This window comes from Thalassophryne amazonica, chromosome 4 (genome assembly GCF_902500255.1).
Source record: "Thalassophryne amazonica chromosome 4, fThaAma1.1, whole genome shotgun sequence".
Lineage (NCBI taxonomy): Eukaryota > Metazoa > Chordata > Actinopteri > Batrachoidiformes > Batrachoididae > Thalassophryne > Thalassophryne amazonica.
Window position 1 is genome coordinate 16844181 of NC_047106.1, and position 66833 is coordinate 16911013.

Here is a 66833-nt window from a genome sequence, read left to right on the forward strand (position 1 = left end):
AACAGACAGAAATCAACATTTCAAAGATTTCTGTCTTTGACCAAGTTAAGAGCCAACCTGTTCTCAAACAGGCCCGCCCCCCAAAAAAACACCACTCCATTCCTTGCATTAGTTTGCCCTATTTGTATATATGCCATATTATGCTGTATAATCCTGCTATTTATGACTTTTTGTGTCTTCTGATTTCTTTGATGTTTCTTATTTTGTTCAATTTTTCCCTATTTTGATTGATTTCAGTATGGCACTCTATGGTAAATCTGTGTGGCGGAGACAGTTCTCCAAAACTGAGTGACTATGCAAGAAGGAGCAGAGTGAGCAAAGACACCAAAAAACACAGAAGATGATATAGCCTTCTGTGGCTGTGATTGGAGAAATTGTGCACAGTGCAAGTTTTGGATTTTATATCCCCAGTTATACAGCTTCATGATGAAGTGGTACAGAGGAGGGTTTTCTTAAAAAGAAGACCTGAAAGTTCACCTATAATTTGCTAGAAGGTACATCTGAGATGCAAGCCTAGATTTGATGTTTTAGTGAAAGAAGACCCTCCTCTATACCACTTCATCATGAAGCTTCATAACTGGAGATACAAAATGCAGAAATTGCACTGTGCACAATTTCTCCAATCACAGCCACAGAAGCCTAAACTTTTCTGGGTTGTCTGGGTGTCTTGGTGGCTTTCCTCACTCTTCTCCGTCTTGCACAGTCACTCAGTTTTTGAGAACTGTCTTCTCCACACAGATTAACATAGAGTGCCATATTATTTGTATTTCTTCATAACTGATGTAAATAAAGTTCAAGACATATTCAGTGACTTGGAAATGTTCATGTATCCATCCCCTGACTTGTCTGAAGAAAACTGGCAATAAAACTGATTATTTACAGGTATTATACCAAAGGGGCCCATTACTTATGCAACCCATCATCTTGGCTTTTTTATTTTTAATTCATTTATATCAAGTTGTAGAGATTTGTTTTCAGTTTGAGTCTAAGGAAGATAATTTTAGAAATTTTTATATTGAGAAGCCTGATTTACTTTTTGCATTTGAAACCCCATAAACAAATTAAAATGCGTGAAATACCAAGGGGCTGAATACTTCTGATTCTGATCATTTAACTTAATTTCAAAATCTTTGTGAAAGGGGAAAAAAAAATTCTTGTACCCTCCACAATACTAAGTATACAGATAGACAAGATCTGCACCCATTGACTAGTAAATTAATCTGCAGATATGTTGATAACATTGTTTTTGGGTTGTTTTAGTATCAGAATTCTCTGATTTCTTCTTCATTGTGAACATTTTTGGTTTTATTTTGCTTGTTTCTTTTCTCCTTTCTGGCAGTAAACTGGATTTCTCTGAGTTATGGACATAAGACATTTAAAATGGCCATCCTGAGCTCTGCAAAACATTCATTGACAGTCATGTGACCCAACAACTAATCAGTTAATTAATAAATTACTGAAAGTAATCATTAGCTGCAGCTCTCTGGGACACCACCACAATACAGTTATAATGTTTGTCAATAATTTTGGGATCAATCTCTGAACATGGAAGATTGTAGGTTCCATGTAGGTTCTTGTATAGATAAACAGAAATGATAAAAAATAATAAAAATTTTGAGTTCGTAATCTGATGTGTTTTTTTTTTCTTTTTGTAATTGCATCTCAAGTTTAGATCAGACATTTTTGCAGCCATAATTCATGATGTTGTTCCAGCTCTGCACATGTCCAATCAGATTTTTAAATAAGTATCATTATTTCCAGCTCTTAGTGTTGATTGGTTGAAATTACATGAAGTAGCCACTTGAAACTTACTCTGAAAGTAAACATTCAGCACAAGTTCTGGTACACCACCAATAATCATTGCTCCCACCAAATAAATAAATACATAAATAAGTAAACAAACCAAACAACCACTTCGAGCTTTTCACCTGTGTGTCTGTCTGTTTGACCTCTGTAATTGCAAACAAAGGCTACTGTACCAAATATTAACATTGATTTTCACAGGTGTTCAAATACTTAGTTGCAGCAGTAACATACAAATAAATTATTAAAAAATCATACATTGTGATTTACGGATATTTTTTTTTTTAGATTATGTCTCTCACAGTGGACATGCACCTAAAATGAAAATGTCAGACCTCTCCATGATTTCTAAGTGGAAGAACTTGCAAAATTGCAGGGTGTTCAAAAACTTATTTTCCTCACTGTATATATAGATATATAAAATATTACAATATGCACAACAAATTTATGCAAAACGACTGGAAATCATTTACACAAGATGTTCGACAATACTGCACATAACTCTGAGTAACCAATAACTGTGTTCATTATGTAGTCATCCTGCTGATTGCCACAGGTAGGGAGGACCTCCAGTGGTATTCTGTGGTGCAATTTGGTGGTCTCAGTCTTTGGCTGAAAGTGCTCTGACAGGATGTCAGTGTGGCATGCAGGGAATGGGAGGTGTTGCCCAAGATGCAGAGCAGTTTCCTCGGCATCCTCCTCTCTGACACCTCCATCAGACTCCAGCTCAGCCCCCAGGACAGAGCCAGCTCTCCTGTGGGGGTAGGGATGGGTTTAACTCCTGGCATAATTGCCCATATTTCAATTTCTGTCTTTAGGGTCCTGGTCTTACTGTACAGTTGTTAGACTTGGATCCTAACCAGTGAGCTCAGGTAAAGACTGTGAGTTTATGGTACTAGGTGTCTTCAGTGGATCTTTGGGTACCACTGAATTGACGTTGTATCAAACAGTCACTCACGTCAGCTTAGATCACCTCCCTGTATCTCAGTCAGCTCTGAGGTCAGGAGAAGAGAATCTGCACTTACATTCAGTAACCCAGAGCTTCCATTTTTAGCCAAATGGCCATTTTTGCTGAAAATGAGTGGATCTTCCTGCTTTGACCTTTGTCCCTGATGAAACAAGCTCATGCTGTTTGACAGATTAATAAATGGTTCTACTGAAAAGATGAGCTGAAGGGGACAAGATCTTTTTGGACATTTGGGGTGTGACCTGTGACAAAAGTCAACATCAAAGCTGTGAAAGAACATCATTAGTGAATGAGCGTTGCTCCATGACATTCGTATCCTGAACATCAAAGCAGCAGCACTGATGAGAAAACGATTCGACGTCGCAATAATTACCATCAAAACATTACGATGTCAGCAGGACAACTGGAGACGCTTGTTATAATTTTAATTTGGGGTATATTGGGCCTAAAGAACATCCTGCGTAGCAGATTGTAGTCTGCACTGTGCCTGGTTCGAGTCCCGAGGCTGCTGTCACCACTAACAGTCACTTTGGTGGGAACTGGCGTCAACACACAAACTCCTACACTGGTGGAATAATTCTGACAGTAATAGTGGTTCTAATATTGGATTTTGTATCTTTGAGAAATGAGTTTTGCACTGTTCTACTCTGGTTTGTCATGTTCTGAAAGACGGCTGCTGGAGCTCAGCTCCGAGGAAATGTGATGAAACTGGTCCGTCCACGTGTCTCTTCTAAAACAGTGAGTGGACGTGCTCCTCCTCATCTTGAACATGCTGAGTCTTTTGTGCCGCGCTCTCAGGATGCCGTCCCGCTGACTCGCCCTGGAGCGATGAAGTGGGCTGGATGAGTTTTTATCCATCAGGCTCCAGATCATCAATCGAAATTCTGCTCAAGCATGTAAATCAATTTTATCCAAGTACATATTTTGCGGAGTGCAAGTCGTTTTTATTTTTTTAACCCATTTGGGAGGTTCGGAGACTTAATAGTCCAGTGTAACGTGTATACCAACAAAAATCATGTGTTTATTATTAACTATATGTGGCTTCCTCTGGAATTAAAGCATGTAACAATGTTAACTGCAGTAATTAAATAATAAAACGACAATACTTAAATAGTAGAGCAATGCACAAAACCCCCAAATTAAAGAGCTGATAATACAGAAAAAAGTGCTTATCCTCCAGAAAATATGGTACTTACAATTAGTTAACTTTATTTTCATGTTTGTCCTTTTATTTGCAGGTTTTATTCTGAAGCCACTCTTTCAGAATTTTGCAATACTAATGTATCTTTTTTATTCTGATTTGTCGTTCTTCACAAATATTATTGCAACAGTGAATTATTACAGTAATCCTATAGCAATTATTACAATACAGGTCAGGTTTCCTGTGCAATTTCTCCTCAGACAGTAATATTTAAACGAGTGTGATTGCGATATGAAGATTCTTATCCTAGTGAAAGAGATATTGATAGAAATGTTTAACATTTATAGTCAACAATTTATCTGTGCCCATGTATTACCATAAGCAATAGTATGGTCTTCATGTCCCAAGGTTCTAGAAATGGAGTATCTCCACCTGGTGGGCATTTGCCATTAATGCTGTACTTCAGTGTAGTATCAAAAGGTGAAAATTCAATTTATTTTTAATCTCAAAACAAAGTAATCTGTAGTCTAATGAGTGAGTGTCCTTCTGGGTAGTTATCTTTTTTGTGTATATGTTAGCATGACAGATAGTACAGTCTTTGTGTGTTCATGACACACATGGGCATTCAGTCAAAATATTTTTGCTTTCATTCCACATCAACACCTATGGCTCAGTACTCCAAAACCTATATAAAGCAAAACATAAATAGTCAATCTTTGAGCAAGTATGGTGTAAAAACTGAAGGCTTTAAAAAAAATTGCTTTGATTTTAAATATTATTCCGCATTAGTACATTAATTGAAATAATCATCAAGACAGCAAGAAGTTGATTTTCCTGTTTTAATTGGAATCAAGGACATATTTGGTATGACTGTTTTTCCCAACACAACTGAGACAGACAAATTTAAAAAAAAAAAAAAAGCTCGGTTATAGAATGCCTAGAAAAATAGTTGTCACACCTTTCCGCTTTTACACTTTTTTTTCTTCTTTTTTTTTGGTATGCCAATGTTTTGTTTTTTGTTTTTTTTGTTTTTTTTTTGGGGGGGGGGGGTTGTCCAGGCTTTGCTATATTAAAAATTCTAAAATGATCTTCAAGTTTAACCTGAAAACAAATCTCTAGAAGTTGAAATAAATTAAAAACAAAAGATCAAAACCAAAATACGTACATAAACATTTCCAAGTCACTGAATATGTCTTGGACTTTAAAAACAGATTATTAAGAAATGCAAACACTATGGTACTCTGTATGGAGTAGGCAGTTCTCAAAAACTGGGTGACCATGCAAGCACATAAAGAGCGAGGGAAGCCACCAAGACACACTTGTCTCTCCTAGTCTTTGAGACCAGACAGATTTACCACACTGGTCATATTTCTTCATGACTGATGTAAAATAAGTTCAAAACATTTCAATGACTCGGAAATGTTCATGTATTTATCCTCTGAAGAAAACTGTCTAAGTCCCTTCGGCTGCTCCCTTGTTTGCACTCGGGGTTGCCACAGCAAATCCAAGGTGGATCTGCATGTTGAATTGGCACAGGTTTTACGCCGGATGCCCTTCCTGACGCAACTCCACATTACATGGAGAAATGTGGCAGGGGTGGGATTTGAACCCGGAACCTTCTGCACTGAAACCAAGTGCGTTAACCACTTGGCCACCACCCCTGCTTGAAGAAAACTGTCTGTAAAAGTGATTATTTGTAATCCATCATTTTTGTGTTTGTATTTTTATTTACTTTATATCCATTTGTTTTCAGATTGAGTTTTTAGGATTTTTTTTTTTAAAACAAAAAACACCTGAATTTGTTCCAAAAAAAATGGCATGAAGAAATTAAAATGTGTAAAAACCTTTGCGTGTGAATACCATTTACAGGCCCTGTAGACAGCAATATATATATATTATATATATATATATATATATATATATATATATATATATATATATATATATATATATATACACTCAACAAAAATATAAACGCAACACTTTTGGTTTTGCTCCCATTTTGTATGAGATGAACTCAAAGATCTAAAACTTTTTCCACATACACAATATCACCATTTCTCTCAAATATTGTTCACAAACCAGTCTAAATCTGTGATAGTGAGCACTTCTCCTTTGCTGAGATAATCATCCCACCTCACAGGTGTGCCATACCAAGATGCTGATTAGACACCATGATTAGTGCACAGGTGTGCCTTAGACTGCCCACAATAAAAGGCCACTCTGAAAGGTGCAGTTTTATCACACAGCACAATGCCACAGATGTCGCAAGATTTGAGGGAGCGTGCAGTTGGCATGCTGACAGCAGGAATGTCAACCAGAGCTATTGCTCGTGTATTGAATGTTCATGTCTCTACCATAAGCCGTCTCCAAAGTCGTTTCAGAGAATTTGGCAGTACATCGAACCAGCCTCACAACCGCAGACCACGTGTAACCACACCAGACCAGGACCTCCACATCCAGCATGTTCACCTCCAAGATCGTCTGAGACCAGCCACTCGGACAGCTGCTGAAACAATCGGTTTGCATAACCAAAGAATTTCTGCACAAACTGTCAGAAACCGTCTCTGGGAAGCTCATCTGCATGCTTGTCGTTCTCATCGGGGTCTTGACCTGACTCCAGTTTGTCGTTGTAACCAACTTGAGTGGGCAAATGCTCACATTCGCTGGCGTTTGGCACGTTGGAGAGGTGTTCTCTTCACGGATGATGCAAAGGAGATGTGTTGCACTGCATGAGGCAAATGGTGGTCACACCAGATACTGACTGGTATCCCCCCCCAATAAAACAAAACTCCACCTTTCAGAGTGGCCTTTTATTGTGGGCAGTCTAAGGCACACCTGTGCACTAATCATGGTGTCTAATCAGCATCTTGGTATGGCACACCTGTGAGGTGGGATGGATTATCTTAGCAAAGGAGAAGTGCTCACTATCACAGATTTAGACTGGTTTGTGAACAATATTTGAGGGAAATGGTAATATTGTGTATGTGGAAAAAGTTTTAGATCTTTGAGTTCATCTCATACAAAATGGGAGCAAAACCAAAAGTGTTGCGTTTTATATATATATATATATATATATATATATATATATATATATATTTTACTAATCTCAAATACCACCAATATCTTGGGAAGTGATGAAAAGTGCACTGTGGTAATGATGCAACACTTTTCCTTGTGACACATCAAAAGCGTTAGGACTCGTGTTCAGACACGGAGCGGATCACAGACTGACGCTTCTGTGCGCGACTCTGCAGAGCTCGAGATCTTTGGATGGTGTGATTGACTCGACATCAGGCCCCTGAGAAAAGCTCAAAATACATTCCTGCTCCCAGAGTCTAAATCACCGCTGTAATTTTGTCACAGAACTGCTGGAATGGAGGAACAGCGTGCAGACAACGTGCACAGCTGAACGCACGGAAACAGAATCATCAACAATAATCCACACTGTGCAACAAGCAGACTTGGAAGAATAATAATAATAATGATGATGATGACGATGATGATGTAGATATCAGTACAGGTTTGTGGTTTCAAAATGAAGCTGCGTGTGTCTGAACCTCCTCAGACTTGGAATAATAATGATGATGATGATGTAGATATCAGTGCAGGTTTGTGGTTTCAAAATGAAGCTGCGTGTGTCTGAACCTCCTCAGACTTGGAATAATAATGATGATGATGATGATGTAGATATCAGTGCAGGTTTGTGGTTTCAAAATGAAGCTGCGTGTGTCTGAACCTCCTCAGACTTGGAATAATAATAATGATGTAGATATCAGTGCAGGTGTGTGGTTTCAAAATGAAGCTGCGTGTGTCTGAACCTCCTGAGACAACAAGGATGCCGACAGCACAGCGCCAGCGAGCAGAACACACTGTTCCAAAATAACAATGTCTTAAACCTAATGCCTGCCTCTAATCAAGCTCCAGGAGAAAAAACATCTATTGTGCAGCTTTTCAGAAGGAACAGAGAGCTCCTACCTGTCAGCCACTATAATGAGCCGCGGGCTCAGTGTGGGGAAACATGATTAATCCACAGGCCGTGGCTGTCTGCACTTCCACGCCTCAGTCAGGGTGAGCGCGCCGCGTCCCAGCACGGTGACTGATGAAAACTATTACACTCATCTCCATTCACACCAGGAAGCTTTGCCCCGTAGCAGATAATTGGGATGAATGAGCCACACTTCCAAATACACCAGCTTTGATGGTAATTGTCATCACCGCTCATCTCAAATAATTTCTTTTTTTTAACGGAGTGGAACATCAGTGTGATTACATGTCATATTATCTGTGTGTCAGTAACATGTACAGCAGGCATTAAATACGTACAGCGCAGTGTTGATTAGTAAAACCAAAGAGTGAAGTTGACAAACAGGGGCCTCAAAGCACCAGTTGGGGGCCACACATGGTCTGCAACATGCATTCATAATTCAGCAGCTTCTACCTACTTTCAATTCTTTTATTTTTGAGTCATCCTTTTCTTTGTAGATCTGCACAGACGCTTTTATTCCAAAGAGCCTGAAGGCCTCTTTTCACAAGCAATTTGGAGGGTCCAGTGTCGACACACAAACTGGAGTAAACACAGATCAACCCCCCTCGTGTTCGGGTCAAAGGGAGCCAGGCCGCTTCCTGAGCAAACGTCACTGTGCCGCTGAAGCAAGGCTTCAAAATCACAACGTAGATGTTAATTTTACATTAGCGCTGTACCCGGGGGGTGACATCACACACACTTGTGACAGTCCAGGTTTGTACATGATGGGTCCCAGGATCTGACAGTGTAACTACTTGAGAATCATTTTAATAAAAACTATGAAGTGATATACAGTACTGTGCAAATGTTTTAGGCACATTTAATGATTCATAAAAGCATTAAAAAATTATGAAAACCTAATAAATATTCATACATAAATGTGTGATGAATTTCAATTTTAAGGATAATAGATATGAAAATTGGGTTCTATTTCCGTGTGATTTTTTTAGCATATAGGTCACACCGGAGTCGCACAACGTCAAAAGAATTGTTTTAGAAAAATGCCACTTAAGAAGCAATATTTTTAAGTTCAGGCAGGTTTACATTAGGGTGCGATTCAAGCTGACTCAGATTTCTACAAAGCTTGGCTCAGGAGTATTTGCAGGAGTGGATAAACCAACATCTCTACGTAACAGTTGGCAGAATGTTGGAGACTCTTCTTATATTGATTTGATACCCCTTTAAAATCATGTCACTGGTCAGACATTTGTCTCTCAATCTGCGTCATCTGCAGTACACGGGTTTATGCATGACTTACTTGGATATGCCTCAAATTGCCTTTTCCCTTGGCAGACTTGAGGACTCAGGAAAATTCTTATGTTCTATTGAACAGGACATGTTCACAAACTTGTTGCCATTGCAAATGATACCAATACACATGTATTGGATTGACTGTACATATGGGACGGAGAATAAAAAAAAATATCAGATTATACATGCATTCATGTGGTAATTCATGCAGTTGGGTTAGTGAGCATGTGTTCAATGACCTGATTAAAAAGGGGTATCAAACCAGTATAAGAGGAGTCCCCAAAATTCTGCAAACTGTTATATAAAGTAGAGATGTTAGTTTATCCACTCCTGCAAATTTCGTTAAAAAAGGCTGATAGCGCAGGCCACCAGGTGGGGCTAAACTTCCTCAAAATTGGGCAAGTCCAATACTTTGGCACCCCCTGGTGGCCAGCACAATCAAGACCCCAATGTTTTTTCAGCTGCATTTGATAGAGTAGTGCCAATATTTGTTGATAACATTGAAAGCTGTTTGGGGTGTTGATGGCGCAGAGGGTTATGGGCCTTTAAATACAGCCAATTTCACAAAATGACCAAACTTTGAGCGCCCCCTATATTCAGCACCATCGGTCCCCCAACCTAATATGTATGTAAGATGAAGAGTTTGCCTCAGTAAGTCATGTGATAGTTAAACTGGCTTGGGGACTTGGTGGCGCTGAATTTCACACCATTTGAAAGATGGGAATTTAATGAAATATCAGTTTTTGCAGATTTTTGCCTTGAACTTTGATGACCCCTGGCAAGGTCACCGTTTAGTTTTCGGTCAAAAATTTTTTAGGAAAGCTCATTTCTTGGTAGGTTTCCATCTCTGAGCCATGTTTCGTTGAAATACGAGTCGGCTTGGATCACAGCCCGCCTGATCCTTCAAAAAAATTGACTCTTAAAGTATGAGTAATTATGTTTTACATTCATTTTAATATTGCATGATCATTTGCAGCTGTGTGTTTTATTCCAATACACTTACAAAGAAATTATTATGGAATAAAAAAAAAAAATCTGTATAGCTCACACAGTCACTTTTGCTGTAACTGATTTTGTGCCGACATGCCAATTTAAAAAGGGGTGTGTGTGTGTGTGGGGGGGGGGGGGGTAATCAAATGCAACTTTTATTATAACTCTGGAATGCCTAAAACTTTTGCACAGTACTGTATTTGTGAAATGATTCTTTGTACTTATGCATGACAAGAGTGCCCCCTGGTGATAACTGTGTAAATTAATGTACATAATGGCATTTTAACATTAATAATGCAGCCAAAAACTATTTCTTGGAGACAACCAGGGGGCCTGAACCACCTGAGCTGGCTCCTTTTGACGCAAGTCCCTCCTACATATTTTATCTTCTCACCTGGTCCCCGGGCGTCAGCCCAGATCCCCTACAGAGGAATCTCATTTGGACAGGCTGCCAGGTCTTTATAAGCCAGCCAGTTGCCATGTCTGAACTTTACAAGCCACCCTGTTAGGAGTCAAGATAGATGAAGCCATTTCATGTTTTTGCACTTTTTTTGGGGGGGGGGGGGGGGGGGATTGTGGGCGATCGTACTAGAATGGCGCCAGCAGCTACTGTAACTACTAGCCTACATACACAAGAGTACACAGGGTAGAGCATTTTAGTGCAAATTAAAAGGATTACTCAAATGTTTTGTGCATCTTAAACTCTTCTATTAGAACAGCCATCCTGCCTCCCACATTCCCTCATGACTGCCACCTGCTGCTTTAGAGAAAAATGAATGTTTCATGAAAATTATTTTTTTTTTTTCTTCAAGCAATAAAAAGAGATTTAAAAAAAAAAAAAAAAAAAAAAAAAAGATGCTGGACTCTTCAAGTGGCACCAGAAAAGACAACCAGCTTGACAGTGGCCCCCAGGAACTTTGAGTCTGAGACCCCTGGTTTATGGAGTCATGGAAAATGATCAGTCGTTTCTAGTTTTTCATTCCCACCAGGTATCCATTCGGCGTACACGTACTCTCTGCTTATAGTGGTATTCCTTCAGGTGCTTTTTCAGGGCAGTTGGAATGGGAAGCAAGTTTATGCCATCGTACTTGGTGCAGCTGCTGATGACCGCTCGGCAGATGTGCTGCAGGCTGAAGGGATGCGTGCGGTGGATGGGGTTGGACAGCAGCGGTTCGAAGAACATGCAGGAGTTCGGGTCCTTGTAGTGTTCCAGCAAGCCGGTAACTGTGGGAGCATGGAACACGCTGGGGTCGTGCACATCAAAGCTGAAGTTGTGGTTCCACTGCTCAATGCGTGCGTGCAGTGAACGACCATAGCGACGGAAGCTAACAGAGAAGAGGTAGTCTTCTTGGGCAGAGTCACGGAGGAGAAAGGTTCCTTCTGGCTTTCCCTCCAACAGGGTCTCTGCTTCATAGCGGTCCATAACTCCCCAGTAGCACGGGAGGTTGGTGATCGGCAGCAGGTCTGGAACTAGACAGTGAATGTAATCGATCTGAGTGTGAATGCGATAGCCTTCATGAGATTTGTGGTGCTCAGTCTGAGGGAGTGTGGCTGTGGAAGGTACGCCGGCTGCTAGAACCTCTGAGTCCACCACAGGATCGGAGAGAGCATCACCGACCTGGACGGAGGCTGACGCTGAGGCCACCACTTCATCCAAAGTGTCCAAGCAGGTCTGCAGCAGTAGCTGGTGCTGCTGCTGCCTCTGCAGAAGAAGCTGCTGCTGCTGCTGTTGGATGGTGACTCGATCCGCCGCCGCTAACTCGTTCATTCCATGAGCCACTTTAGGGCCGTGCTTGTACAAAGGATTAATCTGGGCCGTCACCTCAAATGTGTGGATTTCAGCATTGGGTGGTGGCTCAACGCCTTGCTCGATGCTTATGCGCCTGCGCTCTCGCAACCGGTCATCTACATCCTCCACCACAGTAGAAACAGCTGAAGATGGGGCACTGCACACCACCACAGAATCAAGCACAGGTGGCTGGGTGATGGGCGCCGTGTGCTGCTTGATGAGGTACCACTTCTGAGCCAGCTCAGACCCAACAGGGAAAGGGCAGTCGTCCAACATCAACTCACTGAGATGGATCTTGCGTCTCGAAGAGGCACCGGCAGCTGATGAAAGACACTGTGGAGATGGTGGCGTTGCCATTGTATGCGTTTTGATCGGGAAACACTGCCCCACTGCATCTTGTATTTTTTGTCGGAGTGTGCGAGTGCTGCTTGAGCCTCTGGCCTCAGCTTCACTGGATGCTGGTACCTCGGCGGGGGAGGCGACTATTCCCAGTACTGGTCTGGCTGTTCCTCGGCCCAGTCCGAGTAATGATGCCGCCACGTCTGAACCCTGCCATCTCCAGCTCTCGTTCTGAGGGGAGGATCCACCCTGATCCCTGTCTTCCAAGTCATTCAACAGCTCCCCATACTCAAAGCCATCGCTGACGGGACGCTCAGCTACTGGTTCGTGGGAGGCAAAGCCTTTTTTGTTACCCTTCCCATTTTTCCACCCACCACCTGCATCTTGCCTCTCCTCCGACCGGCTCTGTCTCACCTTGGGGCGGGCTCCCCTTTCACGATCTTTCCCGCGGTTCCCCGACTCATTTGGTAATGACATGGCGGATTACGAGGTGAAACTGCACCACTTGAGGGAACTGCCAACGGACGATTTGTCACAGAAGATAGTCAGCTGTCAACAGGCTGACGACACCCATACACGACCCCGGACTCAGTCGTCATCATTACCGCTGATTGATGGCGACCACAGAGACTTTCACCAACCTGCAAAAGAAAATTACTTTTGCTTAAGGGCTCCAAATGACATGGTGAGATAATTGCACTCAGTCACATTTGAGATGGTTTGTTTTAACATTCATATTTTTGTCATAGTCACACAAGCTGTTTCAACACTTAAAACATTTCACCTGAGAGCTGCACAATATTGAAAAAATGACTGCAATTTTTCCTAAGATGTGAAAACAGTCATTTTCACATATACAATTTGAATAATTCTATTGGAAAAGAAAGTCATTCCAGGACAGAGGTCTCCAACCCTGTTCCTGAAGAGCTCCTGGCCTGAATGTTTTCCACATCTCTAGCCACACCTGATTTTTTTAAAGTTGGTGTTTCCCAGGTTTTTACTGACTGAAGACACCTGACTGAATTAACTGTGAACAGACGCACCACAATAATTACTTTATCAATTTATCATTCAATATATACAGATGAACACGTTAACTTTGCTGGTGCCTAGGCTAACTGATGTCTGAGAAGGGCCCACCATATGGAGAAAATGACCCACTACTTGAGGCACCGAGGGGCTGTAAGCCCACACCCCCCATGTGAAATATGAATTATTGGTTTAAGGTATTAATTCTCCCCCCCCCCAGTTTAATTCCAATGCTGAATATTCTTGAGAACTGAAAGTTCATTATTCTTTGAAAGGATCCACTTACATTTTTATGCCACATTATTAATTATATCAATGGCATAAAGTGGTGTTAAACCATCAACAACGATAATATTTATCATGATGTTTTCTATTCTAATCCAATTACATTTTTACCGCAAATCTGATTGGTTAATCATGTGAGATTTCAGACCGTATATTGGGGTAACGGTGGCAAAATGTTCGACTGTTTCACATTTGGATGTATTACTCCGCGCCGTGACAGGTGTTCTGATGAGATGTCATTCCTGTCGAATATCATTCCTGTCCTCCGCACAACTGTGCATGTGCAGTATTGCCGGGACACAGAACTGTCGATTTACGTGACGAGACACACAATTCAACAGAACACCAGCCATGTGCGCTGCTAGGTGTTAGCACTGTTAGTTGAGAGAGAGAGAGAAAGTTGCGTACCAACGACGCCACTGCTGCCGAAATGGGTCAATTTAAGCCACCATACGAAAGTACTGATGTGGATTCTGATACAGAATTACCATTCCACATTTGATGGATTTGATCATTTGATGGATTACTCCACACCCTGACTGCCATTGGAGCAACGCTGCCACGGCTCAAAGGTAAGCCTCGCCGACCGAATTACCTACAGAAAAATAAACCATGCAAACGATGGAATTGGATTAGAATGGGAATAACATCCTTGTGTCTGATGATTTGCGGACATTCATGCTGTTATACAGTCACAAATATCCATTTTACCGCTAACGCATCGCCAGTAAAGCTCAATTTGCGACCATATAACCAGCATGAATGTCGCCAAATCGGACACAACAGGGTTATTTCCTAAATGTAATATATCATCCAGCAAAATTTGTTAGCGTGACAGACCTACCTATAAGAGGCACAGGGAGAGTTAGAAAATATTCAGGACAGGTACGCTGCAGAAACAGGGATGGGGACACTTGTTCTAGAATGATTGACTGTAATTTTGTAGGCAAATGCACAGAAGAATAAAAAGCTGGAAAAACTCCACAAGGAACTCTCAACAAATTAAATATTATTGGTCCAAATGCTCCTTTATGCACCCAAACTAATTTCAAACAACTAATGACGATTGTGTTTTTGCAGCCATTTTGTGTTTTTCTACTGCTTTCGCTCAATTTTAGCACAGTTCTACAAAAAGAGTGAAAATCATCTCAGACAAGCACTGCAAGTTTGTGACAAGCTGTGGTCAAATTACTAGCAGAACAAATAAATAAATAACCTCCATGAATACAAGCATCCTTAAAGTGGAGTAAATTACATTATTTCAGACAGGCCTCTCTTGTAGATTAATCATGTAAGATGAGAACTCTGCCTCCCCCCCACCACCACCCACCGCCCACCCAATCAAGCAACAACAACAAAAAAAAGCTGTTGTGTGTGTGATTTAATTCGCCTTGCTTGATTTTGCACATCGCAAGATGAAACTGTTGTGCAGGTGCACATCACCATGCAGATGCTGAAATGATCTACGAAGCAGCTTGATTTTGCATATCGCTTACATTTTAGCTAGCTGCAAAATCAATTTTGACAGAAAAGATCATTTAAGAGATTTGCATTGAATCTCAAAATCTGGCAAGTAACAACTATTCAATATATCTCAAAATACATTTTCATTAATTGCAATTCCTTTTAATGACACGTTATCATTTGACTTATATATACCAACTAATCACTCAAAGATGCGGTCTGGAAGCGCAAGTATTATTCAAAATTCCATCTTTTTTGTTCATTTCAGCAGCAATAAACCCTAACCCATAAAAGAAGATGTAATTTGCAAGTGTTTAGACAGCTGACACATCAGGTGTAAAGCCACATTCTGAAAGCGAAAGTGTGTAGCACCCTTCCAAAAATAGCGGCGAGTTTCCACAGTGCAAAAAATTTTGAGTTTGTCCTGAATCACATACTGTGGTGAAGACATATCCACTGAAGTACGAACAGAACTTAGCACATAAATATGAAAGAAATCTATCGTGTGGGTGCTGAGATCTAGCTCCAGACAGATGCACACAACCCCCCATTACTCTTAGCAAATCATCACTCCTAGAAAAAGGATTTAAATCACTAACAGTTACCATAATACTTTAATTAACTGGGGTTGGGACAACTAATTACGAGGCATCTAGTCAGGTACCATGAGCCACTGAGTCGTCAATGAGTACACTCAGTGACTTAATAAGGTCAAATCTAAGCAGTAAATCTGTAAAACTGAGTTTAAATAAAATAAATAAATAAATAAAAACACCATACAACTTACCATGTGTTCAGAAAATAAAATCAAATCAATTTTATTTATATAGCGCCAAATCACAACAAACAGTTGCCCCAAGGTGCTTTATATTGTAAGGCAAAGCCATACAATAATTACGGAAAAACCCCAACGGTCAAAACGACCCCCTGTGAGCAAGCACTTGGCAACAGTGGGAAGGAAAAACTCCCTTTTAACAGGAAGAAACCTCCAGCAGAACCAGGCTCAGGGAGGGGCAGTCTTCTGCTGGGACTGGTTGGGGCTGAGGGAGAGAACCAGGAAAAAGACATGCTGTGGAGGGGAGCAGAGATCAATCACTAATGATTAAATGCAGAGTGATGCATACAGAGCAAAAAGAGAAAGAAACACTCAGTGCATCATGGGAACCCCCCAGCAGTCTAAGTCTATAGCAGCATAACTAAGGGATGGTTCAGGGTCACCTGATCCAGCCCTAACTATAAGCTTTAGCAAAAAGGAAAGTTTTAAGCCTAATCTTAAAAGCAGAGAGGGTGTCTATCTCCCTGATCCAAATTGGGAGCTGGTTCCAGAGGAGAGGAGCCTGAAAGCTGAAAATGTGCAGGAAAGGATATTTCTTTCACCACATCTGATCTTGGAGAATAAGAATAAGAATAATGCCTATATTGTCATTATATTCATACAACAAAAACTGTCCTCTGCATTTAACCCATAATTACAGTTAGACACAATCCAACAACGAGAAGCAGTGGGCAGCCACAGTCCGGCGCCCGGGGACCAACTCCAGATGTAGAGATGCTGCGTTGGTCAGGGGCAGAGAAATGAGAAGACCCTAAATAAGCATGTTTTTGATTGTGGGAGGAAACCAGTGCCCGGAATAAACCCACACAAAAGTTAGATTACTAGTTACTTTTTAGTTACTTTCACCAGCTGCCGACAACACCCCCCTGCCACCTCAACATGAAAATGATAACCTGTTTTGCCAATAGTCACTTTATAGTCACCTTTTCTTGACTTCAATGAACATATGTTTTATAAAAAGTAAAACAAAGACTTTCCTGACCTCATATTTACCTGTTGACAGCACTGTAACAGTAAAACTTGCAATTTCTAACCTACATTGTTTAGAAATGTAACTATTAAATTCTTTCTAACATTTAAATTCTCTCTAAACATTTTAGTTGTTGAAATTATTATTATTATTATTATTATTATTATAAGTAGTATCAGTAGTTGCAGTAAAAAAAAAAGGGGTTCAAAACTGGACCTTTAATCTAGGGGTCAGGAAAACACCCCTGCTTTGACGTTTGAGCACAAAGAATGGATAATGTTTATTTATGCAGAGAACACGACCAGATTTACAGGTAAAGTTTTATCGCGTTTTTACATCATGTCGTCCTCAAAAAGAGAGTTTAGGCGCATTTGAGTGGAAAAAAAAAGTGTTAGTTGCTGACACGTCATGGATCAGCTATTTTAGAGAGCAGACATGGAGCGGCTCAGCTCAGAGTTATAACTAAACGGGGGAAAAGCATAAAAATATCTGTAAACCTCAGTGCAGGTGTACTGTTGTCACTGCGCTTTGACAGATGAGGACGAGTTGTAGCTACTGCAGAAAACCACAGAGGAAAAGCTTGCAGCTCGCTTCAAGTGTGCAGTTCAGTAGAACCCTGTCGCCTGGCCCACGGACCAAGTTTAATGCTGCAATTGACCCGCAATGCAAAAATGATAACGCGCAGTGATTTGGAGAAGTAACTTTAATATGATTACTGATTTGGAAAGATTAACACATTAGCTTACTCATTACTGAAAAAGGCGGTCAGATTAGAGTAACGTGTTACTAAGTAACGCATCACTGGCATCACTGGCAGTAACACAGTGAATGACGGTCTTTTCCTCCTACTTGTGCTACAGCTTCTCTGCCTCTTTCCTGGAAACTGAAAATGATCCTAACTCTCTGCCAGAAACAAACTGAAACTGACATTAAAATAATCAGAGTTTTCCAGATTGTCAGAAATAAAAGTAGTCACATTGTTCAAGTCAGGCACTTCCCACTAGTCCTAGGGTGCATTAGTCCCAGTCTTAAGGAGAGCACGTTGAAGTTGTTTTTACATTTATGACAGGCTATATGTTACACTAAAGAAATTTAAGTAATGTTACAAAAGTGTGACAACTAAAAAAAAATAATAATTATGGTGAATTACGATTATTTGAATTCAGCAGATTTATACACAATAGTACAATTAAAGGTGATTAATGTTGTATGTCAACATAATCATGTTTTATTTTTGTAAATTGAACAAAAATGGATCTGGATTGTTAGCTAATTGAAAGTATTACATTTATTTGTGAACTTTGAAATCAGTTTGGGGTTGTAATATACACCATCAAATAATATAAAGAGGTTAGGACCAGTGGATCCTAGGACTAGTGCACCCTTCCCATTCAAGTCAGGGGGCATTATACATCCACAACAGTACAAACAGACAGTAAATTGTTTCTGTAAATTTAACACTGAAGCCATAAAAATATATTAATTAAGAAGATGTTTGAGGCAGACTAGTTTCGTTAATGAGCCATCTGATTTACCAAACTTGTCGACTAATTTTATTCTCATTAACTACTCCGTTCTGAGCTCGTCACGATCAGCAATTACAACTAGTTCTCAATCTTACTATTTATTTCATGTGACGGTTGACTAAAAACAGATTTCTTTTAAATGAGAAATAATTGGGCATTGCTGAGACGTACTATCAATATATTCACTTCAAGCTTTCAACATCAGCTAATCAAGCTTGATCATAAACATTATTTGAGGCTTCAACCGCATTGTTACGGAACCTTAAATTTCATGTCTGCAAACAACCTAATAAACCAAACTTACAGAAGCGAAAGTAAACAGGAAAAAAACGACACATTAATATACAAGCCACCTCTAAAAGTGACATGTTGCTGTCAAGATGGGAAATGTATCTCCTTACAAACTGAGTAAATATCTACAAGATTCCGCGACGTAGTTTTTTTTTTTAAGGTTTAAAAAAAAAAAATCAATGATTTAATCACCACAAGGTTACAATTAACCAAGGCTAGCAGCGTTAGCCTGAATTTTAACTGGGCAGCTAAAGCGACTAACAGTTCTTTGGCACTTTACAGAATAAGAAGAGTACATCTCTCTATCTAAACTCCTCAAACATCATACACACTATCAACATACCTGAGCATCTGGTTTACAATTTTCAGACGAAACTGTTTGTATTTAAGCCTGGATAGCGACGTGAACAAAAAAGAAGCCAGCAGCGTATGAGCTAGCCTGTAACACGGAAGTAAAATGCTAAACTACAAAACAAAAGACGTAAAACAGGAAATGCAAACAAGAGCCTCTCCAAGACCAATAATAATAATAAAAAACTTTAAAAAAAATCATAAAGTATTTGTTTTAAAATCTGCATTTGAATTAACTTGCCATTTCTTTGCTTGATTTTGTCTATTAATTTTGATATTTAAAACAAAAGTTTCATTTATTATTCTTAACCAATTCAACAATTCACGATTAGAAAATATTCCAAATATTAGCCTACTTACGATCTAAATGAACTGATTTTTTTTATTGTTATTACTATTCTTACAAAGTGTACACAAAAATGATGGTAAAATAGGGATGTATAAGTAAATATGAGCAGTAAGTTTTTATATACTAAATTGGTATAGAATTTAAACAAGTTAAAAAAGTACAAATGTATTTACATAGTACCTTTCAACATAAAAAAAAATCATACAGTGCTTTAGAACAACAACAAAAAATGAAAAATAAAAAATGCAAGTACCACAGTAACGTAAAACTAGCTATTTTTATACCATAGGAATATTTTCACAGATTTTCACGGGGGGGATTACACAAACAACTGAGAGCTGTTTTGTTGACTTGTTTCCTTTCACAACATGGGTACAATAAATAGAATATAACGCTGTAATTAGGACCATTTTACATCATTTTATTAATTTTATCAACATTATTCTTTCATTCTCTTGTTTCCTGCGTAATATAATGATTTGTGATTTTAACTGAAAATAGAAAATGCAGCATATTCATTGAAGCTGCACTTAATGCAGAACATTTACATGCGGTGCATCCAGAAAGTATTCACAGCACTTCACATTTCCCACATTTTGCTATGTTACAACCTTATTCCAAAGTGGAGTAAATTATTTTTCCCCCTCAAAATTGTATTCACAACACTCCATAATGACAACACGAAAACGTGCTTTTGAAATTTTTGCAAGTTTATTAAAAATAAAAAACTAAGAAACCACATGTACACAAGAATTCACACCCTTTGCCCAATACACTGTTGATTAACCTTTGGCAGCAATTACAGCCTCAAGTCTTCTTGAATATGATACCACAAACTTGGTGCACCTATCTTTGGTCAGTTTTGTCCATTCCTCTTTGCAGCACCTCTCAAGCTCCATCAGGTTGGATGGCGAGCATCCATACACAGTCATTTTCAGATCTCTCCAGAGATGTTCTATCCAGGTCAAGAGCACTCTGGAGCATGTTTTCATCCAGGATGTCTCTGTACATTGCTGCATTCATCTTTCCCTCAATCCTGACTAGTCTCTCAGTTCCTGCTGCTGAAAAACATCCACACATCATGATGCTGCCACCACCATGCTTCACTGTAGCGATGGCACTTGGTTTCCTCCAAACATGACAACTGGCATTCGCGCCAAACCTTTCTGGGGTGTTGTGAGTAGAATTGTGGAGAAAAAAAAAATCGACTCCATTTTGAATAAGGCTGTAACATAAAATGTGGAAAAAGTGAAGCGCTGTGAATACTTTCTGAAAGCGCTGTAGCTAACTGGAGCTGCTTGCTCTACTGACTCTGGACCCGGATAAGCTACAGTAAATGAATAAATGAGTGAACTTATCTGGTCTATTAGAAAACATGTTGCGGGTGCAAGCACTTTAAAGCAGATATTTTAAGATAAAATATTTATTATTTCTTTCACCAGCAAATGTGAGGAAAATGCTTTTTAATCTACAATTAAAAGAACAAAAATAAATTCTATGATTTGCCATTGTTCAAATGATCTCTGCTTATGACAAAATATCTAGAAATCAACTTCACATTGCTTTGAAATCAAATGTGCTCAGTTTAAAAAAGAATCATTTATGAAATGTGTAAAATTGATTAAATCTAATGTGATTATCATATCATGAAATCACTCATGCCTCAAATGGAAAATGACCAGCTGACTGATCCAAGCTTTAAACACCCGGACATATCCTGAAAAAAATGTGGTTTTCCAGACAATTATGAGGCACTTTCATGACACCTTTGTGGCATTACTATTATATCACACATAAAATTTGATAGTGCTTACTGATTGATTTAGGCTTTACATTCGCTCCGTTGCAGATACCTAGTAAAAAAATTTATGGACTATATTTTTGTTGACCTTAACCTTTGACCAATCTGCTCCAAAAGTTAATCATCCCAAAACATATTTTTACTACATTTGGTGAAAATGTGCTCACCTGCTTCAGTTATTTTGTGCACACTAAGTGTGTTATGTAAAGCTACATAATTCTGTCCTTAATTGACACACAAGAAATTGTTACTCTAAGACAAAACAAGAACTATTTTTAAATGTAATTCAAATTTTAAACTGATTTTTTTAAATAGCTTTCCCTGTCAGCTGGATGAATTTTGTTAAAAAAAATATATAATTTTTGTTCATTAACAATAATATATACATTTGTATGCAGTATGTATTATTGCATAATACTTTATAATTTCTTGTATAATTTATAATACATACTTTTGTATTATTGTTATTGTATTATTGCATAATACTTTATAAGCACGTTAGATCACTGTTACACGACAGTGAGCGGCGCCTACCGCGAGGTGGCCCGTGCAGCTTTGGGACTCTCAGATCACGTGATGGTCCACTTGATCACCACGTACAGAGAGACTAAAACTCTCTAAACCTGTTGTGAGGACGTCTAAAGTGTGGAGCAATGAAGCTGTAGAGGAGCTACGCGCGTGCTTGGCCACCACGGATTGGGATATGTTTGAGGCTTCAACAAACAGTCTAGATGACTACACGGACACTGTGACGTCATATATTCATTTCTGTGAAGACAGCATCATCCCACAGCATACCAGGGTGAGATATAACAATGACAAGCCCTGGTTCACACCTAAACTCCAGCAGCTCCGTCAGCAGAAAGAGGTGGCTTTCAGAGAAGGAGACAGAGACAGCTATAGAGGTGCAAAGTACAGATTTAGCAAGGAGGTGGCAAAGGCTAAATCCATGTACAGTTCACGTCTGTAGCAAAGGTTCTCTGCCAACGACTCGGCCTCTGTGTGGAGGGGGTTGAAAGAGATCACCAACTACAAGCCCAAAGCACCTCGTTCTATTGACGACCTGAAGCTGGCCAACGACCTGAACATCTTCTATTCACGCTTTGAAGACAAGGACTCACACCTCCCCACCCCCCACACAACTGGATATTCAAACACTCTGGACCTCCCCCCTCTCACTGCTGCCCTCTCCCCTCCCCCCCGCTGCCCTCTCGGTCCAAGAGGAGGACATGAGGAGACATGTCAAAAGGCTGAATCCACGTAAGGCCCCGGGCCCAGACTGTGTCTCTCCTGCCACCCTGAGACACTGCGCTGATGAGCTGGCCCCAGTCTTCACAGGGATCTTCAACACCTCCCTGGAGTCATGTCATGTTCCAGTCTGTTTCAAGTCCTCAATCATACTTCCAGTCCCCAAGAAACCACGCGTCACTGGACTTAATGACTACCGTCCTGTGGCTCTCAAGTCTGTAGTCATAAAGACCTTCGAACGCCTGGTTTTATCCCACCTGAAGTCCATCACCGACCCCCTCCTGGACCCCCTGCAGTTTGCCTACAGAGCCAACAGGTCTGTAGATGACGCCATAAACCTGGCCCTGCACTCCATCCTGCAGCACCTGGACTCCCCAGGAACCTACGCTAGGATCCTGTTTGTGGACTTCAGCTCTGCATTCAACACCATCCTTCCAGCTTTGCTCCAGGACAAGCTTTCTCTGCTCCACGTGCCCAACTCCACCTGCAGGTAGATCACAGACTTCCTGACGGACCGGAGTCAGTGTGTGAGGCTGGGAAAGAACATCTCGAACACTCTGGCTCTCAGCACAGGATCTCAACAGGGCTGTGTCCTTTCCCCTCTGCTCTTCTCCCTCTACACTAACTGCTGCACCTCCAGCCACGACTCTGTAAAGCTCATCAAGTTTGTGGACGACACCACTCTCATCGGACTCGTTTCGGATGGGGATGAGTCTGCCTACAGGAGGGAGGTGGACCGGCTGGTGACCTGGTGCAGCAGCAACAACTTGGAGCTCAACGCCCAGAAAACAGTGGAGATGATCGTGGACTTCAGGAAAGCCACAGCCCCCCCGCCCTCACCAACAGCCCCATCACCACTGTGGTCTGTCACTGCTTCCTCGGCACCACCATCACCCAGGACCTCAAGTGGGAGTCAACCATCAGCTCCCTCATCAAGAAGGCCCAGCAGAGGATGTACTTCCTGTGGCAGCTGAAGAAGGCCAAGCTGCCTGTCCAGCTGATGGTGCAGTTCTACACGGCCATCATCGAGTCCATCCTCTGCTCCTCCATCACGGTGTGGTACGCCGGGGCCACAGCCAGGGACAGACACAGACTGCAGCACATTGTGGCCTCTGCTGAGAAGGTGATCGGCTGTAGCCTTCCATCTCTCCACGACCTGCACGTCTCCAGGACTCTGGGCCGAGCAGGTCGGATCACAGCTGACCCTTCTCACCCTGCACACGGTCTATTCAAACCACTCCCCTCGGGCAGGAGGCTACGGTCCATCCGGACCAGAACCTCCCGCCATAAGAACAGTTTCTTCCCCTCTGCTGTTAGACTCATGAACACCTCATAACTCAGTCACCTTAAGCTTAACTCTGTCACTTTATCATTTTATCACAGGTCACTTTAGACAATGTACTTTGGTTTTTAATTGCACTCCTCCCACTGCACTGTTTTTTGTTTCTCTGTTTTTCTGTTGCACACAGCCTTTCATATTTCTTTTTTTTTATCTTATATTTTATCTTATTTTGACACATGTTATATTTTATCCTAGCATTTTATCTCTTCTTAATGTTGCACCATTGTACCGAAGCAAATTCCTAGTCTGTGAATCCTGTTCACTGGCACTTTTTTACATGTTTTGGCTGGGGGTGCGACCTATACTCCGGTGCGACTTATAAATGAAAAATATACCGGTAGGATCTCAATTAATTTACTGTAACAAAACAATTTTACGTGACAGAGTCGATCTATGTTTTAAAATGGCCACCGGAAAAGGAAATGCAATGCATCATGGGCACTGTAGTATGACGGCCATCCTATAGTTCACGCTGGTTGCGATAACCAATCAGAGAACAGAACTTTGGATGTGTATTCCTCACCTCACCCACAGCGTGTGAAGCTGACGAACACGGTGCTTGCTGTTATTCCGGCATGGCGAACAGAACAGCTTCAACCCTTGGATATCAATGTGAGCAGAGTGTTTAAGTTGACGCTGAGAGCTGCGTGGGAGCATTGGGTGAGCGACGGCGGAGGATTAGCGTGTGCACTTGGAAGGAGCTGGCGTCGATGATTGTGAAAAGCGTTTGAAGCAGACGAACATGGTGTTTATTCCGGGACGGCTAACAAGACAGCTTCAACCCTTGGATATCAGTGTGAGCAGAGTTGACGCTGAGAGCTGCATGGGAGCACTGAGCGACGGCGGAGGATTAGCGTCTGCACTTGGAAGGAGCTGGATCGACACCGCTGGGTGGTCATGAGCTGCGCAGGTAGGTGCTGCATGGTTCGGCTCGCAATGTGGTCCGCAAAATACAAACATATCTGTAGGTAAAATGCAGCTCACGAGAGGGCACTCGAGGCTTGTGTGACTGTTCCTGCGACTTCTGACTACCATAGAAAAATAAAAATTTTAACGTTACTGATAACATAAGACAACGGAGAAGGCCCGAAAAAATGCCACCAAAAAGAAAATCATACTCTGCAGATTACAAGTTGCGACTGGTGAAATATGCATCCGAAAACGGTAGCCGTCACAATATTATCATCTGAACTTTTCATGTTAACATACCTGTATGTCCATGGGACTTATAGTCCAGTGGACCTTATTTATGGTTTATTTTTCTTTATAATGGATAAAGTGGCTGGTGCGACTTATACTCCGGTGCAACTTATTTATGGTTTGTTTTTCTTTATAATGCATAAAGTGGCTGGTGCGACTTATACTCCGGTGCGACTTATAGTCCGGAAAATACGGTACATACTTTTGTATTATTATATGTATTATTGCAGAATACTTTATAATTTCTTATATAATTTATATGTACTTTTGTATGTATTCTTGATTGTATGTATTATTGCATAATACTTTATAATTACTTGTATATTATAATTTATAATACATACTTTTCTATGTATTATTGTTATTGTATTATTGCAGAATACTTTTTGTTCATTATTCACAATACGTACTTTTGTATGCATTATTACATTAAGCACATGTAACATGCAACTAAAGTAACAAGAGACAAAGATGACAAAACTCAGACTGCAAAAGAACTGAACTCCTTTATTGGGACTGTCAATGAGCCGACAAATGTTTCACTTCAGACTGTTCATACACAAAGTGACAGTAAAAAACAGAGTGAGTAAGCATGAGATGCCAAATGCACAGAAAACATTAGAAAATGGCTGGGAAGTGAGAATTAAATATAAATCATACAAGACAAAGTTGCAGTAAAGCCTACAACCGACTGGTTAATTCATTCATCAAGCCCAGCGTGAACAGAAATCTTGGGCCACTTTCCAGGAGTCTCCATATGACACGCAAAACCACACGTGAGCATTTTCCAACTCATTTCATGCATTGCTGGAATGTAAACATGGAGTAAACGTGTTCCTTGGCCTGTTATTAGTGTTCAGTTTACTCACAATCACATCATCTGTGGCTGAGACGGTTCTCATCTCTCGCTGCGTCCGTTTCAGCGGCCTGCACAAACCTGCCGCGCTTGTAACTCGGAGCTACTTTCAAGTGGTAATATGCACACAGTCACTAACTTTACACGAGCCGCGGGAAAAGGATCGTCTGAGCCGTACGTAACAAAAGAGTCGATACACTGTTTAGGGATTAGTTTAAAAACAAAACAGCCGTTGATAAGAAGAAGTCAGCATCCACTTACTGAAAACGCCGTGTGGCACAAGAACACGGCGCATTAACAAGTCTAAGATCTATCCGAGAGCCCGCTCTGAAGAAATCCGTGACTAGAAAACAAAGAGCAAATCAACAATCAGATGTTTAGGAGCTGTGTGTGTATTTGAGGCACCACATGAACAGTTTTAATCAGGACGTGGAATTATTTACTCAAGGACTTTTGAGTTGGGGGGGTGGGGGGGTGGGACTGTTTTCACCACCTTAAACACACCTCATAAGAAAAGTGTGACAGAGCATTCACGCCACCGCTTTGGGGGTGAAAGTGACCTTTAAACTAAAGCCAAAATATTTGGAGGAGAAAAATCATACTGCACAAAACTGTACTGTTAGGAGAAAAAGTAAGAGCATTATCAGTTTTGGGTTTGTTTGTTTTTTGTTTTTGTAAAATAAAGCATTTTCTGAAAATGTGGAAGAGCAATTGTTTGCACCTACTGGCAGCCTGCTGATTTATATATTTATTCATTACAACCCCAGCCATATTACACCTCTGCTACATTCTGAGTGCTTTGAGAAATGCTTTATTTTGGTGGGAGGAGAAAAGTTAGTTTAGGAAGTTAATCCCAGAGACTCAAAGGGGCAGCTGACCTGGAGTTAAAGCACCAATTTTACACTCAACATGATAACACAATAACATGAACCTACTTTTTAAATCGCCATTAGCAGCATAGAATGTCTGAAGACCTATGGCCAGCTTAGTGTTGGGTTTTGTTTGTTTCTTTTTCCTATTTTTCTAATACACAGGATTAAACAAACCCTGCACCAGGCTGAGAAGACATCTCTGGTGATTTTCTTCACCGTTGATGTAGCAGTGTTTCTATAGAATATTAAAGCTACAGTGTGTAGGATTTAGGTGTGTTCATTAGCAGAAATAGAATACAGCATTCATAACATCTGTTCATTTGTGTATAAATTACCTGTAACATGTTTTCATTAGCTTAGAATGGACCCTTCATATTTACATGGGAGTGGGCCCCCCCTCATGGAGGCCACCATGTTGATACAGTAGCCCCAAAGTAACAAACTTAGCCTTTAGCATTTTGGAGCATAGTTGCAAGACTGAAGAGGAAAAAAAAAACAAAACAAAAATGAGGAATCAGTGGTTGCTCCCCTATAAACTGTATATTGGTTGCTAGTGGAAGCAAACATGTTTGAAAACCCCCATTTCTTCTGAAATAGAGGCTCATACATATTACTTCTCACAATACCCGTCACAAAAAGAAAAGTGAAAATGTGAAGGGAAACAGAGTTGTGACTGGTGACAACATAATGCAGTCTGCAACCTCACAAGTAGAGGATGCTAAATCCTACACACTGGAGCTTTAATATCACCAGCAACATATACTATAAATAATCATGAAATGCAAAAACACATTAATAACTGGAGTAAGCGATTTTAAGGTTTGGGAAAATCAGACATTCTTTAGAGCTCAAATACCAGTGTCTCACATATTTCCTTTAAAGCGATGATCAACTGTGAACTATTTAATATGGTGAAGGTTATATTAAAATAAATAAGCATTATAACAATATTTTGCTCACAAATGCTCCAATTTTAAATCAGCAATTTTTCAGACACAGCTATATTCTTTATACATTTTTCTCATAACAATACAACTTTTCCTCTAACAGCCTTTCCTCCTATAATATTTAAACTTTTTTGTAACAGTATGACTACTTAAAAAAAAAAAAATCTTAAATCCGAGTTCACCCCCCACCCCAAAACGGTGGTCTGTCGTTCGTATATTAAAAACTGTGCTGTGACTGACTGGGAGTCTGTGGATTAAGGGGTGACTAAAGGATAGGGAATGTTTGTTTTCAAGGTCTCGCCAGCTCTTTTGTGAGAAGGCTTCAGTTCTTTAATGTTACATACTGTATGACATCATATAACATGAATCGGGTGTTATCCCAGAGAGATGTAAACAGTGACATTTAGGCGATATAAACGTATACCATTAGTTGCTAAATTTTCCGCTCTGCAGCTTTTGGTGACACCGGATACCATCATCCGCCAGATCCTCTATCTACAACAGTGCTATATTAGTGTGGCAAAAACATGCGATTACACAAAATAAGCATAAGTTATCAATGTCAAGGAAGTAAAAAATACAATTTGGAAAGATATCTGTAAATAATTAACTTTACTCAGCTGAGCCTCCTATGTTCTGCTGACATAAAAATGTGATGGTTTTCCCTGCCTTATGATGCAACCGAAAGGTAAGACCATACTACACGCACATGCACCTCCGCTCTGCCACATTCAAAGACAGAGGCCGTAGTAATAAGACTGTTTTCAACACTGATACCATAATGATAAGGTGGGGCTTCTGGGACTGACGCACACTGAGACACGAACCCAAAAAACCCAAAACGTTGGACGACGTCGAGCACTTTGAAGGGTTATGATTCATCAAATCGTCATATTGGCCGTCTTGAGAGGGTGAGGGGCCACGTAATGAAGCAGTCTTTATGAATCTTGAGCTTCATTCTTCAAATCCGATCAAAAGGTCGCCAGAGGGGTGGAGGAGGGAGAAAAAAAACTCTATTCTTTTATATCAGTTCAATATCAAAACAGCTTCACACGGTACAAACCTCACCAGCCCTTACTGACCCCGCGCAGGTTTAGGAGGAGGGGGGTCGGCACAAAATGAGATTCATCATCATTTACGGGGAAGGGAATACAACAAACACACAGAAAACTGCAACTTGCATAAACTCTTCAAACTGATGAAAAAAAAAGAACAAAGAAAATTACACCATCCTGTTGCATTTCACGACAAATATCCTCAATTTAAGAACAGCTAAACCGTTTTCTTTGGTTTTGTAGAAGCTGAGAGGACAGTCGCTTCTACTTGGAGGACACATTTGGAAGCTTTTTCCGAACCCTTTTTATTTTTGTTCTCTGTTCCTGTAGATGTTCTTTTATGTTGAATTCTGGGGTTTTGAACTTTTTTTTTTTTTTTAGGCTTCAACCATCGCAACCACTGCCAAGCACCGCTTATACCAGCGAGGGAGCGTGTCTGTAAATCCACACCTGTCTACAAGTGGGAACCTTCCAATGAGGAGATTTTTGACCTTTTTTTTATTATTGTGACTATTCAATAAAAGTGCCTTACATCTGTCTGACTCAAAAAAAATGTTGACACGGGGCAAGGGCTGTGACTGTCAGCATGTTCTGAAGAGCTGCCTTGCTTCAAGGCAGGAGGGGAAAAAAAAAAAGAAGAAAAACTCAGGGCAGAACCCCTTTAAGACAGCACCAACCCCCAATTTTTTTTGTCTGAGCGTCTGCACATCGTGTCACAGTCCTGCAGGTGACACGGAGCAGTTAGCCTTTTCTCTGTCCTGCAATATAATAATTATTTGTTTATTATCTGTATTTGATTTTTCTTTTTAATAAACTTAGTTGTATATAATAAAGTACAAAAATATTAGAGAACATATACACAGTTTTTTTGTCATTTTGTAGTGACTGCTGCTCTGCCTGGTTTTTGTAAGCATTCGTGTATCTTTGTGCTGGGTGATGAGGAGCTGAGCAGGCCTCAGATGAAGTGTATTTCTCATGTAATTTCTTCTTTTCATATTGTTGATGTCCGGTCTGTTCCGTCTGAGGAGGAAAAGCAATATTAGTTATGTTTCGAGTTTTGTTTTAAACAACCTTAAAGTCCCTCACCCACACTTTAAAAATGCTCATTTTCAGTTTATTTCACAGGTGCAAAATGCACGGGCCCATGTGAACATGTCTGGACCAGAGGAGCTGTCTCCAAAGCCGCAAATGTCAATCACTTTAGTCCAGACATTAGCCGGACTCTGACCTGCCACCTCTTAAGTACAAAGTCTGTGTTTCTAATGTGACCTATTGAGGTCACCTGTAGAAAAATATGAATGGGGGTTGAGGGGGTTTTCAAGCTCCAGATACAACTACAACCTGGATGACTGAGAACCTACATAAACATACTGTCCAGAAGATTCACCGCCAGTCAGTGAACATGTTGATGGAGTTTTATGGTTTTTCATGCAACTGACATGAAACCAAATGGCGGCTGTAACGCCTAGTTACATCTGCCACCTACCACTGAAGATGTGTTAAAGTGTGTTTACTTGTATTCTAGAAGCTATAAATAAACCCTCGCCTGCTTTGTGTAGTCATATCTCTCAGCAGCATCAATGTACCCCAGAGCCAATACAGGACTTGTACGACTACTACTCTGTTACTGTTAAAGATTAATTTTTCAGTTGCACTATAAAAACTGAAAATTATCTGAAAAGGAGCCTTAAGCCCTGTCTCACCATATAATAAAGCCATGAATAATGAGCCACGTATGGATTTGTCAGAAATTTCAGCGATTATTCGAATAATGAGCCACATATATGAACATTATGCAAACAATTAAAAACACTGCATGCGATTGACAGCGTCAGCGCACCGCATCACAGCACAGCTCATATGATCGATTAGAACGAGATGTTAAATCTATTATAAACATACTTTTACAGCTGCTCATAAGAAGGAATGAACATGCAACTGTTTTATCAAGTCATAACAATATAAACATTACAAATAATTACCTTTTAGACAGTTCCACATACATTCTCCACTTCAGAGAGCGAGAGGGAGAGAGGGAGAGAGAGAGAGAGAGAGAAACTGGCTCCAGCTGAAACGGTTCTCTGTGATTCCGTAAGCAATTAGAGGTGTTTTCTGAGAGAAAATGATTAATCTGCTACAAAATAATTATTTTATATACTCAGCATCCAGTGCACAAAGCACGGCGTCCCGTTGAACAAAGCGCGTGGGACTGTCACAATGAAGTGCGCGAGAGTGCGGAGCCAAAATAGCCTGTCCTCTCCTCGTAGCTGCCAGGTACTGGGAGCTACTGGGAGCAATGGGCTTCTAACACCCCCGTACTCATCACTAACATGTCTCTAAAATCCTTGTTTGTGCTCGTAGTACCTTGTACACAAATTGCCCCACAGTTTTTGCTCAATTTTGAACTTCTCCAAATTAGCACCACGCTCAGAGATGAGCCTCATTAGCCGAATATTCTGCCTCTCAGAGCCACTATTCTCCCACATCTGTTGAATAACTCGACTTGTACAAAAAAAAAAAAAAAAACATGCTACGTGGCTCATTATTCATTGTTCATTATTCGGCGGGAAAAGGGCTTAACCGAACAACTCTGCATTTGATTTACTGTTCCTACACACCTGAGGTAACTAACCCTGTACCTGGAGAGCACCTGCCCTGCATGTTTTCCACATCTACCTACTCAAGTTACACCTGATTTTTTTAAAAGCAGTGTTTCCCAGCTCTTGATTGGCTGAGCACATCTGATAGAGTTAACTGCCTGGGAGTAGAACAGGGAGAGTTAGAAAACATGCAGGGCAGGAACAGTTTTGGTGAGCCCTGCTTTACACAGATAATAGGGGTGTCGGAAAAAAATCGAATCACGTCCGAATCGCGATTCTTATTTATTACAATTCTGAATCGATCCAAAATGTCCAAGAATCGATTTTTTTAAAGCATTTTTTTAACTTTTTCTTGCTTACTCGCTGCGTGTACTGTTTGTCAGGCAACGGCTTCCGTACTACAGCGTCCCCGCGAGGGGGGGGGGGGGGGGGTCCGGCGTGCTTCAAACACACGTGCGCTGCAGAGGTCAGTGGCTGTAGCTTAGCATGGCGGACGAAGAGCTAATTCAGCCAGCACCGTCTTTGCTGAAGGCAAATGTTTAGGCGCATTTTGGATTTTATTATCTGCTGTGTAAGAAGGAGCTTGACATGACTTATGCAGTGTGCAGAATCTGCAAAATGAAAGTCAAGTACTTAGGAAACATTTCAAATCCGCAAGCCCACATGCTACGTTATCACCCGGAGCTAAAAGAGAGGAGCAGCGGTCTCTGCCGACTACTGACCAGCGCTTCGCTAAACTGCCAGCCAACTCCGAACGAGCAAAGCAGATAAGTAAATTTACATCTAGAATCACTTGATTAACCTTGTAAAGCTGCATTTTCTTAAACAAACATTTTTAAGTAAAATAACTATTTCTCAGAGCTCTTTGAATCAAAAATCGATTCTGAATCGAATTGTCACCCCAAGAATCGGAATCGAATTGAATCGTGAGTTGTTGCACGATTCACATCCCTAACAGATAAGCCATTTGAAAGTGTATTATACTGTTGATGTCTAAATGCTAAGCAAAACAGGACTTTCCATGTTTATTTTATTGATTAAGTCAAGGTGTTTTGAGGGTAAATTCATCATGTGCAGTTGTCCAATCTGTAGATTTGCTGTGTTCTTAAGGACACTTACCCCCTAAGGCGTGCTCCGTCATACTGAGGCACAGTGACTCCAGCGTGGGGTTGATCTCCAGGTCAGCACCCGGAATTTGGCAATCTAAGGGAAAGAGGAAAACTGGTCTTCAGATCAAAGGAAGCTATGTGACCCTGACCAAATTTACTTAACTGCTTTTATCTCTATCTCTAATTTTGCAGAATAAAGATCAAAATCAAGTTTTTAAGTGGGTTTTTTTTCAGAGTATGATATATCTGCTCATGGTGTAGTTGCTCTAGACAACATCTACAAGATCATCTGTTTGATAAGTTTTTCTTTCCTCTCACAAGCTGAATGATGGAAAATCTTGGTAAGTCCGATCAAAACCTTTGAATGGGAACGTAGGTCACACCAAAGTATAAGTTACACCTATTTTCAGTGTTATCAGCACTTTAACCTGGAATTTTTGTGCATTGCTGTAGAGTTCATTGCTTCGATTACTGCAAAACCACTGTACAAATAGTTATTATTTGTAACGAGCACATGACTTTTCACTATATACTCATTCACACTGGAGTATAAGTCACATGTCCTCGCAACTTGTACTCTGGAGAATACAGTAATTTGATCATGCTGCCATTTTGAAGAGTATAATGACTGAAACCTGAAAAAGTATGCGAAATAAGTATCTGCCTGAACAAAGCAATACAAGTTAGCCTGCCTTATAGTAAAGTAAGTCCCTTCGGCTGCTCCCTTGTTTTCACTCGGGGTCGCCACAGCAAATCCAAGGTGGATCTGCATGTTGATTTGGCACAAGTTTTACGCCGGATGCCCTTCCTGACGCAACACAAGTTAGCCTGCCTTATAACTTATTAAAAGTTCATTTAAAGCTGTGACTACAATCAGAAATTATTTGACTGTCAACAATAAATACCTAAGAACAAGCTTATTGTCTTTACAGTGATAAAAGTAGTCACCCTCAGCAGGAACATATCGACTGTACAATTTACGATGACAGATAAGGTTTGTTTCTATTGTTAAAGATTGTGTGACAAAACAGCTGACCATACATAGAGACAGCAAAAACAAGTATGTACTTCTGTAAGGGTGGCAAGTTTTGCTCTGTCTAATTGGCTGCCTGAAAAGGCATTGCCATGACAACACAATGCCTTTCTGAAAAAAATCAGACTTTTTTAATAGCAGACTGAAAGTTATTGGAACTAAATTTATCAGAAGATAATTGGTCTGCTGATGGTTTTAAAAGTTATCTCAAAAGCTAATCCCTTAACAAAAACATTAGGTTTGATAATTATCGGTTAGCAGATTAGTTGAACTGTGCCCACCACTGCATCCTTCGAACTGTCTGAAGAACACTTGCTGCAACAGTGACGATTTGCACAAACAATAATCCTCATATTTACTTGGTCTCTGAAAATGAAGGTACTGTTGATAAAAACGGCTGTAATTCCTAAATAGTAAATGATTTCTTAATAACCCCCTTGTATTTGAACAGAAAGTCTGAACTACAGTACACGCACATCTTCATTTCACCTGGTATCCGTCCTGACTTGTGTAAAGACTGAAAGTACTACTTTAAATTCTGTGTTATTAGATACATATTGTCTTTTTTCTCTATATGAAAGCGTTTTTGTTGTTGTTCAATAAGTTTAGACATTTTCTGCTTAAGTGATTCGCATTTATTTCTGAACATATTTTAAAATCTGTCTTTAAAAATAAGGGGAGCCAATGAAGTTGATCAGGACTGTGTTGGACAAAGTTTTGTTTTTGGCTTTAAACTCAAACAGGACGATGTGTTGAACAGATGGTTCAGTAGAGTTTTGCTTTTCGTCTGACACGAAAAGCGATCTTGGCATCAAAAACGTTAGAGACTACGGATGTTTACTAAATAAACAAACACACCCTTGTTTCAGTGCTCTGTGGGGGATATTTTCCCTGTAAATCCACATCAGTGTTGGAAATTAAAAAGACTTCAGACAATACCTTGCTGCTGGAACATGAGCATGGTTTGCGGTGAAGTGTGAACAGGGAGCGAGTGCGTCCGCTGCACTGAGCTGCGACTCTGACTTGGCATGCTGTTACTGCCCCCAGGGTTGGCAAACCACAAGTTCTAAATGAGGAAAACAAGTTCTCATTATCACACGTGCCACTCATTCCAGAAGGACAGACGTTTTGCGTGTTTTTCAGACTCTTCGAGCTATGATAAACAGCTAACCCCAAGAACTACCAGCTGTATTCTGATTAAACTGTCACAGCCTCCTGCTTTTCACTCATTTTCCTGTCAGAACAAATGTTTCCTACGATGTATTTTCACTCTGTGGGCATGTCATCCTGTGGATCAACACCAACTTCTTTTCTTCTCAGAATAAAAGAAAATCTCACACTTGAATTATGCTGGAAATATACTGTGAGGAAAATAAGTATTTGAACCCCCTGCGATTTGCAAGTTCTCCCACTTAGAAATCATGGAGGGGTCTGAAATTTTCATCTTAGGTGCATGTCCACTGTGAGAGATATAATCTAAAAAAAAAAAAAAAAAAAAAATCCCGAAATCACAATGTATGATTTTTTAATCATTTATTTGTACGTTACTGCTGCAAATAAGTATTTGAACACCTGTGAAAATCAATGTTAATGTTTGGTACAGTAGCTTTTGTTTGCAATTACAGAGGTCAAACGTTTCCTGTAGGTTTTCACCAGGTTTGCACACACTGCAGCAGGGATTTTGGTCCACTCCTCCATACAGATCTTCTCTAGATCTTTCAGGTTTGGAGTTTCAGCTCCCTCCAAAGATTTTCTATTGAGTTCAGGTCTGGAGACTGGACAGGCCACTCCAGGACCTTGAAATGCTTCTTACGGAGCCCTCCTTAGTTGCCCTGGTTGTGTGCCATGACCCATCTTCAATGCTCTTACTGAGGGAAGGAGGTTGTTTGCCAAAATCTCACAATACACGACCCCATCCATCCTCCCTTCAATACGGTGCAGTCGTCCTGTCCCCTTTGCAGAAGAGCACCCCCAGAGTGTTATGTTCCCACCCCCATGCTTCACGGTTGGGATGGTTTTCTTGGGGTTGTTCTCATCCTCTAAACATGGTAAGTGGAGTTGATTCCAAAAAGCTCTATTCTGGTCTCATCTGACCACATGACTTTCTCCCCATACCTAATGAACAGGTGTCTTTTATACAGGTAACACATTCAAACAGGTGCAATTAATACAGGTAAAGAGTGTAGAATAAGAGGGCTTCTTAAAGAAAAATTAACAGGTCTGTGTGAGCCAGAATTCTTGCTGGTTGGTAGGTGTTAAAATACTTATTTGCAGCAGTAACATACAAATAAATTATTAAAAATCATACATTCTGATTTCCAGATTTTTTTTTTTTAGATTATGTCTCTCACAGTGGACATGCACCTAAGATGAAAATTTCAGACCCCTCCATGATTTCTAAGTGGGAGAACTTGCAAAACCGCAGGTTGTTCAAATACTTATTTTCCTCACTGTATAATCCAAGTCAGTTCTCCTAAAAATCTATTTTAGACTGTAAATGCACAAACTATAATAAAAGAAAAACATTATGTATGAGTGGAATACTAACTTGTCTACCCTGACCAGCCAGCACAGGATTAGTGAGTGTATGGCGTGGAGACACTCCCCCAATCCCACCAGGACTTAGCAGACCCATGCGTCCAGCTGGAAGCCCACGAGGGTTCATCTGGAATAGCCTTTGGCCCCGACGCCCAACACTTCCACTCACAGAGCCTGCTGTGGGGAGGGAGTTGGAGCCATAGGCCCAGCTATGAAACAAAAAAGGAAAAGCAAGCAGCAAATGAAATTAGAGTGAAGAGATATTCAAATGATAAGTGTGACGAGCATCCTAAAGAAGGACGTCAAAGGTAAAAGACTCTCACCCTTTCTGTCGGTACACGGGCATGTCCAGCATAGCTTTCCGAGGGAAGAGGCGGAGCAGTTTGAGGACCTGCTGCTTCCACGACATCAGCCTTTTCTTATGAGTTTCTGTAAAAGCCTGAAAAGAGATAAAAAAGGCAGCAAAAGACATCACGTTTTAAAGGAGTATTTTCCTGAAGACTGACTTTGGAAGAAAAAGGTATATTTGTGTAGTTTGTTTATGTGTGTGTGTGTGGGGGGGGGGGGGGGGGGGGAATATCCCTTTTTCCAAATCCAAATATCCACAGCAACAATATTCTGTATTACCAAACTGTTCCAAATCTAAGAGGGTTTGCTTTGGTTTTGTTCTGGAAACACGTGAAAAACAGTTGTACATTCAGGGTTAAAAGATTTACATGACACATACATCTACAACAGTAAGCGGCGTTAAACACGTGCGAAAAAATGAGTGCTTCGTAGGACTGAAGAAACACTGTGATACTTCTGAGAACACAGCACTTCACAAGTAAAGTAAATTAACCAGCAACTGAGGCGAAGCTATAATGCAAGCTTTAAGCTCATGGTAATAAAAATTGTGGGTTACAAGCTGTTCACAGACAAATAAACAAACATTACCTCTGCCCAACTTCGTTGGCGGAGGTAAAAAAAAAAAAACTATATGGAACTAGGCTCTGAGTAAACAAACCCCCCAACACCTCTGGTCTGTTTTGAGACATTTGGTCTCCACAGGATGTTTCAAGTATCAGCAAGCTGGTTTAATAGCACACTGGAATTAACTGAACCTGAATAACTCAGTCTGAAGAACATGTTGCCCACTAACCAAAGGGTCAGTGTGTCCAATCCCCTTGTACGGCTGAGTGTTGAAGGGTCCTTGACCAAGATGCTGAACCCACAAACTGTTTGAATTTGGGGTGCATTATGTCCTCTGACTCCACACAAAAATATATCAAAAAGAAGGAATAGTATAAATGGAATGAACAAAACCCAGTGGAATCAAAGGCAGGAGAAAGTATTTTTAACAATTTTGTGTAATTATATGGTTTGGAAAAAAGTTATATTTTGGACTACAACATGAAAAATAGCTCATATGGTCCATACCTCATGTGTCAAACATTTCTCGATGAGCTGAAGGTAGCAGCTGATATTCTCTTCATCTGACCTTGACACCAGCAGCTGGGTGCATACTGAAAATAATAATAATAATTATAATAACAATCAAAATTAAAGCCATGCTGAATCCACACCAAGTGCAACCAATGTCTCATAAAGAATAATAAAACACTGTGCAAATTACAATGGATTAATCTGGTTTATAACTTTACTCATCTGTTTTTAAAGCTTTTATTCTTGCTTATAAGTGTTAAAATTAAATTGAATTGAAAAGGATTTTATTAGGCCTAAAATAAAAATACTGGCAGTGCCACTGAGATGATAACTTTAACATGATTGTTTGTCCAAAACAGATTAAATTATAACTGCTCAGAAAAATCTGTATTAAACCTTTAACTTTAGCAAATAGAGCTAGTGCTTATTATAGCAAGTCCATCTCCTGTCTGAAAACCATAAGCAACCATAAGTAGGACTTAAATTGGGAACTACAGTCCAGGTTCAAAACATTTGAGAGCCATCTCCCACCACCACCACCCCAACCCCAGACTCAAAGCTCACATGGGTTTCCAGGACTCTCTTCAATTTCAATTTATTTTCATTTATATAACGCCAAATCACAACAAAGTTGCCTCAAGGTGCTTCATACAAGTAAGGTCTAACCTTACCAACCCCTAGAGAGCAAGCACCCAGGCGACAGTGGACACTCTTCTTCTGTTGTGAGTGACAACAGTTAATGTTGGCGTGTGTTAGCATGACAGTGCGTTAGCCAGCACTGGTCAACTGTGAGTCTTGCTAATCCAGTTGAACACGGACCATGGTACATGAAAGAAAGCACTCGACTGTTGAAATCCCTACAAGTATCTGTGTTAAATCTGATGTAAGCTTGTGATAGTCGCTTTGAATCAAAGCCTCAAAGAGAGCTTCGATGAGCGCTTTGCGGTAGAAAAAACACCAGTTAGCAGCACAATACAAAGCACAGATGCGTGCTCACACAGTGGATTACATCACGTTACCTTGCTATCAATGTTATCAAGTGTTAGCTAGGTGTCGCAACTTAGAGTAAAGTGTCAATTCAAAGCTTCGAAGTACACCCTTGAAGATCCCAGGGCTTTGCAACCTTTGTATCAAATGATGCGACGTTCGCAAAAGTACACCAAGATAAAATGAGACAAAAGTAGCTGGAACACAAATGTAGAATAATTTTGCAGTCACAGAGACACACAGGACAAAATCACAGTCATGTTTTTTCTTTTTACATAGCCTGCGACTCTGCCAGCTGCCTCTATTAGGGAACACAATGATTAGCGTTACTATTATAAATAATAATAAAACTGTGATTTTTTTTCCAAATACGTCCCACCAGAATACAAGGTACAGGACCACGCAAGAGTTTTTTTTGTTTTGTTTTTTAAAAAAGGAAAAATAAAGAGGCTTAATCCCCATAAAGTATGATACTCGTAAGAAAAGAAAAGATGTCTTCATTCATGCTACTCCATCATAAAACTCTAATCACAGGTGCAACAGTAAAAAGCTTATATTCATGGTTCCTCCAATCCACTGAAGCTTGTGAACCATCATGTGTGTCTTGTTGGCTTCCCTCACTCATCTCCTTACTGCACAGTCACTCAGTTTTTGAAAACCACCAGCTCTGACTAGATTTACCAAGCTGTACCACACTCTTAGGGAGATCTAAATGGTGTAAATAATTCTTCTTGAAAAGAAACACCATAATTTGTAAAGTTACTCTCTGAACAAGTTTGAATAGTTTTAATTATATGTCCTTCAACATATTCAAAATCTGACACATTAGGTAACTACATCTGTAGTGTGGCATATTTATAAAAGCTTATAAAACTGACATCTTATTCTCACCTTTGCCCATGACACGGGTGAACTGTCCAGCAATGTCGCCATCTGAGATGGGCGTGGCAGAGGTGTCTCCATCACAAGGAGGTGGATTGTGAGACTGAAAGCCTTCTGAGGCTGGTTCTTTATCCGCCCCAGATTTTGTGGATTCTACAGTGGAGGGGATTGTGTCCGGTGCTGTCTGTGCTGCACTGGGTGGACTGTAGGCCTTAATGGGTGTGATGATAATCTGCTGCAGCTCTTGGAGGGCGCTACGCAGGTTTCCACCTTCCAAAATATCCTGCCAAGCAATGAGGACATTCTCGTCATGTTGGTATATAAGACAGGTGTGGTTTGTACAGGAGATGTTGCCGAGAGCAGTGAGAAACACCGTAAACCAGAGAAAAAGAAATCAGTTTCCCTGAGTTGCTCATAGAGCAAAGCAGGTGTGGGCGTTACACCACTGTCCAAGTCATCACCAGTGTGACAGTGAGCCATGATACAGACGGGAGAAGAAATCCTGTCAGGCCAAAAATATTTTATTTCATCAACATAAAATGACACCAAATACTAATTAATTTCGAGATCAGTGATCATTTCAGTGTAGCTCTGATAAACACTGCAGCACTGAGTCGTGGTGATCAGAGCCGGAGATGGAGGTAATCTATGTGGCCATTAATCATTTTTTCCCCTGTTCTGATGAGTCACAACACCTGTTAAATATTTTTTCTTTGTGATACAACTCGCTATAAAGGCATTTTCACACAAAGACATATACCTGTGAGTGCGTAGGCCTCATCAATAATTAATTCAATGCAGCCTCTGACCTTTTTCATACATATAAAACGGTGTAAAAACAACATTGATTCATCAAGTTTTTCTTCCAGTTTTTAATTTTAAAAGGGGCAGATTTGAAAGTGGAAGTAGAAAGATTAAACAATTCCACAAGTACCATAATTACAGTCACATTGTGGAAAACTAGTAATAACGTGATATAATACAATCACAGTCCAAAATGTGAAAAATACAGAGATACTCATTTTAGATCATTATCACCCACCCCTAGGCAATCTCTACCATTGCTGCTCTGTGCTACTCTGCAAAAAGGCAACTTTTCAGTGAAAATCAAGCAAATTCTTACCTGTATTTTTGTCACTACTGGTACAGCGGGTGTGAAATATGGAAATTCACAGGAAGAGAGAAAAAGCAAATCAACAGTTTCGACATGTTTGGCTAAAGATGGTTGATCCCGAAGAACACATGAATGGGACCTAAATAACAGTGGTATTAAACTGAAATTAAAAATAGAAATGCTGAGGACAGAGATGTTTCACTGGACATACAACTCAGAGGGGTGAATGGAAAAACAAATCCATCAAAGAACATAAAACTGAAGAAAAGTACAGGAAGACCAGAGTGACTGGGAGTGACTTGGCTGGTGCTGTGCACCAGATCAAAGAGAGAGAGAAGGCAGTGACCACAGCAGCACATCAAGAGTGTGGAGGGGGGGGGGCTATAATTCTAAAAAATGCTGGGAATGAGTTCAAATTAACCACATATCCATAAAAACTAAAGTTTGCAACATTATGTTGTATTTAGAGTTGACTTCCTTTATGTGAAAGCCGCAGAGATGTGCATTTTCGCCTAAATAACACACTCACAGTTTATCATCAAAATCACGTAGACCATGATGTGGTCAAACTGAATGCATGCACTCAGTTACTCATCTGAATGGCGAAGGTCTGTCAGATTTTAAGGAAAAGTTCCACTTCATTGACTGTAAACAATATTAAGTGTGGGGCGGCAATAGATCAGCTGGTAGAGCCGGAGTCTTGTGACCGAATCCAGCTCCAAACCAGTCAAAATTCTGCATGTTGCCGTTGTGTCCTTGGGCAAGACACTGTGTTGGGGGTGGTCCCAAAAAACTTTTTCAAAATAAAGGTTCTGAAAATAAATCCCAAAAAACTTCATAATAACGGATCGAGTTGATAAAAAGCACTTCCACTGTCATTCGGGTCTATGTTTTGATAGATATGTTATTTTTATTTTTAATTGTCACATAATGAAAAAAGGATTCCTATTAAACAGGTTATTGGAAGAGATTCAGACAAAATTAAGCAGAACATTTAGAATATTTGAAACACAGTACTCCACCTCCTGAAAACAGTTTATTTAAACTTGAACTCACAGCAAATATAAGATTTTATTCAGCTTATGTACTTACTGAAACGTTGTACAAATTGTGGGAAAACATAAGCTTTTATTCAGCTTATGCACTTACTGAAACATTGTACAAATAGTGGGAAATTTATTGGTGTTAGAAAAAATTAATTTAACATCTAACGTCTCCTCTATGTCATCAAATTAAACTCAGTCACAAGGAACACTGACAGCATGCATTTCACAGGAAAAGTATTTGCTGGGATGCTGGTTTTAAACATTTTATTGTGAAATGATGCGAGCAACATGAACTATCTGATGTTGTTTAACTTTGCTACCAGCGATATCAGTGAGCCACGCCCTCTTTGAAGTACAAATGTTACAATGTTAATCAAAATAAAGGTTTCAAAAATTATTTCTCAAAATTTTAATAATAAAGGATGCACATCATCGTGCCATGCTCAAGCCACATCTGAAAGCTCAGGCCGATCTGACAAATAGTCAGAGAGACATATGAGCCACATACTCGCACAGACGCTTCTAGTTTTATAGCTAGATGGCTGAATGAGAATAGCCTTACGTGTGTCAGACATATAAGGATGCACATTGAAAGTTTTCTGGAAAAATAACAATTTTGAGCATAATTGTGGTATTCCATAAAATGCCAGTAGCTGCAAGAAGCAAAAATCACAGAGAAAAAAGTTTAAATATCTTCTTTTTCTACAATAAAGGTTCATTTAAACTCATTACCAGGTGTTTTTCCTCCAAAAAAGGCCTTTATAGTCCCCCTCTATCAAGAGTCAGCCGATGACGATAACAACCACAATCACTACAACTCTGTCGTACTAAAAGCAAAAGCTTATTACACTGTCATTATGAGAACGTTACCACCATTCAGCACCAATTACCTTTTCTAAAGACTTGAGTACACTTTGCCGTTCTCGCAGCTTCTGGATACTCAAGGCAATCTTATGCCTCGCCCCTTTCGTCACATTCTAAAAAAAAAAAAAGAAAACAATACTGTTCAAAGTGAGTAGTCCTTGCGGGCAAACAAGGAATTTCATTGAAACTCAATAACAAACATAATCGCCGTATGTTTTATTAATGCCAAAGGGCAGATGCAAAAATAATGCCACTTGAGCGTGTGATAGACTTGATAAAACAGGAGGGGACACTGTTTAATTTCATGCCTCATTGGGAGTTGATGTATCATCAGGTTTGAGGGCAGAAAGATTTAAAATAACATAAAATAGTTATGTCAAAGCCCGGTAAAAAAAAAAAAAAAAAACCTGAGATTCGAGGTGCTGCTCTGTGAGAATCATCATCTCTTCATAGGTCATCTGGGAGAAAAGCAATGCATATTTATGAAGGCGCAGACTCTTCAACCATGCAGGAACATCTTCAATAAACACACAGAAACAAATAAATTAATACACAGACAAAAAAAATTACATTTTTTTTTATATCACCACAGCTGTTGGCTGCAGCCAAATACCATATATGTGACCATGGAGGCTGAACCCTGACCTTTCATGCCGCTGCCATCCTCCTGGAAGGTGTTGCGTGTTGAACCCTGTTCTTCAGTCTGCTCACTGCCGGAGGAGGCCACACTGCTCTGCGGGGAAAGGGGTGCATGGTCTGATGGAATGAAGGCCTGCCGGCCCCCTTGGTCATCCTGGCTGACCCACTCAGAGCCGCACACCTGGGGACTGGGAGGGATTACGGACACGGACTTCTTCAGAGGGCTTGGCTGCAGCTGCCCACTAAGACCTGGTAACAGGTGAAAATGTAACAAATAAACACACACTGATTTTGGATGCCACTTCAGATCCAACAGTAATAAAGAGTCGTTCACAACAGGAAAGTGATATTCATTCATTTTCTATATCCACTTATTCCAATTAAGGGTCGTGCAGGCCCAGGGAAAGTATATTAAATGCACTTCATAGTGTACAGCTTTGTAAGCCCCCCCCACCACACACACACACACACACACACACACACACACACACACACACACAGTTCCACCCATAGTAACCTTACCATTGTGACAAGAAAAATATGTCGACATGGAATTTTGTTGTCATTTTTGCTGACCATTTGTCAGACATTTTAATGCTCACACGAACTTGCCCGGTCCTGTACATGTTTCGCAATAAAGGTATTACATGTTGAAAGCTCTGTCGGGCTCTTACTGTGAAAACACTAATGCTGAAATTAGCTAAATGGCCGTTGTTAAGTTGGAAACATTCTTCTGTCAAAATTTCTGAAATACTTGTCTGAAAGATTCTAAACTGACTTTTTTACATGGAAGTGAAAGCAGAATGAACCCTGACAGCGTCTCTCAGAAAACAATAGTTTTGAAGGATTTGTTGTAGCTACTGAAATACGTAGCAACGCTATAAAGAAGCTAAGACATAATAAGACAAAGTGGTTACACAAAGGACAATAAATCAGCTCTGTTTATCAGGTTTCTATCTGCACCACAGGACATCCAGATAGCACCAAAAAAAAAAAACCTACAAGAAGAATTGTGCACATTAATGTATGAACTGAAAATTATCCGGACTGAATATGATGGCACCATCGTGGCAGGTCTTCATTAAGGTTTTCAAATTTAAATATGCACAGGCCTAAAAATACGCTTTGTTTTATGAACAATTTCATGCATAGGAAGAAACACTTTCACCACATCATGCTACCTCTCTCTCTCACACACACACACACACACACACACACACACACACACACACACACACACGAGTGATCCCAATCAGCTCCACATTAACTGTAAAGATTTATTTGTGTGTAAAATTTTATATGGTGTTTGCAGTAAAGCTGTGCAAAAAGTGAAAATAAATAAATAAACAAAAACTGACATTTCCCCAGATAACTTGCACAGCTCTATTTGGAAAGAATGAATCAGTCAGCAATGATAGGCTGATTGTGTGGGTGAATGAGTATGCATAAAAAAAATAATAATAGTAGCAATAATGACAATCTTAACAAAATATTTGTTTTTGGACATCGCCCATTGTGTGTGTCTGTATGTATGATAAATGGTACATTTTTCATGTAGTCATTTATATTGTTTTTGCAAAAACATCCCAATGCATAACTTTAAGTCAACATTGTCAATCCCTATCATACAGCCCGAGTTTGCAGAAGGATTTAGTAGAGCACCTAGCTGGGACATGTGTGCACATCACTTAGGAGAGGATAACTCAACTGTTCCAGACTAATATGACCCCATGACAGGTGGCAAAATCTCTATCCGGGATGAACAGGCCGAAAATGACTACACCCTTTTTCGTCCCAAGTGTTACTTCAAATACAGTCGTATTTTCATAGAAAAGTGTAAAATTTCTATTTTGACATTTATGAGAAAATGGCTAAAGTAAGTGGGTCAAATTATTACCGTACATCAAAAGAAAATGAGCATTTGTCAAATACAGTGAACTTTTATTTTCAGTCATATTGTTATTAATGGAATATTGATTTAAAGTGAAAAATACAAAACAAAACTTGTTTCTTTAGCAAACAGCAGTAGATATCTTAAAAGTTTTAAAGGTTATCAATAAAACATCCCAACAGCCAACAGCTCAGAAAGTTTAAGTTACTGACGATTCTGGACTGTGTGTAGGTCATTTGACCTAATGTTTTCTAGCAGTTTCAAAATATCAAAATTATAAATTTTACACTCTTCTATGATCCTTCTGTACTGGTCATTTCTGCAGTGTCACAGTGGCATTAGATCAAGAAGCTCATCCCATATTTCCCAATTTATTTCAATTTATTAATTTATATAGCACCAACTCTCGACAAAGTCGCTTCACACAATTCACAACAACACAAATTAATCTAAAATCAAAATTAAAAGCAAGAAAAGCACAATAAAAAGATAAAACACAGAAGAATAAAAGGAAATTACAACGCAAATACAAACAAATTAAATTAATGATAAGACAGTCTAAAAAAGTGGGTCTTCAGTCTTGATTTAAAAGTCTCCACCGTGTCAGACTGCCGAATAACAGCAGGTAGATCGTTCCAAAGAGTCGGACCACGGTAGGAGAAGGCTCTATACCCCACAGATTTCTTGTTCATCCTCGGAACACACAGACACCCTGAGCCCTGCGAACGCAAGGGCCTCGCAGGTACGTAGGGCTTAACCAAGTCCGCCAGGTAAGAAGGTGCCAGTCCATGAACAATTTTATAAACCAACAATAAAACTTTAAAATCCAATCTGGCAGAAACCGGTAGCCAAAGAAGGGATGCCAGAATGGGAGTAATGTGGTCAAACCTTCTACTTTGTGTCAAAAGCCTGGCAGCAGCATTCTGTACCAACTGAAGTCCTCGAATGCTAGACTGCGGCAGGCCAGAAAATAAAACATTACAATAACCCAGTCTGGAAGAAATAAACGCATGTATCAAAGTCTCAGCATCAGCCATAGACAGGATGGGACGAATCCTCGCCACATTTGGCAGATGAAAGAAGGCAGTCCTCACAATGTCTCTAATGTGGGGACCAAAAGACAATGTAGGATCAAAAAGTACTCCAAGATGCCTCACTTTGTCCGTATGATGCACAACACACGAACCAAAATTAAGCGCCAACTGGTCAAAATGATGCCAATGTCTGGCTGGACCAAGAACCTTCATTTCAGTCTTATCAGAATTCAAGAGTAGGAAATTACTAGACAACCAACTTCTCACAGATATAAGGCAATCTTCCAAGGCTTTTATATGGGCAAGATTACCAGCAGTTACCGGCATGTACAATTGAGTATCATCAGCATAACAATGAAAGGCAATCCCGTAATGCCGCAGAATATGCCCAAGGGGTGCAATATAAAGTGAGAAAAGCAAGGGGCCTAACACAGACCCCTGTGGAACCCCAAATTTCATTTTACCAAGACCAGAAGTAGTGTTATTATAAACAACACAATAAGAACAACTGGACAAGTATGACGTCAGCCAAGCAAGAACACTTCCAGTAATCCCAAAGTAATTTTCCAGCCTATCAAGTAAAACACGATGATCCACAGTATCAAACGCAGCAGTAAGATCCAAAAGCACTAAAACCATTGTGGTGTCCGAATCCATTGCACACAGAAAATCATTCACCACTCTGGTAAGCGCCGTCTCTGTGGAGTGATGTTTTCTGAAAGCAGACTGAAGTGGTTCAAAAAGATCATTCTCAGTAAGATGGCCTACAAGCTGCTGTGAGACGACTTTTTCCAGAATTTTAGAACAGAAAGACAGATTTGATATCGGCCTGTAGTTACTCAATACACCAGGGTCAAGATCAGATTTCTTAAGCAATGGTTTAATCACTGCAGATTTAAAACACCCAGGAACAGAACCAGAGATTAATGAAAGATTAACAATTTCCAACACAACAGGCCCAAGAACGGGCCACAGGTCCTTAAACAATTTTGTTGGTATAGAATCAAATAGGCAGGCTGTGCTTTTTGTAGATGTCACAAGCTTTGCAAGTGTGTCTAGTGAAATAGTATCAAATTCTTTAAATCTAGGTGTCACCTCATTATTAACACACCTCCACAGCAGGGTGGTGGGCTTGGGAACCCCCAGGGTTTTGGGCTTGGGAACCCCAGTTAGAGGACTTGGGGTTCCCAAGTCCTCTAACTGTTCCTGAGGAATTCCGAGGTGTTCCAAAACCAGCTGGGAAATATATCCCTCCAACGTGTCCTGCTCTACTTTCTGGACTAACTTGCACTGTAGTATGTGTAACATCTGTCCAACAATGCATCATGAAGAGGAAAACATACATAGGTTAGACCAGTTTACAAGTCACAGTAGTGGTACAGCTTCATGCAAGAAGAAGCGAAATGAATTTAATTGCTGCATTAATTTTTGATAACACAAATACTGTGTTAGTGAGCAGAAACTAACGAACTAATTGTCAGTGTACAAGGAACAACACACGAGTAAACTGTTTCTTGCATCCACTGAACCCACAGTCATAGGTGAGGTATACTTGTAATGTAATTCAATATTTGAAAACTCAAAGTAGAGAAGTTTGAATCTTCGATTGGACTGGGTTGCTTGACTCGAGGACGTTTCGCTTCAAATCGCAGACGTTTCCTCAGCTAAAATTCTTGCTCTGGTAGTCTGACTTCTGTCTTGACCCTTGTAGAGAAGAACAAACAGAAGCCACAAAAGCTGGAGTTTTAAACCTAACCAGACCCCTCCTACCAAGAGGCAGACTGCTATTGGCTAGTGACTAAACAATTGTTTTAATTAGCACCTACTGTGCTCTAGTTACCACCCTCCTAATGACAGGGTAGCCATCCCTCCTAACGATGGGACTGACGCCTCTCCTGATGACGTGAATGACTCCTTACCATGAACAATAGACTGAAACTGCTTTGACCTGAGTACCCCATTGTAAACAATGGACAAAGCGTGTCTCAGACCCCCTCCCCGGTTAAGGCTGGGTTTCAACTGTTTCACATACAATGCCTCCTTCACCCCTCTCTTAAACCATTTCTTCTCTCTGGCTAAGATTTTAACTTACTTGTCCTCAAATGTGTGGTTAATGTCTTTAAGGTGGAGATGAACTGCAGACTGATGTCCACTGGCGCCCTCTCTGCAGTGCTGGTATAGCCTTTTGTTTAACGGCTGCTTAGTCTCATCTATGTAGTGTTCGTTACAGTTTTCATGAAATCTGATAGAATACACTACATTGCTCTGTTTGTAACTAGGGATCCTGACCTTAGGGTGAACTAATTTCTGTCTCAGGGTGTTAACAGGTTTAAAGTAAACTGGGATTTTGTGCTGTCTGAAGATCCTCTGTAATTTTTCCCCTACTCCTGCTAAAAAAGGGAGAGACACCCCCTTTTTGTCTTCGTCTCCTGTCTGTCTGGTGTCTTTGTTCTCTGGGACTTCTGCACTTTAGTCCCAAAGACAAAGTTCTCAAAGACAAAGAACATCTTCTTTCAGACCTGCTTCTTCTTCTTGTTGTTTTACAGCAGATTGCATCCAGGAAAATGGTTTGTACTCCAGAGTGTGAATCAAAGCAATTCATTCAGTATTCAGGAGCGGCCTGTCACGCATGTAAACAGTGCCATTTTGTCCTCATGCCATAGATGATAATACAGCATTTTTTTCTTCATACAAGGTGCTTTAGAAAACATTAGTTACAGGACCTTGCAAACTAGCTAAAAAAAAAAAAAAACATGACTTATAGTCTAGAGAGCACAGTAACTATTACATGAAACTTGGTGAATGTATTAATTAATTTACTTTTTAATTAATTCATTATGGATAACTGTTTTTTATTTATTTATTTATTTGTCTATGTTCCACTTTGTGATTACAATGCAACTGAGTGTGAAAGTCTTGTCTGTTCTTTCTCACAGCTTGAAAACATTTCCTGTAAATGTACAATATCACACCGCAGTTTAAACTGTGCTAAAACTTTAAAATTACATGACAAACAAAACCCAGCAGACAACTTGTTCACCATGATCCACAGAAAAGTAGAAAAATATTACTAATGTCAAATATGGTTGCAAGTACAATTCCAAATATGCCAACTGTGTATGTGGTGTGAAAACATTAACACAGTCTGGATGTTCCACCAGCATATATTCCAGTCCCAGCTCAACTTGTTTCACTGTGTTTCATGCAGATCACTCTATTACACTGAGTAATCCCACTACAAAACCAGTCTGCCAATGAGAGCAAAAATAGAACCAAATCAGTCGATGTAATAAATAAATTAAGCTCAATGTGTGAGAGTATTGCAAAAGTGCACAATGCTCTCAAATTCCCAGGTCACAGTACGTCTCCATGACTGCTTCCTACTTGTAAAGAGAGATGAAAATGGGAACATTACCTGTGCTATTGCTGTTGATGGGAGAAGACATCCGGCCTGGGAAAGGAAGGTGTCCATTCTGGCCTGCTGGAGACGTGCTGGAGGAAGGGGATTTGTCATGCCAGGCCAGTCCAGGGTCCAGAACCTCACCAGAGTTGGGCCACTCGTCTGAGCCCTGGCGAGGGTGATAGGGGCTCGATGGAGTACGTGAGGATGGTGCATAGCCACTGGATAGGTGCTCTTCCAGGTGGTTGAGCCACATGGCCAGAGACGTGCGATCATCCAGCGTGGTGGCAGGGTGAATGAGAGCGTACGACAGCAGCTGTCTGCTCTCCTCCACAAACAGGCTACTTTCAATAGTGTGGCTCAACACCTTCTGCAGCAACTTCATGTACTCACATTTGGCCTCACTGTTCCGTGGCTGCAGCAGGGGAAGGTGGGACAGCAGCAAGGACACCACTTTCTCTGTCGGCTCTTGGTGCCACCGGCTAACAATCACTAATCGCAAAAGACCAACAGGGAAAAAGGTTAATTCTTTTTGCCATGTTTCATTATTGATTTAATATGTTTTGCTGGTTTTATCAAACCATATATCAAAATAAGTAAAGACGGCATAATTCAAACTAAAAAAAAAAAATCTACCTGCATTGTTGGCCTCAGCTTCAAGGATGTGGATCTCTGTGCAGTCTGCCAGCCAGTGCTCAAGGCAGATGTGCAAAAAGCGAGCTTGGGTCCGAGACACCCTCTTCAGGAGGGACAACAGAGCCACTGTCTGTTCACACTCGTTCCAGCCCTTAAACCAATCCGTAAGGATACCTACCTGGTCTCGGAACATCATGGCGTGATTCCTCAGTAAGGAGACTGGGAATGTTTGGATGAAGAGGGAGGGGTACGGGAAACAAAGATAGGATCAGTCTGGCCCCGCACAGCGGGGTCGTATTTGCAACAGTCCTGGGATCCCCTTCAACTGGACTGAGGGGCCCTCACATGGTTCAGATGCAGAAGCAATTGCAGTCAGGGACACTGCGTTGGTTACTTGGAAGAGGTCTGATGAGATGAAGGTGGGAAAGTGTGTCAGATCGTGTGAAAAAAGACACAAAGAGGAAAATGGACTTTCTCACTCTGGTATGTTCAGGATCACATCATGCCAGTCCTATCAAATCAACAAACAGACAGAGAATAGATCTTACTCATTCAAGTGAATGTTCAACACTTTTGCCACATACAGATACATGTCTGATGGCCAAGTCAACGAAATCAATGAAAGCCTGGATACTGGTCTTGGTAAATCAATATTGGTCCAGGACAATCATAGACCCAGGTGCTGAAACTCTTCTTCTACATTAAAACCGTGGATGTTATTTTATGGAGTTTCTAAATCACCAGTTAGGTTAGTATTGGACATACATTTCCCCATATATGATCTGCATAAATAACATTTATCAGTACAAAGGCAGGTATCACAAATACACATTCAAATGATAACAATTCACTGTACAGCCCGACCGATATTGATTTTTTGAGGCCGGTGCCGATAACGATATCTGGATGAAAAAAATGCAGATAATCAATAAATCGGCTGATTTGCTGATAGCCGATAAATCAGCCGATATTATTATTATTATTTAAATGAACAAAATGTTCTTTTTTGGACCCTTAACAAAAAGGTATGGGCTAAAAGCTGAATCTTTGTCCTCATATTGATTAACTTTATAACAGAGAAGAATTTTCAACTTCAAAAAAAAATGCAATTGCAGCAGTTAGGGGGCTATTCAAACGGGCCAACTAGTAAGATATCACTCCTGAAAACGATCTTCGCCATAATCACATGAGGTAAATCTGCCCTATGATTGGATTTTGGAAAACCATGTGACAGAGAACCAATTCCGATTGGACACTCACATTGCCCACGTCATCACACATCTTCTATGAGGAGTACCAAGATGGCCGATGGTGGATCGAAAGTCTGCGGAGTTAACTTTTCAGCAAAAAAAAAAAAAAAAAAAAGTAAATTTCTATCTCATATCATTAAAAAGTTATTTACAATTTAGTAAAGCTTGGTCCCAGCCGTCGTATACGACGTTGTCGGCCCCAGAGGTTTAATGGCGAACGGCAGTAATTCCCAGAGCCCTTCCGGACGACCAGTGAATCTGAATGTTTCAACCTCTTAGCAGTAAACGAAAGTTTTTCATGCGAGAAATAAGGTCTACACAACGTAAGCTTAATAAAAAGCGTGACCGACACAATGAAGCACATTTGACACATTACTACATAAACTGAGTTAACCAAACTGAGTTGAACTGCAATGTGGGGTGAATGTAATCGCAAAGTTATTACAAACAACATCCTTATAAACTTACTTGTATGATTTTGTCAGCCGATCAGTGCATTGTGACGGCGAAATATGGGGGCCGGTGAAGAAAACATTTAAGCAGGGGTGTAAGCAGTTCTCAGTTGCATGGAGTCAGAGCTCCATCTACTGGACAAACAGTGCAAGGACATTTTACATTGCCGACACAAACGTTGCAGTAACTGTTCTGTTTATGAGAAATTATTGGCATTCTATCTGCAAAATTTCGGCCAATAGTGAGTACTTTGAAAAGGGCTTATTTCGGCTGATAATAATGGCCGGCCGATATATCAGTCGGGCTCTACAATTCAGCTCAGTAATACTGGGTCGTGCCCAGCCTATAACATATTTGACTAATGCATTAGGTTGAAAAACACAATAAGAAGAAATACTCAATTAATCATAGCCAGCTACTGTAATAATGGGTATGTAAACGATTAAAAAAAACTTTCCTACAACCCCAATTCCAATGCAGTTGGGACGTTGTGAAAAATGCAAATAAAAACAGAATACAATGATTTGCAAAACCTCTTCAACCTATATTTAATTGAATACACCACAAAGACAAGATATTTAATGTTCAAACTGATAAACTTTATTGTTTTTGTGCAAATATTTGCTCATTTTGAAATGGATGCCTGCAACACATTTCAAAAAATCTGGGACACTGGTATGTTTACCACTGTGTTACATCACCTTTACTTCTAACAACACTCAATAAGCTTTTGGGAACTGAGGACACTAATTGTTGAAGCTTTGTAGGTGGAATTCTTTCCCATTCTTGCTTGACGAACGACTTCAGTTGTTCAACAGTCTGAAGTCTCCGTTGTCATATTTTGCACTTCATAATACCCCACACATTTTCAACGAGTGACCGGTCTGGACTGTAGGCAGGCCAGTCTAGTACCCGCACTCTTTTACTACGAAACAACGCTGTTGTAACACGTTCAGAATGTGGCCTGGCATTGTCTTGCTGAAATAAGCAGGGACGCCCCTGAAAAAGACATTGCTTGGATGGCAGCATGTGTTGCTCCAAAACCTGGATGTACCTTTCAGCATTGATGGTGCTATCACAGATGTGTAAGTTGCCCATGTCATGGGCACTAACACACCCCCATACCATCACAGATGCTGGCTTTTGAACATTGCACTGGTAACAATCTGGATGGTCTTTTTCCTCTTTTGTCCAGAGGACATGACATCTATGATGACGTAGATGTAGCGACGAACTATGGTAACTGACAATGGTTTTTCTGAAGTGTTCCTGAGCCCACACAGTAAGATCCTTTACACAATGATGTTGGTTTTTAATGCAGTGCTGCCTGAGGGATCGAAGGTCACAGGCATTCAATGTTGGTTTTCGGCTTGGCGCTTATGTGTAGAAAGTTCTCCAGATTCTCTGAATCTTCTGATTATATTATGGACTGTAGATGATGGAATCCCTAAATTCCTTGCAATTGAACATTGAGAAACATTGTTCTTAAACTGTTGGAATATTTTTTCACACAGTTGTTCACAAAGTGGTGATCCTCGCCCCATCTTTGCTTGTGAATGGCTGAGCCTTTTGGGGATGCTCCTTTTACACCCAATCATGACACTCACCTGTTTCCAGTTAACCTGTTCACCTGTGGAATGTTCCAAACAGATGTTCTTTGAGCATTCGTCAACTTTCCCAGTCTTTTGTTGCCCCTGTCCCAGCTTTTTTGAAACGTGTTGCAGGCATCCATTTCAAAATGAGCAAATATTTGTACAAAAACAAAAAAGTCTATCAGTTTGAACATTAAATATCTTGTCTTTGTTGTGTATTCAATCGAATATAGGTTGAAGAGGATTTGCAAATCAATGTATTCTGTATTTATTTACATTTCACACATCCAAACTTCATTGGAATTGGGGTTGTAGTTCTAGAGAATTTGCAGTTTCTCATGTTTTTTCTAAATCATGATAAGATGAATACATGTGGTGTATAGCCTGTTAATGATTGCACAAAATAAGACAACTGAACTTGCTATCTTAGGCTTTAAACAGGTGTCATTGCCAATTTTTTTAAAAAGTAACATTTTACAGGCCAAGGAATCTGTTTCCAAAATATAGGGGTGCACCCCTCAGAGATTGCAAGTGAGGAAGGAGTGATCAGAGGAAAAAAAATGTAAAGTCACTGTAAAGTTAAAATGCAAAGGCATCATAAACAAAGAGCAGCACAGTGCCACTGCAAGGCTCTAAGCTCCAGTTTTACACTTCAAACTGAAAATGGATACATTTTTCACAGGGACGAAAAACACAAATGCTCACTGACCAAACATCATTCATCCCATCTGTCACATTACTTCCTACTGCAGAGAATGACATTCAGTCACTTTTTAAAATATTTATTTAACTTTTTCCCTTAAAAATGCTGACCTACATGCTGTAGAAATGTAGTAAAAGTAAAAGTCTGGTTCAGAATCCATGCTACGATAACCCCTCCCCTTGTCTAGTATCACGGCTGATAACCTAAAACTGTCTACAACACCATCACAACATACGTTACCGTTAAAAGATTCACACCCCTAATATATTATATATCAGTGGTAAATTTTTCTTGTGATGAAATATCTGAATTAACAAACTGGTCAACCTTTGCATTGATGATTGTATTGATGATATGTTGCATTATAATGGACACCACAGTGACTTAGTGGTTAGCAATGTTGCATCACAGCAAGAAGGTCATGGGATCGATTCCCACCTGTGGCCTTTCTGTGTGGAGTTTGCATGTTCTCCCCATGTTTGCTTGGGTTCCCTCTGGGTGCTCCGGCTTCCTCCCACATCCAAACACATGCAGGTAAGCCCCGGTCACAACCTACCATGTGTTTTTTTTTTTTTGCCGTACGTTTTCTGCAGATGCCACGGCCCCCACGTTTTTGTGAAAACGTAGGAAGGCAGTAGCAAGAGCAAGGAGCGAGTACGTCAACGCACGCCCCCAGTACTCCTGGTGAATCCGCAGCTCGACCGCAGTGAAAGTTCTGCATGCACTAAAACCTCTGCGGCGTGTCTGCATGCTCCCAAAACCGTAAGGAGGCAGTACTTACAACGTACGAATCTCCAGATTTTTCCCACGTTTTTGCAAGTAGACTGCACGCACCTGCAAGTTCGGCGGGTTGTGACCACGGCTTTAGGTGGACTGGACTGGTGTGTGTGCGGGTGTGAATAAGCAAGCCCAGTACACATGCGCGGCGTGCGCTTCCGGTCGGCGGCTATCGGGACAAACAAAGCCATGTGTGCAGCTGTCAGTGCTTCAGCCAGTACATACATCATCTGACTTCACTCTAAACACACAGGTTTGTGGGACATTGTACAGGTGGTACAGCGATATTACGTTGATTACGCGTCCGCCATCAAGCATGTGCATTTGTTTGTCCCGATGCCTTCCCATCAGCCCCCGCACGCTCGAGATGCTGAACGCGCCTATGTGTTTGTGGCCCTGCGACAGACTGGAGTCCTGTCCAGGGTGTACCCCGCCCACACCCTATGACTGCTGGGATAGGCTCCAGCCCCCTGTGACCCTTAACTGGAGTAAGTGGTTGAAGATGAGTGAGTGATGCATTATAATGTATTTATTTTCGGCTACTGATACCACACCATTTGCAAACCATGAATAGCTGTTATGGCACTCATTACTATTTAAAGTTCCCAACATCATGGTTCATGCACAACCTTAACCCCAACCCTACCGACCGTATGCCCAATTTGTGAGATACTCATGACGGTTTGTTACTGGATGCCATATAGGGCCAGATCAATGGTCACTGTTTATTTTAATGCACATCTTCACATAGTGTGTTGCTGCTTTCCGAAGTGTGAGTGACATCCATGAACCGGTTTAGAAGGAGGTGCGCTTGCTAAGTCAATATCATGTGAAACATCAATTAACCACAAATGTTTGATTATCTCCCCTTCAAGACACTGGATGGGAATTATTTTTCTTCCAGCACATCTTCATATGATGTGCTATCACTGTGAAAATTCACAGTAACCCAGTAACTGGTTTTGGGGGTGCTGTGCTTACAAGACTCAAGTCAAGAATGACTGACAGACAGACAGACAAAGTGATGATTCCAACCTACAAGACAGACAGACAGACAGAGACACCACCCCAAACCAATTTACATCAGTCAAGCCACTTTAAAACATCAAGAGTTGAATCCAACAAAGTTTGACAAAAACACATGTGCCAAAGCAACAAGTGCACATGCACACAGCAATCGCAGACTATGACATGGGCAACTAGAAGTGCCAGAACAACAAACATGAGCTAGAAGTCCAATCCCTTATTAGACCCACAGTGCATTTGCAACTGTTGGAGCTGGAAGAATAACGAGTCAGGTCCAGATGTCTGGCAATGACCATAAAAACAGGTTTCATTTTGTTCCATGCTTGCTCAACACTAAAAGGTGATTAAAAAATACATCTTTAATTGGTGGGTATGACTTTATGTGGCTTCTAACAGGTGACGTAATAGGAAAAAGTTTAGGAACCACTGGGTGGAAAAAAATGATCAGATAAATGATCGAGTCTATGTCTATTATGTTTTCATATATGGAGAAGCGATACATACAGTTTGTCACTTAGGTCAGACCCAACCATAACCAGTAATTAACAAAGCTATCGTTTTGTGACAAACACTACAGAACTACAAAGTGAGCCGTAAGATGTCTATAAGCACAGGTCATTGCGCTTGTGAAGCCCCCAGCAGTGTTTATTATTCGAATCTGACTAACATTATAAACATAGCAGTTAGCCAGTTAGCTTCATCGGCCTAGGATTCGTACTGTTTTTCGTTGCCGCTGTAGCTGCGATGTGCCTTTTCTTCTCTCAGTCTTCTGGCGTTTAAACGTTAAATGCCAAAGCTTGATGAAGTAAGCTTTTTAACTGGAGGAAGTTGTGCGGTTTGTTGTTTACCTTTTGTCAGTTGTCGCTGGTTAGCGAGCTAGGCTAAAGCGCTCCTCCATAGGTAGCTCGGCGCTCGGGCAGGGTTAGCTAGCGTTAGCTTCTCGCCTTAGCTTGAGAAAAAGCGTCCCATACGTAGTATTCTTTAAGGGTATTCCTTAGCAGCGGCAAACTCCTGTGACTTCAAACACACCATGTTAAAAAAAATATATGTAAATATTTATTGGAATACAGAAAATAAAGTGTACGCCTAGAGAAGGCTACTTCGATTTTGAGTTGACATAAGACGTAAAAACGACGTCATACGTCTGGAGTTGACGTTGAATTTCGTACCGCCCCGCCCACAGTCTGGTATGCTCGCAAATAAATAAATAAATAAATAAATAATAATAATAATAATAATAATAATAATAATAATAATAATAATAATAATAATAATAATAATTACTTAGGATAGCACAATTACCAAAAATTTACCAAAATTGTTGAGGAATTATGACCATCTGTATACAGTACACAGTCTGCAAATCAGTGATGCGACCCACCTAGTACCAAAGACATACCGTTGTTGTCTTAGGTCACTGGTTAGCTTCCAAGTACCACAACCATACAGGCAGGCAGCAGTAGGACCCTAAAGATGGACCTTCATTCTCCTGCAAAGACATCAACATTTCCAAACGCCTCTGAGCATCCTCAAGAATTCATGAGCTTCACCCAGGTGCCCCTTGATCTAAAAAAACAAGTACCCAGAAACATGTCACTGCCAAGATCAGTGACTGTCTCTACAGGTCTGGCACTTTCACAACATACAGATGCACTTCTGATGGCTGAGTTCAGGAAGTCCTTAAAAATCTGGGCTTGTATGCTCGGTGCATCTCAAATTCCTCTCAAAGAGGTCCTAATTTAGCTTAAAATATCCTGGCAAGGACTCCCAGAGAGACCCAAGAGCTGTCTGAGAGCAACTCTTGGCAAGGAGTTGACAGAAACTTCTATCTTAGTGAGGAGGCGGGGTTGACCCTGTTGTTTGGTATGACGTGGTCCTGTAAGAGCTGTGATTGGTTGTCACAGAAAGGGAAGGGGAAATAAAAAAATAAATGCACTCTGCTCCTACATATGAATGAACAGTAAAATCAACCAATCATATAACTGCATTAAGAAATGCGTAATCGTGAAAATAATTTAATGTCATGATGATGAAACTCAGCATGATTAATTAGGAGCGATCGGTGCTAAACCTGTAAATTCTTGTGCTGCAATGCATTATGGGATTTCTGGGTTTGGGGGTTTTAAATGTTGTTGTTATTGTGGTTCATGGTAGTTTAACAGTGTTGTTAGTGTTATTGATTTATTGTGTTTTTGTAGTTAATTTGGTTTAGTGACTTATGTGTCACCATGTTGTCACCATAAGTGAAAAGTGTATCGTGTTTGATGCCGAGCACCTCCTAGTGGCAGAGTGCCAAAAAACAGTCAGTTCACCACAAAATGAATTGATACACAGCTTGAAGATGTTTGAACATATCTCATTCACATGCTGATTATCTACATATTAAAAGTGTGCGTGCATTTATTAATAAGTTCATTGTAAGTACATAATATAATTGTAAATATGTTAAAATGACATGCATGACGCAATAAAGTGAAAACACTTATTTCCATTGTGGTCCATTTAAAAATCCAATCACAAAATAGAAGTAATCATAAAACAGAATGATATCAATAATACTGATAATAATAATAAAAATAATGATAATATTAATGTGTGAATATGATAACAGCAACTTAAACAATTTATAAATACATTAAGACAGTAAATTAACATAAAATAATTATGTAGATCAAGCCGGTAGTGTGTTACTGACTCACTGTCATCCTACATATGGAGAAAATCTGTTTCCTCTCTGTCTTTTCCACCAGCTTGTCTGCTTGAGGATTCTTAAAAGTCCTCCTCACTACGCTTACCAGTTTGGCACCTTAGGAGCGTTCTTAAGGCCTAAGGTGCTTTGCAGACAACTTTCATCTTACCAAGAGAAAATTCTGAGAAATGTCTAAGAATTTGAGGAATTCTAAGACTTTTTTTACACTCAACAAAAATATAAACGCAACACTTTTGGTTTTGCTCCCATTTTGTATGAGATGAACTCAAAGATCTAAAACTTTTTCCACATACACAATATCACCATTTCCCTCAAATATTGTTCACAAACCAGTCTAAATCTGTGATAGTGAGCACTTCTCCTTTGCTGAGATAATCCATCCCACCTCACAGGTGTGCCATACCAAGATGCTGATTAGACACCATGATTAGTGCACAGGTGTGCCTTAGACTGCCCACAATAAAAGGCCACTCTGAAAGGTGCAGTTTTATCACACAGCACAATGCCACAGATGTCGCAAGATTTGAGGGAATGTGCAATTGGCATGCTGACAGCAGGAATGTCAACCAAATCAAAAATCAAATCAATTTCATTTATATAGCGCCAAATCACAACAAACAGTTGCCCCAAGGCGCTTCATATTACAAGGCAAAGCCATACAATAATTACAAAAAAAACCTCAACTGTCAAAACGACCCCCTGTGAGCAAGCACTTGGCGACAGTGGGAAGGAAAAACTCCCTTTTAACAGGAAGAAACCTCCAGCAGAACCAGGCTCAGGGAGGGGCAGTCTTCTGCTGGGACTGGTTGGGGCTGAGGGAGAGAACCAGGAAAAAGACATGCTGTGGAGGGGAGCAGAGATCAATCACTAATGATTAAATGCAGAGTGGTGCATACAGAGCAAAAAGAGAAAGAAACACTCAGTGCATCATGGGAACCCCCCAGCAGTCTACGTCTATAGCAGCATAACTAAGGGATGGTTCAGGGTCACCTGATCCAGCCCTAACTATAAGCTTTAGCAAAAGGAAAGTTTTAAGCCTAATCTTAAAAGTAGAGAGGGTGTCTGTCTCCCTGATCCGAATTGGGAGCTGGTTCCACAGGAGAGGAGCCTGAAAGCTGAAGGCTCTGCCTCCCATTCTACTCTTACAAACCCTAGGAACTACAAGTAAGCCTGCAGTCTGAGAGCAAAGCGCTCTATTGGGGTGATATGGTACTATGAGGTCCCTAAGATAAGATGGGACCTGATTATTCAAACCTTATAAGTAAGAAGAAGAATTTTAAATTCTATTCTAGAATTAACAGGAAGCCAATGAAGAGAGGCCAATATGGGTGAGATATGCTCTCTCCTTCTAGTCCCTGTTAGTACTCTAGCTGCAGCATTTTGAATTAACTGAAGGCTTTTCAGGGAACTTTTAGGACAACCTGATAATAATGAATTACAATAGTCCAGCCTAGAGGAAATAAATGCATGAATTAGTTTTTCAGCATCACTCTGAGACAAGACCTTTCTAATTTTAGAGATATTGCGCAAATGCAAAAAAGCAGTCCTACATATTTGTTTAATATGCGCTTTGAATGACATATCCTGATCAAAAATGACTCCAAGATTTCTCACAGTATTACTAGAGGTCAGGGTAATGCCATCCAGAGTAAGGATCTGGTTAGACACCATGTTTCTAAGATTTGTGGGGCCAAGTACAATAACTTCAGTTTTATCTGAGTTTAAAAGCAGGAAATTAGAGGTCATCCATGTCTTTATGTCTGTAAGACAATCCTGCAGTTTAGCTAGTTGGTGTGTGTCCTCTGGCTTCATGGATAGATAAAGCTGAGTATCATCTGCGTAACAATGAAAATTTAAGCAATGCTGTCTAATAATACTGCCTAAGGGAAGCATGTATAAAGTGAATAAAATTGGTCCTAGCACAGAACCTTGTGGAAATCCATAATTAACCTTAGTCTGTGAAGAAGATTCCCCATTTACATGAACAAATTATAATCTATTAGATAAATATGATTCAAACCACCGCAGCGCAGTGCCTTTAATACCTATGGCATGCTCTAATCTCTGTAATAAAATTTTATGGTCAACAGTATCAAAAGTAGCACTGAGGTCTAACAGAACAAGCACAGAGATGAGTCCACTGTCTGAGGCCATAAGAAGATCATTTGTAACCTTCACTAATGCTGTTTCTGTACTATGATGAATTCTAAACCCTGACTGAAACTCTTCAAATAGACCATTCCTCTGCAGATGATCAGTTAGCTGTTTTACAACTACCCATTCAAGAATTTTTGAGAGAAAAGGAAGGTTGGAGATTGGCCTATAATTAGCTAAGATAGCTGGGTCAAGTGATGGCTTTTTAAGTAATGGTTTAATTACTGCCACCTTAAAAGCCTGTGGTACATAGCCAACTAATAAAGACAGATTGATCATATTTAAGATCGAAGCATTAATTAATGGTAGGGCTTCCTTGAGCAGCCTGGTAGGAATGGGGTCTAATAAACATGTTGATGGTTTGGATGAAGTAACTAATGAAAAAAACTCAGACAGAACAATCGGAGAGAAAGAGTCTAACCCAGGGGTGGGCAATTAATTTTTACAAGGGGCCACATAGGGAACCTGAATTATGTCCGAGGGCCACACCATCGATAACTTGGCTGTCTCCCCATTACAAATTTTTTACAAAAAATTACCTATTTAATAGCTTTTATAGGTCATTTTTATTATTGTAATAATATGTAAATATTTAAATATACCTAAATAAACCTCTCTGATTTGCAACACACAAGCTTGACATTTTTAATATATGTAATAATAATCACAGACCTCATGAGGGCCGGACAGAGACATGCAAAGGGCCGTATGTGGCCCCCGGGCCGCAGTTTGCACAGGTATGGTCTAACCAAATACCGGCATCACTGAAAGCAGCCAAAGAGAATGATATGTCTTTGGGATGGTTATGAGTAATTTTTTCTCTAATAGTTAAAATTGTATTAGCAAAGAAAGTCATGAAGTCATTACTAGTTAAAGTTAAAGGAATACTCGGCTCAATAGAGCTCTGACTCTTTGTCAGCCTGGCTACAGTGCTGAAAGAAACCTGGGGTTGTCTTATTTTCTTCAATTAGTGATGAGTAGTAAGATGTCCTAGCTTTACGGAGGGCTTTTTTATAGAGCAACAGACTCTTTTTCCAGGCTAAGTGAAGATCTTCTAAATTAGTGAGATGCCATTTCCTCTCCAACTTACAGGTTATCTGCTTTAAGCTGCGATTTTGTGAGTTATACCACGGAGTCAGGCACTTCTGATTTAAGGCTCTCTTTTTCAGAGGAGCTACAGCATCCAAAGTTGTCCTCAATGAGGATATAAAACTACTGACGAGATAATCTATCTCACTCACAGAGTTTAGGTAGCTACTCTGCACTGTGTTGGTATATGGCATTGGATAACATAAAGAAGGAATCGTTGTGTGGGCCACTGAAGAGGAGGTACTGCTGGCCCACCACCACTAGAGGGCGCCCTGCCTGGAGTGCGGGCTCCAGGCACCGGAGGGCGCTGCCGCCCTACAGGAGCAGCCAGGATGACAGCTGTCACCCATCACTGGAGACAGCTGATTCCAATCAACCGGGAGGTATATCAGCAGGACGGCATCTTCACCTCAGTTGCCGAGATATCGCCTTATCAAAGAGGTAACACTCTCAGCCCAAACATATAAATAACCATTGTTGTATTTCTTGTTGAGTATTCGTAGGACAGCTGACTACTGGACAACAGTTGGATAAGTACTCATCTTCCTACACTCCTGTATTGTTGTTAACGAGAGGTGGAGGTGGACTCTCCACCCTCCGTGTTGCTGGGTGCAGCCGCATCCACACCTGACTGTTTTTGTTCCTTGCCAGCAGTACCAGATCCGACGAGCGGAGGCAGTGGCCACCTGGGAATTCGGGACTTGGCGGCTCCAGTATTCCCGGGGTTCGGTGGCAGAGGAAATCGGGTTGGTTCCGGTTCGACTTGGACAGACGTCTCCTATCGTCGAGCCTGCCCACACGACACCGTTGTTATTGGACTCAGTCTCAATATTGTAATCGGCTGTGTTGTTGTGCCTGTTTTCACAACAGTAAAAACAGTGTTATTTGACTCCTCCATTGCCCGTTCATTTGCGCCCCCTGTTGTGGGTCCGTGTTCCTACACTTTCACAACAATCCATATCCTTAAACCTAGTTACAGTGCTTTCTGAAAGACTTCTACTGTAATGAAACTTATTCCCCACTACTGGGTAGTCCATCAGAGTAAATGTAAATGTTATTAAGAAATGATCAGACAGAAGGGGGTTTTCAGGGAATGCTGTTAAGTCTTCAATTTCCATACCATAAGTCAGAACAAGATCTAAGATATGATTAAAGTGGTGGGTGGACTCATTTACATTTTGAGCAAAGCCAATCGAGTCTAACAATAGATTAAATGCAGTGTTGAGGCTGTCATTCTCAGCATCTGTGTGGATGTTAAAATCACCCACTATAATTATCTTATCTGAGCTAAGCACTAAGTCAGACAAAAGGTCTGAAAATTCACAGAGAAACTCACAGTAACGACCAGGTGGACGATAGATAATAACAAATAAAACTGTTTTTGGGACTTCCAATTTGGATGGACAAGACTAAGAGACAAGCTTTCAAATGAATTAAGCTCTGTCTGGGTTTTTGATTAATTAATAAGCTGGAATGGAAGATTGTTGCTAATCCTCCGCCTTGGCCCGTGCTACGAGCGTTCTGGCAGTTAGTGTGACGGGGGTGTTGACTCATTTAAACTAACATATTCATCCTGCTGTAACCAGGTTTCTGTAAGGCAGAATAAATCAATATGTTGATCAATTATTATATCATTTACTAACAGGGACTTAGAAGAGAGAGATCTAATGTTCTAATCTAAGGTGCTATATTATTTTTTCTTTTTGAATTTTTATGCTTAAATAGATTTTTACTGGTTGTTGGTGGTCTGGGAGCAGGCACGGTCTCTACGGGGATGGGGTAATGAGGGGATGGCAGGGAGAGAGAAGCTGCAGAGAGTTGTGTAAGACTACAACTCTGCTTCCTGGTCCCAACCCTGGATAGTCACGGTTTGGAGGTTTTAAGAAAATTAGCCAGATTTCTAGAAATGAGAGCTGCTCCATCCAAAGTGGGATGGATGCCGTCTCTCGTAACAAGACCAGGTTTTCCCCAGAAGCTTTGCCAATTATCTATGAAGCCCACCTCATTTCACAGAGCTGTTGCTCATGTCTTCTTCTTTGTCTTTCGGCTGTTCCCGTTAGGGGTCACCACAGCAGATCAATCGTTTCCATCTCACCCTGTCCTCTGTATCTTCCTCTGTCACACCAAACACCTGCATGTCCTCTCTCAGCACATCCATGAACCTCCTCTTTGGTCTCCCTCTTCTCCTCCTGCCTGGTGGCTCCATCCTCAGCATCCTTCTCCCTGTATACCCTGGGTCCCTCCTCTGCACATGTCCAAACCATCTCAATCTCGCCTCTCTGACTTTGTCTCCAAACCGTCCCACCTGAGCTGTCCCTCTGATATGTTCATTCCTAATCTTGTCCATTCTTGTCACTCCCAAAGAGAATCTCAACATCTTCAGCTCTGCCACCTCCAGCTCTGCCTCCTGTCTTTTTGTTAGTGCCACTGTCTGTAAACCATACAACATAGCTGGTCTCACTACTGTTTGTAAACTTTCCCCTTCACCCTTGCTGATATTCTTCAGTCACAAATCACTCCTGCCACCTTTCTCCACCACAAACATCATAGTCCATGGGACTCCTGTTGATCTCATCCGTCAACCTGTCCATCACCACTGCAAACAAGAAAGGACTCAGAGCTGATCCTTGGTGTAATCCCACCTCCACCTTGAATGAGTCTGTCATTCCGACTGCGCATCTCACCGCTGTCACACTATTCTTGTACATGTCCTGCACTACCCTAACATACTTCTCTGCCACTCCAGACTTCCTCATACAATACCACAACTCTTCTCTTGGCACCCTATCATAAGCTTTTTCTAAGTCCACAAACACACAATGTAACTCTTTCTGTCCTTCTCTGTACTTTTCCAACAGTATTCTCAGAGCAAACATTGCATCTGTAGTGCTCTTTCTTGGCATGAAACCATATTGCTGCTCACAGATCTTCACCTGTTTTCTAAGCCTAGCTTCTACTACTCTTTCCCATAACTTCATGCTGTGGCTGATCAGCTTTATGCCTCTGTAGTTACTGCAGCTCTGCACATCACCCCTTGTTCTTGAAATAGGAACAGCACACTTCGTCTCCACTCCTCAGGCATGCTGTCACTTTCCAAGATTTTATTAAACAATCTGGTTAGAAACTCTACTGCCATCTCTCCTAGACATTTCCATGCCTCCACTGGAATGTCATCTGGACCGGACTGCCTTTCCACTCTTCATCCTCTTCATAGCAGCCCTCACTCTTCCTTGCTAATCTCTTGTACTTCCTGATTTACTCTCACCACATCCTCCAGCCTTTTCTCTTGCTCATTTTCTTTATTCATCAAACTCTGCAAAATATTCCCTCCACCTTCTCAGCACACCACTCCCTCACTTGTCAGCACATTACCATGTGCATCTTTTTACCACCCTAACCTGCTGCACATCCTCTCCAGCTCTGTCCCTTTGTCTGGCCAATCGGTACAAGTCCTTTTCTCCTTCCTTACTATTCAACTTCTTGTACAGCTCGCAATATGCCTTTTCCTTTGCTTTTTGCCACTTCTCTTTTTCGCCTTACGCCGCATCTCCTTGTACTCCTGTCTACTTTCTTCATCTCTCCGATCTATATCCCAAAACTTTTCGCCAACCTCTTTCTCCTTATGCTTTCCGGACCTCTTCATTCCACCACCAAGTCTCCTTGTCTTCCTTCCACTGTACAGATGTCATACCAGTACTGTCCTAGCTGTCTCCCTCCACCACATAGCAGTACTTTTCCAGTGTCCAAAACTGCTTCCCCTCCAACCAGTGCTTCTCCACCTGCTCGCTAAATTCACACAACAGTCTTCCTCCTTCAGCTTCCACCATCTGATCCTTTGTTGAGCTCTCACTCTCTTCTTCTTCTTTACCTCTAAAGTCATGATACAAACAGCCATCCTGTGCTGTCTAGTGACACTCTCTCCTGCTACCACCTTACAGTCTGTGATTTCTTTTAGCTTGCATCTCCTATAAAGAATGTAGTCCACCTGTGTGCACCTTCCTCCACTATTATATGTTACCCTGTGCTCCTCCCTTTTCTTAAAGTAGGTATTCGCCACAGCCATTTCCATCCTTTTTGCAAAATCAAACTACCATCTGTCCTTCCCCATTCTATCCTTGATTACCATATCTACCCATTACTTCCTCATCACCTCTGTTCCCTTCACCAACATGCCCATTGAAGTCTGCTCCTATCACCACTCTTTCATGCTTGGGCACACTCTCCACCACCTCATCTAACACACTCCAGAAATCTTCTATCTCCTTCATTCTCACAACCAACTGTGGGGCATATGCACTGATGATTATTCATCATCACCCCTTCAATTTCCAACCTTCACACTCATCACCCTGTCAGACCACTCGCTTAACTCCAACACACTTTTACCATACTCTTCCTTTAAAATGACCCCAACACCATTTCTCTTACTGTCCTCACCATGGTTACAACAACTTGTACCCACCGCCGATGCTCCTGCTCTTACTTCCCTTCCACTTGGTCTGTTGCACACACAATATGTCTACCTTTCTCCTCTCCATCTTATCAGCCAGCTCTCTCCCTTTACCAGTCATACTACCAACATTCAAAGTCCCCACTCTCATTTCCACCCTTCTAGTTTTCTTCTTCTCCCGCTGTTCATGGCAACGTTTTCTCCCTCCTTTTCGTCATCTTCGCCCAGCAGTAGCCCAATTTCCACCGGCACCCTGTTGGGCAATAGCACCGGTGGCGGACGTTATTAACCCGGGGCCGTGACCGATCCGGTATGGGAATTCGATTCTGAGTCTGCATAGTTCGGTTGGCTTGTTTTACGCAGGATGCCCTTCCTGACCACAACCCTCCTCATTTATCAGGGCTTGGGACGGCACTCAGAATGTACTGGCTGCACACCCCATGTGGCTGAGTTTAGAGCTGTTGCTCATGTATTGAATGTTAATTCTCTACCATAAGCCGTCTCCAAAGGCGTTTCAGAGAATTTGGCAGTACATCCAACCAACCTCACAACCGCAGACCACGTGTAACCACACCAGCCAGGACCTCCACATCCAGCATGTTCACCTCCAAGATCGTCTGAGACCAGCCACTCGGACAGCTGCTGAAACAATCGGTTTGCTAACCAAAGAATTTCTGCACAGACTGTCAGAACCGTCTCAGGG

The 66833-nt window shown here is 40.8% G+C and overlaps 2 protein-coding genes across 2 annotated transcripts; both read right to left on the reverse strand.

The window, feature by feature from the left end:
* Nucleotides 1-7824: 7824 nt before the first annotated feature.
* On the reverse strand, nucleotides 7825-19163 carry socs9 (suppressor of cytokine signaling 9). Its single transcript, XM_034169145.1, has 2 exons — nucleotides 19051-19163; nucleotides 7825-12948 (listed from the first exon to the last, which is right to left on the reverse strand). The coding sequence occupies exon 2, from the start codon at nucleotides 12782-12784 to the stop codon at nucleotides 11156-11158; it is 1629 nt and encodes a 542-aa protein (XP_034025036.1). The 5' UTR covers nucleotides 12785-12948; nucleotides 19051-19163; the 3' UTR covers nucleotides 7825-11155.
* A 6316-nt stretch (nucleotides 19164-25479) lies between these two features.
* LOC117509449 (protein Smaug homolog 2) lies at nucleotides 25480-56869 on the reverse strand. The gene is made up of 13 exons (XM_034169146.1): nucleotides 56576-56869; nucleotides 49927-50437; nucleotides 49306-49782; nucleotides 42972-43214; nucleotides 42734-42843; nucleotides 42353-42439; nucleotides 39312-39585; nucleotides 37428-37513; nucleotides 36332-36447; nucleotides 36019-36217; nucleotides 34410-34536; nucleotides 32448-32531; nucleotides 25480-29748 (listed from the first exon to the last, which is right to left on the reverse strand). Exons 2-13 carry the CDS (start codon nucleotides 50120-50122, stop codon nucleotides 29720-29722), a joined length of 2028 nt encoding a protein of 675 aa, XP_034025037.1. The 5' UTR covers nucleotides 50123-50437; nucleotides 56576-56869; the 3' UTR covers nucleotides 25480-29719.
* Between the last annotated feature and the right edge of the window lie 9964 nt (nucleotides 56870-66833).

Excerpts from the sequence above, each read along its gene's own strand:
- socs9 (XM_034169145.1), bottom strand. The coding sequence starts at position 12,784 with ATGTCATTACCAAATGAGTCGGGGAACCGCGGGAAAGATCGTGAAAGG.
- LOC117509449 (XM_034169146.1), bottom strand. The coding sequence starts at position 50,122 with ATGATGTTCCGAGACCAGGTAGGTATCCTTACGGATTGGTTTAAGGGC. Across the intron at positions 42,844-42,971 it reads GGATGGCAGCGGCATGAAAG|ATGTTCCTGCATGGTTGAAG; the intron begins GTCAGGGTTCAG and ends TGTTTATTGAAG. Across the intron at positions 36,218-36,331 it reads CCCGTGTACCGACAGAAAGG|CTGGGCCTATGGCTCCAACT; the intron begins GTGAGAGTCTTT and ends TTTGTTTCATAG.